We start from the raw sequence: 66,479 nt of genomic DNA, 5'->3' as shown, positions 1-66,479 counted from the left end.
TATATTTAAAGCTAATCACTAATATTATTTTAGTGTTTGCGTTTTTTTTAATCGAATAAAAACTTTGCAACAAACTAAGCAAAAATTGATTATGCTATAGACTGTTAAGAAATGTTTAAAACATACATTCACATATACATTCACACATACATGAATATGTGTGACCCTTGGGATCAAACTGAATACTGATAAGCCTGTCACAAGGTTTATAAGCGAGCAAATCCCTATTGAAAAAATATTGAACAGAAATATGTTTATGGGTTAAAGAAGTACATTTATAATAGGACTATGAATAAGTTCGTGCGGCTTTTTTTCGAAATTTGAAACTTTATTGACGTAAAATGGTTACAAATTTAATATTCAAAATATTGTCCATCGCTTACTACTACTTTTTCCCATCTTTCTGGCAATTCACGGATTCCCTTTGTGAAAAATTCGGTCGGTTTTGCCGCAATCCACGAATCGATCCATTTTTTGACTTCATCGTAATTACGGAAGTGCTGGTCAGCCAGGCCATGTTGCATCGATCGGAAGAGATAGTAATCGGATGGCGCAAGGTCTGGACTATACAGCGGGTGGGGTAGGACATCCCATTTGAGCGTTTCTAAGTATGTTTTGACCACTTGTGCAACATGTGGCCGAGCATTGTCATGTTGCAAAATAACTTTGTCGTGTCTATCGGCGTATTGCGGCCGTTTTTCTCGCAGTGCTCGGCTCAAACGCATCAATTGTCGTCGGTAGACATCCCCCGTAATCGTTTCATTCGGTTTCAGTAGCTCATAATACACAACACCCAGCTGGTCCCACCAGATACACAGCATAACCTTCAGGCCATGAATATTCTGCGCCGACGTCGATGTTGAAGCATGGCCAGGGTATCCATACGTTGCCCGACGTTTTGGATTGTCATAATGGACCCACTTTTCATCGCCAGTCACAATTCGATGCAAAAAACCCTTTCTTTTGTGCCGTTGAAGCAGTTGTTCGCATGCCATAAAACGGCGTTCAACGTCTCTTGGCTTCAATTCATACGGCACCCAATGGCCTACCTTTCGGATCATTCCCATGGCTTTTAAACGTTTGGAAATGGTTGATTGATCAACTCCCAAAGTTTTTGCAACCTCTTCTTGCGTTTGAGCCGGATCTTGATCGAGCAATTCCTCCAATTCGGTATCCATGAACTTTGGCGGCGCACCCTCGCGTTCTTCGTCTTCCAAGCCAAAATCACCACTTTTAAAGCGTGCAAACCACTTCTGGCACGTTCGCTCAGATAGAGCATGCTCACCATAAACTTCCACCAAGATACGATGACTTTCGGCTGCTTTTTTCTTCATATTAAAATAATGAAGAAGAATTCCCCGCAAAAACACATTATTTGGCACGAAATTCGACATTTTCAAGTGTGGTAAAAATATTGTTGTTTACGCTTCAAATAAAAAACTTATACTGACGTTTGTGCCTTACGACAGTAGCTCTCCAATGAATGTTTGGAAATGTGGATCGATGGAATAATAATCAAGTTACGCCATCTGTTGTAAAACCGAAACGAACTTATTCATAGTCCTATTATGTACATATATTTTTGTGTGCATTCTACGATGAAACGTGTAAATATAGCCATCAGTAAGTATACTGATACAACAACAACAACAAGTAAGTGGGCTAGTTTCCGTATTGTACATATTTTAATTGGGGAAAAAATCAGCGATCGAAAATGTAATATTAGTTCTTTTCGAAATTTCAATTCAATTCAATAAATTAGTCTATTTAACATATTTAAGGTTGTAGTCTGGTCAAATACTCATTTTTTATAGATATTTTTTAGGATTTTTTTTTTTAAGAAAATAAAATGCGATCGTTTTGATGTTTATAGTATGTTATTATTGGCATCAAATAGTATACAAAAACAATTTTTTTTTATATTGTATATTGTTTTGTAGTAGGCTGGCACCAAAGTAAAAAAAGTTAAACTGATTATTATTCTGCAGGCTTGTCATTCTGGTAGGTGTGACAATTGTTTTTTGAAAAATAACAAAATGGCGGACTTTTAAAAAAGGACTTCTTGTTTTTGTATGCTATTGATGCCAAAAATAACATACTATAAAATCAAAACGATCACGTTTTATTTCCTTAAAAAAAAAATTCCTCAAAAATATACTTATATAATAAAATAAAATGAGTATTTGACCAGACTACGTCCTTAAAAAGAAATATCATGCTTTTTACCCAAGATATATTATATTAATACTTTAAATTTGTTTGACTGTTTCAAAAGAGCCAGGAGCTACTTTTTTGACTACTCTACTGTTACAATCGCCTTTTGGGCTAACATCGACTGGTTTTACTTCGTTTTTTAACTTCTATTTTTAAATGAAATTTTAACTCAAATTTTTTATCCAAAAAATAAGGGTAAAATTTTAACTTCTTTTTTCTTGACTCAAAACATATCGATGAACAAATAACAATGATATATTATATATATATATAATTGGCGCCTTAACCCATTTTGGGTGTTTGGCCGAGCTCCTCCTTCTATTTGTGGTGTGCGACTTGATGTTGTTCCACAAATGGAGGGACCTACAGTTTCAAGCCGACTCCGAACGGCAGATAATTTTTATGAGGAGCTTTTTCATGGCAGAAATACACTCGGAGGTTTGCCATTGCCTGCCGAGGGGCGACCGCTATTAGAAAAATGTTTTTCTTAATTTTGGTGTTTCATCGAGATTCGAACCAACGTTCACTCTGTGAATTCCGAATGGTAATCACGCACCAACCCATTCGGCTCGGCGGCTGCCGACAATGATTTATTACCCCTTTGGAAATAAATCATAACATTTATAGTCCCTTGAAAATATATATTATATTATTTTTGTTTACCAATATAACACATGGACGGAAAAGTCGTTAGATTCGGGACATAGATGGCACTACATAATTTTATTGCGTTCACCTATATTTCGGTTAGTACTAAACTTAAAAATGCAGCTGTTGAAATTTCATGATATTCTATTCATTAGTTCGTGAGCTATTGTGCTTAGAGTGTCGCTACTTTTGTTATTATCAAAACAATGAATCAAAAATAACTTCATATTTTAATTTTACACAGCTTCTTGAAGGGAGAAAAATACCGTTCAAGGGTAGTAATGATTTGAAAAGTGTTATGAGAACTCGGTTCCAGGAGAGACAAAAATAAAACGATGGGTTGCTGACTTCAAACGAGGTCGTAGGGATACCGATGATGCACAACGCAGTCCAACGTCCAAAAGAGGCAGTAAAAAATTCACAAAATCGTTTTGAATGATCGAAAAGTGAAGTTGTGTGAGTTAGCTGACATCGTAAAGATATCAAAAGAACGAGTTGGATTTTTATTGCTTGAGGATCAGACTATGAGAAAACTCTGCCGCGTTTGCTCACTGTTGACCAAAAACAAGAACGTTTTGATGATTCTAAGCAATGGCAAAACTATTTCACATCGAATTGGTCCCACATCCACCGTATTCACCAGATTTGGCTCCCAGCGACTACCGGCTATTCACAGACCTAAAAAAAATGGTAAGACATTTCGCTCGAATAAAGAGGTTATCGTTGAAACTGAGGCCCATTTTGAGTCAAAATATAAATCGTTTTGTAAAAGTGGTATTGAAATATAAGAGCGGCGCGGGAATGTTTGCGTTTTTCTTGATGGAAATTACGTTCATGTTTTCTTTATTAGGCACGGGACTATTCAGACCGTATGTTACATTTAGAGCTCAAGTTGAAAGCTTTTTGAGTTTGAGAAATGTTCAACTTTTTATTTTTTTTTCTCCTAATTTCGTCACAATGGTTTGTGATGTTTTGAAAATCGTTTAACTTAAGCGGGCGTGTGGTCGTTTGTAACAGTAGCGGTCGCGCGTATTCTAAAACATCTACCTATACGATATTTCAGGGACTTAAAACACTAATTTTATTATTATAATTATTATTATTTGCTAGAGCGCCAAAGTGGCTCCGACATCACGGAAATATTTTCTGTGGAAGCTAAGCTGCAGGCTACCGTGCGGCTGAAAGGCCTCTAGATATAGAGGTTAGCTGCAAATAAGTTAGAAATATCAAATAAGCAGTTCCAGGACATGCAGCGACTGTTGTATCAGACTATAGTCGAGGTGTGAAGTGGACTCTACTCTCCTTTAATTAAAAACTGCAAGGTCGTAAACAGCATCGGTAAGGCGATAAGATGCCACCTTCAAATAAGTATCAAGCCCAAAAACCTTCCGCAGCGTCTGCTTCCGCACGACTGGTTGAAGGTTGAGAAAATCAGCAGTGGATTTTTGAAAAACCAACTTGACTTTAGCAGTTTTTAGTTGAGGAGTTTGTTAAAAAAATTTGTCATATTAGTTTCACTTTTTTCTAACGGTACTTACATGCATATGAACACTTGTGTTCACAGTAATAGCAGCTCGACATATTGTAAAGTTTTGCATTTTTGAAAATTTTTTTTATTTAATTTTTTTTTATAAACATGTAATTAGCTTATACGAAAACCACATAACACAAAGTTTCAAACTTTGTAAAAAACTCACAAAACAAAAAAAATTAAAAATGTTCATCAAGATTTAATACTGTTTAGTCAGAAATTTGATATGTAGTATCCCATTAATTTTTTTTGTTATATTGTGCTACTAGCTTTAACCCGCGGCCCCACTCGCGTAGGAGTAGTTTTGAGCGATTTAGGATATGTATATAAAAGAATTACAAACAATAATTTCATAGAAAATAATTTTTTATTAATAACCATAATATTACAATACCAGGCATCTGTTGCTATGCCTCGTTGAATAAAATCAAAACAACCAATCAGAAAAATATCAAGCAAAATTATTTTTATTAATTTTCTATCTCAAACCGTTTTCGAACCTTGCATTTGGGTCATAGTTGAACAGCTTATGCGGATTATGAAGTCTAGAGTGTGCTATAAATAGTGGGAAATAGGAAAAACTAAGATTTTTTAGATTAAATTTATGCAAATATTCGATTATTAGTGACGAATGAGAGTGGTGGCTCGGCCTGGGGGCTGTGGGAAGGGAGTTCCATCATAAAAGCATGCCTATAACCTTCATTGGGTGAAAATATGAATGTATAAAAATGTTTACGTCATTCGGTGTTGTCGATTCGTAGTGATGCGCGGACAACATACAGACATTCACCTTTATAGTATAGATTGTAATGTGGCTAAACTTGTTTTTGGTGTTTTTTAGATCTTATCTTTTATCGAAAATTTGATTTATATGGTTTTTATGGTAGGCTGAACAATGTTTTTATATAAAAAGGCCAATAAAGAGTCAAAACTCTGCATTATGTCGAACTGCTAGTAATGTTTACTAGTTCGAATATTTCATTAAAACTCAGAATTTGAATGTCTGTTAGTAGAAAGGTGGTCAATTTAAGTTATGTTGTCCAACGTCCACAGATTTATGTATTAGGTATATGCGTTTCGGAAAATTACCTTACAGAGAGTTTTGCAATTTAAATCACAAAAAAACCTAGGCTTAGAACTGTGATGCAAATTCAATTCATATGAGTTCAACTAAAAGATGGTACTTGCTCCTCGAATAATGAGTTTATTCCATCGATGGATTCATGTCTTGTTGATCCATGTCGAAGATTATGCAAAATAATCGTAAGAGAATGTTCACGGTTTAATTCCATTGTTTGCTGAGATATATTTTTAAAGCTTACTGCAATATATTATAGATTACACATCGAAACGTTCTGGCGCGTTTATGGAAAATATGGAAAATTTTCCAATGCAAACGTCAGATGCCGCCTGACAACACTATAAGGACCCAGGGTCAGAACATAAATAGCAACGCTTGTAATAGTAAAAATGTTCGTTCTTAGCAGGCTTTATGGTTCCTATTTGAGAGGAAAAACAAACTGTTTAAAAATAAGAGAGTAACTCAGAATTTAGATTTTTCTGAATATAATTTGAAATTCGTTGATTCATCAATTCATTCAAAATATTTCCATATACATACATACATACATATAGCAAAAGTCATTCGGATTATTGTTCAAAAGCTGCATGAACTTTAATCTCCCTACTGTTTTATTTATTTTCAGAAACCACCCCAGCTGAGCCTATCCGCCCCTCCCACCAAACATGTCTCTTGTCGACTTCAAGGATCCGTTTCTTTGACTAGTACCGTCTATTGAGCTATAGCTGACCTTGTAGGTGAATGCTTCACTCGTTGATTATTGACAAAATCTTTTTCCCACGCATGCTTTGAAGTCATCATGATGGCGACCAAGTTTTAAGGTCCTATCGGATCTTCTAATAGTAAGGCTGGTATGTTCGCCGCAAATCGTAGGCACGTAAAATACCCATGCCTTGTATCTTCATCACATACTGGGCATAAATGCGGCTAACGTAGCCTAAAGTGATGCAGGTACTTCAGGTAGCATCCATGACCTGTCAATAATTGCGTTAGCTGGAATTTACGGTCGCCCTAACTGGGAGGGATTAGCGTATACCATAAGTCCATCTTCCTTTTGTCGAGTTTTCCCAACGCTTCTGCCATTTTGGTAAGGATGTAGCCTTCCCTTTCACTATAGTTCCTGCTACGTTGGAGTTGCACTGATCTTTTTGCTTGTATATTCTCACAGGTTCCGCCATTATATGAATAGGCGGTAAGCCTGTGACCACCATTGCAGCATTGTCCGAACTGGTTTTGTGTGGGCTTACCACCTTTAGAACGCACAGTTTGTACAAGGCCTCATATGGTACGGTAGTGGGCTTTAAGTTTCGAAAGACTTTTGGCACGGAGGTAGTCTCTCTTCGTATTTGGTATACGGTTGTATTCTATGACTTATAAGCCGTTCCAAAACGTTGCCTATGGTATTAAGGATACACAAAGGATGTTAGAATGGAGGTATACTTCGTGGCTTCCTTGGCTTTGGGAGCAGCACAAGTCTGCCTCTGCCAGAGATTCGGAAACATGCCTTGCCCAAGGCACAATTGCGAATATTTTTGGGTTCTCCAGAATAGTCTGTTTAATGCTATGTTTGGAATACCATCGGGACCGGAAGTTTTGCGGTCCCAAATCATTTTTGCTGCTTGCATAATTTCAGCTATTATCTCAACAATGCCATTCTGAGATGCTGGAATATATATCATGTTGTCTCTTTTACGGTGAGGAAACAGGGTCCGAACAATATTATTTAGCTAGTTCGGGAATATCACTACTCTGTATTCGCTAGCCCGAGGGCTTTTGTCCACCTCGACACAGAGCTGAGGCTTTTTTATTTCGCCGGATCTCCTTTAATAACTGCTTTTGTACTCTTACTTGCTTCTGGTGGCAGCATTTTACGCTTTACCGTTTTGTCGTTCGTGTTACAGTTACCGAAATGAGCATTCACTAAAAATTTATGTTGAATGTTCCAAAAGGAACGTTCTAGGATTAATATTTCGAAACATGTATTGGCGTAAATCCCGCCAAAGGACAACAAGCCTATCCTTTACAAATGTGGGCTCAAATCAGTCTGGACTTATGGATTTGAAAGCATCAAATTCAAGTTTGGAAATTCTGGAACAATTCCGGTCCAATACCCTATGCACCTTGGTAAACGCTACGTGGTATGTGACGAATGCCCAAATTCATCGGGACTTAAAAATCCCTTTAATAAAAGAGGAAATAAAAAATGTAATAGGCAAAATACCGAGATCGTCTTCACCATTGCGTGTCTTTTTAAGGTTAAAAAAGCAACCACCAATCCAATTCATCTAAATCTATAAAATGTTAACAGAAAATATACCTTTAATACTTAATTCAATGCCATTTTTTAATGAATTTAAATATTTCTAAAGGATCTTCTATGAATTATGAGTATAGACACAATACAAAATTAAGTTTAAATATAAAAAAAACAAAAAAAAATTATAGGGGAGACATACCCCCTTATGTAATTTATAAATATTTTCATATTTTGTTTTATAAATATACCAATTTAATCAAATTTTTTCTCAAAATAAATCAACTACTTCGTACGGTTTTTAATAAGTTTGACTTTATTTAGTTTTTAATTTGTATGTATGTATAATTCGTATATGACAATCTTTTAATTACATTTTATTATTTTTTAGTTAGATTCTAAATTTGTGAATGAATACATATTTATTATGTATTTTGTTTTTTTTTATATTGTATTCATTTATATGCATTGATTAACGCGCCTACTCTTGCAAATATGCCATACAATATAACACACGATTACGAACTACTTTCTTAGCTGCCAAATATATGCTAATGCAGTTAAAGATAATTTTGTTTTTTGTTTTTGTTTTTGTATACACGTGCTATTTTAATAAATCCTAGACTTTTTTTTTTAATTTAATACACACAAATGCCAATTCGCAGCTTTCACCTATGATTCTCAATCGAAGTATTTGTAAAAGCTAATGAAGTTCTTGGTGAATGAGAGAGAAATGAGAGAACCTTATCAAAATTTGGACACGCTAGTGCTTGTTTTGGCTAACATTTTTTAATAACGTATGTACGTATGGATTTCGTAATGGTTTTTTAGTATTCGTTTGTATAGTGTTTTCGTGTAGGAATCAATAACAGTTTGCTCCTTTAGTTTTTTGTTCAGTTAGCTACGTTTGTAATGATGTGTTTTTGTTTGAAAACGGGTGTTTTTTTAACAGCTAGAGAACTTAAAATGATAATATAAAACTGAAATATCCTTGGAATGATTTTTTTTTATAATTTTATTATCTGGTAGATAATTTCATGGTATTAATTTTTTCAATATGATATCCGGCATATGCCCACCGCGGCTACGAGTTACATCGTCCATTCGTTCAGCTCAACTTTGACTACTTTTTCCAATAAATCTGTCCAATTAATATGTCGTGATTATTGCAATAAATCGATTGTTAAGCGCGCTACGAAGTGTGTTAAAAAAATAAGGCGAATTTTGAAATTTCGCAGGCTACGTACATTCGACTTTCGATTATTATTTTTATTATGTTGGCAAACTCATCTCGAAAATATGTTCATGATTTTCGCAATATCGCATGTTTGGTTTGTTTGTGAGAGGCATAAATAAGACAAGTGCTTTGTGTGTAAGGCGATTTTCTTGTATCGAAAAAATTGATCAAAGAAGTTGCATCAAATTTTGTGTAAAAAATGGAATTAAGTGCTCAAGAACACTTGAAATGTTGACAGCCATAAATACGGTGAGATCACTCTGAGTAAAAAAAATGTTTACAAAAGGTACGAGCTGTTCACAGAAGTTCGAGGATGTGAATGACGACGTTCGCTCTGGACGACCCAGCACATCAACAACCGATGAAAATTTTGAGAAAGTGAAGAAAATTCTTATGGAGAATCGTCGAATCACAATTAAAGAAGTTGCTTAGGTGTAGATGTCGGCATATCGGTTGGCTCATGCCATGCAATCTTTTCGGGAATTTTGGGCATGAAGCATGTGGCAGCGAAGTTCGTTCCGAAATTGCTGACTTTTGACCAAGAACAACGTCGCATGAGCATCACTCAGGCATTGTTGAATGGCGTCAGCGATGGCCCAGATTTGCTTAAAAGGGTCATAACTGGTGACGAATCATGGGTATATGGTTATGAACTCGAAACCAAAGCCGAGTCGTCCCAATGGAAGAGTCCAGGAGAGCCAAGACCGAAAAAAAGCGCGCCAAGTTCGATCGAATGTCAACGTTTTGCTCAGTGTTTTCTTCGATTACCATGGCGTAGTGCATCAGGAGTTCTTACCACAAGGTCGTACGGTAAATAAGGAGTATTACCTTAAAGTTATGCGCCGTTTGCGTGAAGAAATACGAAAAAACGACCGGAATTGTGAAAAAATGTATGGCTTTTACATCATCATAATCCACCTGCTCACTCATCTTTGCTTGTGAGAGATTATTTGGCCAAAAATAACCCCGTTATCATGCCTCAGTCACCGTATTCACCAAATTTGACGCCCCATTTCCACTATTTTCTGTTCCCAAGATTGAGACGATTGAGGAGATAAAAATCGAATCCCTGAGAGAGCTCAAGGACAAAAGTGCATATCAGAACTACTTCGAAGATTGGAAAAAACGCTGGCACAAGTATATCTAAGGGGGACTACTTTGAGGGAGATAAAGTAGAAATTGATGAATAAATACATTTTTTTTTGAGAAAAATGAAAATTCACCTTATTTTTTGAACACACCTCGTATGTGGCAAGTTGCACCGTCATGTTTAGTTGATGACACAAAAGTTCGTTCGCCATTCACCGTAACAGCAGCCCCTTCCTCATTTCAAACGAAATAAGAACTGAGGATGCCGTTCCCACGAGAGTCTGCTCTAAGTAACCGGAACGACCTGGATTTATATCCGACGAAGCACTGTCACTTCCGCACCCTCCTCATATATGTATGGGGGATGATTACGTTTGGAAGCATTATTCGGGCGTTAAACGATTTATGATGATTTGGCAAACCGCACTGAACAGAAATGTCAACACAGATTGCCATTCTCAGCTGATATCGATAGTTCTCATGCAGTTTGCTATAGTTAGCGATACAGATAGTTCTCATGTAGCGAAAAAAACACCCGATATTAATAAAATAAATGAAATAAATGTTTTTTTTTTAATTTTTTTAAAATACAAATAAAAACACATTTGACTGACTTTACAGTCAAACGCGTACAAAAAATTAAAAACTACTATACATTAATACAAATAAAAGATCACAATATTTCACGATATTTTAGCGCCATTAATTAAAAATTCGCTGGTAATTAAGTAAACTGGATAAAATTACAAGTAGAAAGACTTAAAATGGAGTGTACATTTGTATAAATTAATACAATAAAAAGGAAACCTAAGAATGAACATAAAAACAAAAAATCAAATGAAAGCAAACGAAATAAAATAATTAAATTTAATACTAAAATGTTAATATAGGCGTTTCACGATGATCCAGCAGATCTGCAAAGTAATAAAAAATTATTAGTTAACTTTTCTTTTTAGAAATCTTAATGTGTATGTAAAGCGTCTACCTTTAGCAATGCTCCACCAGGGCAGTGTCACATAGGTAAGGAATGCATTGAGCGGCGTGGACTGTTGGCGTCGATTTTCCTTCCAAAAGTGAAATGTTTGAGTGAAGCCACGACTTGCCCAGAGCGGATTGTATGCACCATCGTCCAGTTCTAAAATTAAATAAATAATTTTTGCTTGTTTTTATAAAAATTCTAGATTTGCAGAAATTGTATAGGTACACCTACATACAAAATAATTAAATTCAAAATAATAGCAGCGCGACGAATTACCAAGTTTTAACTGGTTTTTTATGTAGAATCCGTTTATTATGACTCCGCTTATATTGACCAACCGCCTATTATGACGTAACTACACTACGAACTTTTGTTTTCATATAAAATTATTTATAAAAAAGTCGGTTATAATGACTTCTCTTATAGTGACATGTCGCTTATTATGACCCATTTTTATTGAAGTGTCCGGTTATAATGACCGACATAGTACTTTACATTACAAAGTCCATATCATGTTCACACCTTCGGTAATGTTTGTTGATTCCCGAAGACGTTCGGCACGTGGCTCGTTTTTGTTTTGAATCTCTTATTTTTCGTTTGGTGTTTGTGTTTTGAGGAGAAAGGTGCAATAATATGCAGATTAGAAAAGGAATTTGGCGTTGGCAGATTAGAAAGGAATTGGTCATTCGACCATCTCAATGATTTTTAAAAACAAGAACCGCAATCGTTCAATTCAAATGTTTTGAAACATGAAGAGGCTTTGAAAATCGCGACAGAAAAATGTTGATGAAGCATTAATTCAGTGGTTTAAAACAACGAAACAAAAGAATACCTATCAGCGGCCCTATGCTACAAGAAAAGGCAAGCGTTTTTGCCGCGCGTTTTGTTTTCCCGATTTCAATTGTTCTGCAAGCTGGATCAGTCGTTTTAAAGTTCGACATAACATTGTGGCGGGAAAAATTGTCGGCGAATCTTCGTCTGTTGATCAAAGTTCAACAACAAACTGGTTAACAACTGTGTGGTCGAATCTACGAGGACAGTTTTCTGATGATGAGAGATTTAATGCTGATGAAACTGGACTGTTTTACAAATTAATGCAATTAAAATTTAAAGGTGAGAATTGTAGTGGAGGCAAATTATGGAAAGCTAAAATAACTGTCATGGTAGCAGCTAATAAAAGCTAATAAACAAAAAAATAGAAATTGCTCATTATTGGAAAGTCACAAAACCCCAGATGGTTTAAAGGGGTCAAATCATTACCTGTCGATTATGCTAACAATCGTAAAGCTTGGTTTACATCAGAAGTTTTTGAGAAATGGCTTCGAGATTAGGATTGTGATCTGGTGAAGATAAAGATTTTATTGCTGTTTGTTAATTGCCCGGCACATCCAAATGTTACTGATTTAAAGTCTATAACACTTGCCTTCCTTCCGCCGAATACAGCATCAGTACTACAACCAATGGATCAGGGAATAATACGAGCACTCAAAACGTGTTTTAGAAAAACCTTGTGCTCAGAATGATTAATAGCCTTGCTGCTAATGACAACCCTTCTACAAAAATAACGATGCTAGATGCCATTCTGATGGTTAATGATGCCTGGAATAAAACGTCACAAAGTACTATTCACAACTGCTTCAGACATATAGGATTCATTGAAAGACACGACGGTTTACCTAATCAAATATCAGAACATGAATTTGATGAAGAAGATGATGTCCCTTTATCTTTGTGGTCACGAAATCTAAATTCAGATTTTTTAGCGGCACCAGCAATGTGGAAAGATTATGTTGACATCGATAGCGCTCTCCTCACATTTGAAGAACCCACCGATGACAATATCGTACAGAACATTAATGCTAAGGAATAACTTGAAAGTGACGGCGAAGAGGAAGTCGAGGAAGAACCATTACCTACCGCAGAAGGGGCATTAAAAGCTGCAGAATTATTAAACCGATTTGTTAACATTAATTTGACCATGGCGATGTCTTCTATATACAATAGTACGAGTATTAAAGACTATTTTTACAATAAAATGAAAAACCAAAAGCAGACAAAATTACAGAATATATTCATTAAAAAATACACTTGTATGTGTAAAATGTGCACGTAATAAACGTGCAATTTGGATTTCATTAGTTACATACTATACTTTTCTAATAAAATACATACATACATATTTACGCAAAAATGTTTTTTTTTCACAAAATGCTTTGTATGACGTCCGCTTATTATGACGTGTTTGTCGATTCCCTTCGATGTCATTATAAACGGATTCCACTGTATTTAATTTTTTGATGCTTTTATAAAAGTATAGTGCATGCTACAACAAAAACCATATAATTCAAACTCGAAGCCTTGCACAAAATTCACAAAAATGTAGCGAATTTGAAAAAAATACATTAAAATTTAACAAACAAAAAAAAAACACATAAAAAATTTAATAAATTTGAAAAAAGATACATTCAATTTTACAACAAAAAAATACATAAAAATTTAAAACACAAAAAAAAAAAAACATAAAAAAATTTAACAAATTAGAAAAAAAACATACTATTTTACAAAAAAAAAAAACAAAATACATAAAAATTTAGCAAACAAAAAAAAAAAATTAACAAAATAGAAAAAAATATATACAAATTTAACAAACAAAAAAAAAATTAACAAATTAGAAAAAAAATATGTACAAATTTAACAAACAAAAAAATAAAATTACTAAATAAAAATTGAACAGAATTTCCAGAAAAATGTTGAGTATGCAGCTTAGAGCCCATTCAATATCAGTATAACAAACTAACTGCAAGTTCCAAGTGGCTCAAAATTTTCATTGATTTCTGACAATTTTTTTTCGCTGAGGTGCCGAGTATTTTCTTCACTATAAAAGACCTACGAGCATGGACTTTAAATGGAAGTCAATTCTCAATATGGTATGCACAAAAATGGAAAAAAATTGTACAGCATTATTTAGCTACTTCAATTTTACACTTAATTATACTGAAATTCAATGCACTATCAAACTGGAACTGCATACCTCGAAGTTTTATAATAAGTCTAATTAAAAAGTTGAAAATTTTGAGGACAATTTTAAAAATTGCTTTCCTTTAGTATTTAAATTTTTAGAATTTTTGTGAATTTTATACAACATTTAGATCTTTGAGTACATGCTTTTCGAGTACTTATACACTTGAAGAAAAATATAAAAATAATTACTTTTTAAAAATATATACAAATAAATAAAAACAACTTTAAATTTGGTAAATTATTATTGTGCCTATTATTTTGACCACGGGTGTATACATAGGTATATCATATGTTGTGTAAGTGATAACTTATTTCTAATTTACTATAATTTTCGAAATGCCACTGTGCAGAAAATGTAAATGCAAAAGTGATTGCAATTTAAGGAGTTATAGATGTACCTTGTGAGCCCGAAAAAATGGACGATAAATACTCTCACAGAGGGCTAATTAAGATTTAAGAAATTTAATTTAAATTAGAATTCTGCTTGTGAAAAGAACTTTAGTATGAAGCTTAAGTCCGTGAAATGTGTCGTGCCGTTCTTTATTAGGCGGTCACCCAACAGTCTTTCACGCATCATGCATGGCATTACTCAAGTAGGTACATACGGTATGTGCTCTGCTGATTTAGCACCTACAAATTCCCAGGTTACTCAGGTGGTGGTAGTTCAACCGACAATGTCCTGTCAGAATTCCCTTGATAAGTTGTAGGTTATTTGTGGATAACTCCAAGTACTTCTTTAATAATTTTCGGTTGAAAGCGCGAAAAAGTGCTCTAGAGTGCTTTAAACTTGGCAAATTTTTCCAGTATAATTTTCTATAAGCATAAGTGTCCGCTGGCATATGCCACATAAAGCTTCTAGATCTATAAGGAGCGTTAATGCTTTTTTCTTTGGGAGTTTGTCAGCAATATCATTTCTTTCATTGCCAACCTAGAGGATAAAAAGTTAATTTGTCATGCCAAATATGATCTGTGCCAGTTTAACTGCAATGCTTTTTAAACTGAGTTTAATACTGGGAAATTGTGTGCTTAGGTGGAAAGCAGATTTAGACTTGTACATAATAATTTTTTCTAAGGCACCTATCAGTATTTAAGAGGTTACCAGGGAAGATATGAAGTACTTCATTTCACATTTTCTCCGTCAGGTGCTAACCCATCCGTGCACCAGATTGTTGGTTTGTCTGTAGGTCGTTAAGTTCCGTTCTGAATATTTATATAAAGCTAAACTGTAGGTGCATGGTATAGTTTGGTACTGGAAGGCTTAATACGTTTCCAAAAATAATTTGTTGATCAAAAGTCTGAAAACTATGAAAAGTAAATCTTTGAAGTGTTGAGGTATGCGTACATTTTTTTACAAGTAATTTTTTTTAGTTACTTAAATATGTACAAATATGGGGGCCGCCGTAGCCGAATGAGTGAGACGTGACTACCATTCGGGAGTGTGTAGGTTCGAATATTCGAATAAGGAAAAAAAAAAAAAAATATTTTCCGTTTCAGCTTAAAACTGGAGGTCCCTCCATTTGTGGAACAACAACAGGGCGCACACCACAAATAGGAGGAAGAAGCTCGGTCAAACACCTAACAGACGTGTACGCGCTAATTTATGTTTTTATTTTAAATATGTGACAAAACTGTTTATCAAATATTTTACTTTCGTCGGGCATGGATGAATATTCAGTTTATTTCGCTGCTTCAAGTGAATATATCATAAAGGATTTTTTTTAATTATTAATTCGAAAGAACATTTATTTAGCATTTAATTTTGAATAATTAAGAGCCGAGCTGAAAAGAATAATTCAAACTCTGATGAATGCATTGTTTTTGCTTACTTAAAAAGTTTAGTTCCTATAATACGAGGGTTGCTATTTATATTTCTGGCTTTGGGCCCTTCTAGTGTTGTCAGACGTCATCTGACGTTTCCATCGGAGAGTTTCTACATATATATTTTGCTACACACGCGCCCAGAACGTTTTGATGTGTGAACTAGTGGTGTTTGCAGTGGCTTTAGAATACAATCTCGGTAAAAGAAAATGAAATTAAACCGTTAACATTTTCGTGTAATTATTTTTCACAATTTTTGACGTGGATTAATAAGACAAGAATGCATGGATGAACTAAAATCATTATACGGCGAGTAAGCTCAATTCTTTAGCACCTGTCCGCTTACCGACCAATTTCGGGAAGGTCTCCCAAATTCAGTTATTGAGCGAGATCGTCATGTCAAATACCGTCAGATGACGCCATCGTTGGGCATTAGTATGACGAGCAAGCGTACTTTCCGACCCATTAAGACGTGTAGCTGGGTCAAATATTTTGTGAAGAATGGGAGCAGTAGGGCCTCAAGTTAGACCCTTGTAAACAACACTTGTAATATCATATAATAGTGAGAAAATCAAAATTAAATCCGAATTATGGGATTCCACAGACTCAACCTAGCGTGACGGGCCTCTGAAAAAGACTTCAGACCGCTGAGATTTAAGTGATACTTAAAATCTATAAATTAATTGAGTTGTGCATAGCAATTCACTTAAGAAAAATTTGTTAATGCATAGAAAATAAACAAAGAAATAAATGATGCCGGTGTGCTGTTAGTGCCACACAGACGTATCACGAGCGCTTTTCTATATAAAAAGTACATGCAACACACCTTTAAGCGATTTGCGAGGCAAATCACACCAATAATAAATATTCGTGCCGTCAGGCGTCCTTCGCTTCGGCACCAAGCTCATAGCGCGGTGATAGAAAGCGTGCTGTGCGGCGTTACGCTTTGCGCGTGGCAACGTTGCATTGGAATGGCCGTTTTCGCTGCCACTAGCAGCTCCACCGCCGCCGCCACCATCACTTACACTGCCGTTTTCGACACTGCTCGCAGCCGACATCGCGGGTGGCGGAGAAATCGGCGAACGTTGTGCACTCGATGTAGGTGGCGGCGATATCATGTGGCAGTTGCCATTACAGTCGCTGATTGGCACGGATTCGCTTTGCGCTTCAATTTGAAGTGCTGTGATTCTGGTTGTTTTGGTTGTGGTTGTCGCTATCGTCGACGCACTATTGTCTCGCTTATTATCATAAGATTCAGCAGCAACTGCATTGGGCGCTTCTTGGTTCGTCTGCTGCTGCTGCTGCTGCAATGGATGGCATTCTGATTTTACAGGTACACGTACACACTTTTCGAAATTGTATAGATTGCTTTTGCTGTTGCTCATGCTGCAGGTGACAGTATTACTGTCATCAGTACTGGTAGCGACCAGCTCGGCTGTATTTGGTGGCGTGTGCTGCTCTACAACGGGCAGTTCCTCACGGCCGCGCACATTTATCATCAGCTTTGTGTCGCTTTCGCTTAGTATGGCCATTTTGGCTTCTGTCGGTTCTACCGAAGTGCCATTCAATGAAGTCGCATCATCGGCAATTTCATATTCTTCGGCTTTTAGTGATGTAGTTTCTTGATCTTCTACTCTGTTGTTATTACTATTACTTTCCTTGGGCGACTTAGAGTCCTTTGTGTCCTTCGGGGTATTATTGTTTTTGGGTTTTGTTAAAGCGGCTGTGCTTGTTTTGGACCTGATACGTTTGGGTGAAACCTTGGCGAGTAAATTCGTAGCTTTGCTTTTATCCTTATCCTTCTCTTTAGTTTTAGCTTTGTCCTTATCCTTATCCTTTTCCTTCTTGTCGGCTGGACTAGCTGTGCGTTTTGCTTTGCGATCAGCTGCACTAAGTGAGGCGCTACGTATTACACCTTTCCTCTCTCCGTTTCCACTGGCAGTCAACCGCAGACTTCCTCTCTTGCTCACAATCAGCTCGCTTTCCACACTAAGTATGGTTCTATGCTTTGGCTTGGACTTTTTGTCGGGCATGTTATTGAGACAAGCTGGTGTCTCATTGGCCGAATCATCGCACGTCGGGCAATATACTTCAGACATTTCAGGAGTGCTCTTATCGCTCGAGGAACCAACCCAACGTCTGCACTTTTTGCCACCGAAGCAGTTGCTGCAGCCCGTAGTGCTCGTGTTTGAGGTTGGAGAGGTGATCGTCGCCGCAGTGGCTTCCACAGCTTCAGCGACGGGCACACTGTCCTCTATAACATTGGTGATTTGCTGCTGAGCGCTGAGTTCCACTTCATTTTCAGGTGAAATCGGAAGCTTAACGACAGCCGCGTTAGCTGCTTCACAGTTCGGATTAAGATGAAGTTTTGCCTCGGATGCCGAGAAAGCAGGACGTAGATCTACAATGAAATATAGATCGTTGGCATCGTTTTAAATAAGGTAAAAATCATAAGAAACGTCTATAGAGTGGAAATAATATAAAATAAGTATTATAATAGAAATTTAATGAAAAATTAATGTAAAAGAATAAAAAGCAGAAATAAAAGCGATGAAAATGTTATTCAAATTATATTTTGATAATGAAAAGCGATTATGCATAGAAAATGAGAATCGGGTAGGAAGAATAGAGGCGCTGTTGCTGAGTGTAGGAGAGTAAAAGTGAAAAAAGAACACTACTCGGAGGGAAAGAAAGTACGAGGAAGGAAGGAGAGTAAGAGAAGGGAGGTCGTTATTATTTATAGGTATATTGGCAGATCACAATAACCGGGTGAAATTAATAAAAATTAAATAATGCTGTAATGTGTCGGCTTCGGAATAACGAAGTGACTATGTATACTTTTATGAAGACGCGAAGCTCGAGAGCTTTAATCTCAGCCAGCGTAAGCTATGTATCCTAGGTTCACTTTTAATGCAAAGGAATGAGAAGGAGTTTGGGTAAGTTGCCATGGAAGAAGCTTCTGTCACAATTACGTCCCTATAATTTCTGTAGCGAACAGTAGAGATATCCAAACCAAGCTCTATGACTGCTTTAGTGGTAATAGAAGGGATTCAGCGCAAAACAAATCAAAGGATGAACGAGTTCAGTGTGAAATAAATAGCTAATAAGCAGCTTCCAAAGCTTCCAAAAATTCTTTTTAAACTCCAAAGCTAACCAAAAATGTTGAACAAATATAAGATCAAAGCTGAATAGTTAAACCGAGCTTCGACTTACAAATAAATATAAATAAATACATTGTTGTTGTTTTTGTAGTAAGACTAGTGGGCTAGTCAATTAATAATTGACTAAAGGAAAAGGTGCTTGTGTGATAGTTGGTCGACGGTATAGTCACTTGGTAAACCTGTTGGGTTCGCGTTAAAGAAAATATTGTTAGGCCCTAGTAAATGCTTTGTACTAATGGGTGAAGGAAGAGGTTCAAATTCTAACAAGATTTTGCTCTGGACCCGTGCGTGACGAAATGGCAAATGTAGCCGACTAGCGAATTGATGACTTTTTTGCGCATCTGGTGCCCTATTTATTTTCAGGTTGATTTATTCTATCATCGACTTGTATGTATGTCTAGCTCTGGCACAGAACATCGTACATATCATAAATCAGATGAAAATGCGATAGTGCTAAATGAGGAAAGAGTTTGTTATTGAACACAACCCATTAGTGTCACTGTCGAATGCAATTTCGATCTGTTTGCATATGAGATCAAGGAAGCTAACGCCCTTTATTTGATGGCAGAGTTCTAAAATTTAGAATTTAGGCAAAATGAAGAAGAGGACGCCAGCGGGACACCATAAGTTTTGACCACTCAGATAAACCACCGATTCAGTAGTGGTGTCTTTTAGTAAAGCAGTGCGATTGATTTTAGCGATAGCTTTTTAGTATAGCGCGCCAGACATTGCCGGAGCAACAAGTGTTATAACCTTTGGTTGGTCCGTCCTCCCGACAGTCGCTCCTGCGGAATGACCCGTTATTTTTGTTGTTGTAGCAGCATAAACCTTCTCCATACATATACGGGGTCCTTGGCCAGATATAAAACCGGTTCGTTCCGGTTAGGTAGGGTCGACTGTCGTGGGAACGCGGAACGGTCCGTATTTAAATTTGATTAAGAGCCGTCACTAGACTAGTATGGCCTTTATAACAACAACAACAGTATTAACCCGTGGTTGTCGGGTAGAACCAACCACGCACTTTCCGCTTTTTCAGAAATAAGTCGATAAGCGGTGCTTAGATTTTTTAGCGCGGGCTGACCAATGGCTTCAGAGGCTTTCGTCTTGCCGATTACCACCTGAAGCAAACAGTTTTTGCAGTATCTTGGTCGCTCGGCTCTTAACTCCATCTACCGAAGGGTGCAGCATAAATTACTGGATCAAATCAGTAGTACATCGCTTTGGGTTTGACGAAGTACAATCATTGATTGTGATTTATAATATATGATGAACTTATATCAAATTTATAAGGAATCTACCATGGATAAGGGATTTTTCATTTTTTAATTGACAAGTCTTAAATGCTTAATGTTTTTGTAACATCATTAAATATTCCCCCATAAATATTTGGCAAATGCTGCTGAAGTGAAGGTAGGTAGGTCTGGTGGTCTAAAACCGGCCACCATACCAATGGGGTTTGACTTTGGGGCCCAGACTTCAAGCGGGAATTAACACTAAACCTACCGATATTTTATGTATTCCTATTCCTACCAATGTGGGTCAAATGACCCGTCTTTAAAATATTATATATATTATTAAGATCACATATATTTCTCGGTAAAACAATTAGCAAGAGAATAGTAAATAACATCGAATGTATTTTTTAATAAAAGTCGTGAAGGCAAATGACGATTTAATAATGTTATTTCTAAGAACTTCTGACAAAAAGTTTAAAATGGGTCATTTGACCCGTCCATGGTAGGTTTAGTGTTAAGGGGGAGCAATCTCAGCCCAATGGCTGCCGTAGCCGAATGGGTTGGTGCGTGACTACCATTCGGAATTCAGAGAGAATGTAGATTCGAATCTCGGCGAAAGACTAAAATGAAGAGAAAGTTTTTTCTAATAGCAGTCGCCACTCGGCAGACAATGGTAAATCTCCGCGTGTATTTCTGCCATACAAAATATCTGCTGTTCGGTGTCGGCTTAAAACTGTAAGTCCCTCTAGGAAATAGAAGGAGGAGCTCACCCAAACACCCAAAAAGGGTGTACGCGCCAATTATATATATAATCTCAACCCGATCTACGTGGTCACTGACTACTACGTGCTTTGAACGCTTTGTGAGACCTGCCATGTTTGAACGGGGCGGAGGACGCTATGAACCCTTCTGAAAGCCATTTTTGCAAGATTTCACTCCGCATACTTAGGTAACAGAGATTCAAAGCCTCATTCGTTTTTCGCGTTTAGCGATTAAGAAAGCCGGTCCTTATGTGGAAAACAGACGCTGACCAGAGAGCCGCTCAATAGGGCCAGACGCTTCTGGTTTTTTGTTTGTTTTGTGGACACTTATTTTATTAAAGGTGGCATCTGTTCGCCTGTGACACAGATACCTCTTTGGAAAGACAAGTTTTTTTACCGCGTCCTCCGTTTCTGTCGTTCATACGGGCGTTGCCTGTTTTGGTCCGCGAGTGGTATTTTATTTCCCACCTACCCTGCAATCTGCCGAGCGTTCCTCTATCCGCCACCTAGGGACGCGACCGATGGGAGATATGCAACCCCACACAGCGCCGGCCACTATATCAGTACGCCGTTGTTGTTGCTGTAGCAGCATAAACATTCCCCACACTTATATACGGTGAATGCTGCTGGAGTGACAGCCCTTGGCCGGATATAAATCCGGGTCGTTTCGGTAACGTAGAACCGACTGTCGTGGAAACGATCAGTACGGAAAGTACGCCGTAAGTTATTACTGTGCAAAGGCAATGAACAAGGTAATGCTGAAGTGAAAGTTATTGACCTGAAATAAATAGGTGTCGTTCCGGTGGTGTAGAACAGACTGTCGTAGTGCTCTCATTTTTTCTGTTTACTCTGATCCTTATAGTCGAATCCTTTGTACAGTGATTTCCCCCTATCGATCTTTAATCAGTCTCATTTGCTAAAAGTAGTGCCTCTTTTAGATACCAAGCACCCAGAGACATAAGTGTACACTCTTGAAAAAATAATATTAACGACTCATACCCGATTATTAATTGAAATCTGAACTCAAAACGACCCTATTCATAATGCAGGATTTTTCTTTTTTTAATGTACTTCTTGCATGAATCTACATCGTATTGAGGTACAATCGTAAAAAGTATTTGACAGTATATTTTCTACAATATGTTGCATAAAGATTTTTTTCAACTAAAAATAGGGAACTGCACACATCGGAGGAACTACAAATTCAACAGATAAACTAAAATCATAAACAATTTACAATATGCATTTACGTTTTGAAATAGAGTCAAATGATGTAATGAGCTTTGTAAAATTTGTACAAATGAAATAAATGTGTGTATTCCAAGTCCTGCTTTCTCGGCCACCTCGAGCCATTTGATGTGATACACTTTGTTTTGTTTTTGCTTTCTTTTTTCTTTTCTGTTTGTTTGTTTGATTAGCAGTTTTAATGCTAACCCATTGTAGAAAAGATTTGTTTTGTGATAATTTATTTTTATTTTTATTTTGTTGGATCAAATGAAAAGTGGAAATAAATAGTTTGTTGTAGAATAGCAACACGTTACAATAACAAGAGAAGGATGGGAAGGATATGAAAGTAAAGCAAGCGAGAAGTTGAAAATGTATACTAAATTATATAAAATATAACGGTAATAATATACGAGTAATTAAAGTAACAATTAAAAAAAAAGAGTGTTTATAAGTAGATAAGCCAGATAGATATTTAGATATTTAGTGGAAGGCCGATACCCATACTGCTATAGAAAAAGTTGATACTTTCATGCATTTGCGAGTATTTTTTTTTTCTCTAAGTATTTTAATATGTATGCATCTTTATTTAAGGGTAGGCAGTAGGCCGGGTCGATTTGTGGGGAGGAAAAAAAATCGCCCATTGCTCTGTGAAAATCATATTATAGGGATCAAAATAAGAAACTTTGCCGAAGCGAAGGATCCATACCTCTAAAACGAATTCTGATGTCCCCCAATTTGGGTCGAACTTTTTAGTTTCTTTTCTCATGTAAAGGCCAAAAATGGTGATATTTTGAAATGATTGTATGGGGAACCCCCCAGGGGAGTTCCAGGGGGTGTGCCACTGGCATGGGTGGATCGGCCGTTCAAAGTTAGTGGGGGTCGGTCATACATTTGGACTCGATTGGAGCACTCTAAATGGGTCAAAGTGGGATTTTTCGTTCGACCCAAATTGGGGGACATCAGAATTCGTTTTAGAGGTATGGTTCCTTCGGCAAAGTTTCTTATTTTGATCCCTAGAATACGATTTTCGCAGAGCAATGAGCGATTTTTAAATCGACCCGCCCTAGTAGGCAAATATGACACTTTATTTACGATACTTAATAAAAATAAACAGCCTACATTTAAAACGTAAAGTACTGCATACTTTCAAGTCGGATGCTGTTGATGCTTGTGATTTCGGAAGAAACCAAGTACTTGAGACTAACCATGGATAGGAAATTGACTTGGAAGTCAATCATCTTAGAAAGAGTTAGGAAAGCGAGCCTAGCTGTTTATGCCTGTAAGAAAGCTTTAGGTAAGACCTGGGGAATTGAACCTAAGGTTGATCATTGGTTTTATACTGCTGTTGTCAGACCCATTCTTTTATATGGGAATGTTGTCTGGTGGTGTGCTATGCAGAAAAAGACCTAATTTATTGAGTAAGGTGCAGCGATCAGCGGAGTTAGCAATATGTGGCGTTATGAAAACTACGCCATGCATGGCTTTGGACATCATCTGCAAATACTCAGCGGCCTGTTCCGCTTTAAGGCTCAGAGCGAGCTCACAATGGAAGACTCTCACACATGGACTTTCAACCATCTTAGACTCATATATGGATATACTCAGTGATTCCCTTCTAGACTGGAATGGCTTGAAGAAGATCCATCATCAAACACACCCGTTAAGATCTACACGGACGGATAATACCGGTGTAGGATCAGGATTGTATTGCGAAGAACTTAAACTACCGGATCACTGTAGTGGGGAAATAAACGCTTTTCATATTACATTGTCGCCAATTTCGTAATGAGATAGCTAAACAGTATCGTATTATTTTATGTTGGGTTCCAGGTTCAACTTGTAAACTTCTTGTTATGGACGCACTAATCAATTCTGTAAATCAAAGATGGATTAGTGCCAATACCTATGAAATTGCTAGGCAAACATGGCCAAGGCTAAATCTACTTCTATCCAAGAATATTCTAAAATTGAGTCGACTTCAGATTAGGACCTTAGTCGGGGCTCTCATAGGACATTGTCTCATAAGAAATCACGCAAGGAGATTAGGCGTTTACATGCATAATTTCTGTCGTATCTGTAGGAATGAGGAGGAGTCGGAAACAATTAAACACGTTTTTGGAAACATGCCCGACTTTAGCCAGAAGCAGGAATCAATATTTAAGATCCTATTTCTTAATGAATATGGATGATCTATACACCTTAGGTATCAACAACCTTTCACGCTTTGCCCAAATCTCAGGTTGGTTCAATCTGGAAAAGGAAATGTAGCCCAGCCCTGCGGCTAATAACGGACCAATTTCGTGGCATCGCTGTCCCTATGTGCGATGCGGCTGCCAAACCTAACCTAACCTAAGAACCGCCTAAAACTGTTACTCCAGCACAAAAGTTCGATATTGTTTTCAGATGTTAAAACATCAAACAATTACAATAACAACTTCTCTAGCTGATACACGACATGGGTTCTGTTATCCGAATGGATACAAACGCTTCGGCTCTGAAAGTATTCGATGCGGTAACAGCTGGTGGTAGCAGAGGAAGAGGAAAGGACTCCTATTCGGTGGAGAGATCAGGTGGGGAATGACTTAGTTTCACTTGGTGTTTCCAATTGGCGCCGGTTAACACGAGAAAGAAACGAATGACGCGCTTTGTTAAAATCGACCAAAATAACTTAAGCCATTATCGCACTAATCAAGAAGAAGAATGCGAAGCCTTTAAACCAATTACATTGTCGAACATCATTTCTGGGCATGCAATGTTGCATATTTTTATTTTCTATGGACTTGAAGATTCTTTACGCAAAGATTTGGCAAATAATTTTCTAGAAGATTTTAACATTCTAGCGTCATTCCGTGAGAGAACTAATGGTTCAAAAATTTCTCGTAAAATTTTACTATACCTATGCACCTTATCGAAAAATTGCTCTCCGATATATATTTTAACTCTTTTACTCTAAAAACCATTTGGCCAAATATTGCTAAATTTGAGCAAAGAAATTTGACCAATGATTTTGCGGTTTTACTATATGGGCCTGGGTCTTTGATACAGAATTGGAATCATTCCGCCATAAGACCATGACACTCAAATTGTTACTTAGAAAAACTATGAGATGGCTACTGCGCGTCGGGCACTCTGGAAAAACGGAAACTCCTAACTTAATTCAGAGATCTGGTACATGGAAGGATTAAAGCTGAACGAGGAGAAAACTTTGGCTATTGTACTTGGACCAAATTTCGAAAAGTTATTATCTATGGAGAAAATACCTTTGAAGAGGCCATTCCTCGAAATTCATTTCCTCTCTCCTGCAGTCATTTAGCCTTACGAACTGTCTACTCATGAGAGAAAAGACGCCAACGAACAGGCGTGACACCTAGTAAAATGCGAAATTAAATTGGTGTTTCTGCGAAGATAAAAAGTTAAATTACCACCCTAAAGGATAGAAATGACTTCTTATCAAAAAGATTATCAGACTTCTTTACAAATCACCACACAGAAGTAGAGTCGGATGTTCTACGAATGTGCTTCTTTTGCTGGGCAAAGACTTTGTCACTTAGCTGAAGTCAGCCTTAATATCTTCAACGTATGTAAGGTTAGGTTAGGTTAGGTTATTGCGGCCGCCGCCCAATATGAGGTGCAGAGAGGTACACGGAGGGTTAAGAAGCGCTGGAGAGTTTGAATGCCTTTTGATTTCAAGTCTGCTAGGCGTTCAAAGAAACACTTATTAAGATAGAGATGTTGCTTCCAAAGAACGGGAAAGTGATAGAGTAGTGCTCGATGCTATCCACCTCATCCTCATCATTGCAGCTGCGAGAAAAGTCATTGGTTGTTGTAGTTGTAGCAGTGCTTATACCCCATACATATACGAGGAATGCTGCTGAAGTGACAGCCCTGAACAGGTTATAAATCTGGGTCATTGCGGTTACGTAGAACCGACTGTCGGATATTTTCCACTGCCATGAGTTTCCAAAATGCAGAGTTCAAGAGATATTTTTCATCGAATTTAGACCAGTCTTGTCCGATTCCCTTGTCCAACTGCCATTTACCCGTTCAATGAAAGCCGAGGTGAGCTGGAATTTGTTCGAAAAAACTTGTAACTCAAAAGCCTGGGAAGTTCTTAAATGCATCAAAAGTTTTCATATGTATGTAGGAAGGTCAAGCACCACGTTAGAAGTTCCAGTTTAACAAGAAATAAAACATTTTTAATTTTTTTTTTTTTTGTTGTAGTAGGGTTAGGTTAGGTTATGGTGGTAGTCGGTCTGCACGACCAACTCACTTAGACCTTACAGGTCCGTTGTGATACCACTGTGCTACACGGGAACCTCATTTATCTTCCTTCGTGGAACCATTTCGTGGCTCTTATGAAGCGTAGTATTGATGCCAACCCCACTCCAGACAGTTCTGTAAGAGAATTAAAAAAGTATTTACCTAGACAACCTGCTCTGATTTTAGCTAGGGCTGGACAATTGCAAAGGAAGTGCTCAACTGTTTCTTCCTCTTCCTCATCTCTGCAACTTCTGCAATATTCATGGGAGAAAACTCCTAGTCTCGAGGAATGCCTGCCAAATAGCCAGTGACCGGTTAAACAAGCCACGACCTTCGAGATATTGTCTCTTGAGAGACTAAGCAATTCCTTTGTTCATTTCTTGTTTATTTGCGGCCATAGTAGCCTAGCTGTTAGACACGTATCTTCATTTCTCCATGACCTATTGGCCTCTTGGATAAAGTGGTTTTTTATTATTAGTTTACTCGTGGCCATGGGTATTCCAATGGTACTTTTATCACTCAGCAGTTGGAGAGCGGTACCCTTTCTGGCTAGCTCATCTGCTTTGCAGTTTCCCTCAATATCTCTATGTCCCGGAACCCAAATAAGGCTGACCTCGAATACGTCACTAATATCATTTAGCGCTGCCCGGCATTCCTGTGCAACCTTCGATCTTAGTAAAGCCGCATTCATTGATTTGATGGCCGCCTGGCTATCCGAGAATATATTTATAATCGTTTTTGTTACGGCGTGCGTATTTAGGTATGTAGCCACTTCTTTTATAGCTAGTACCTCTGCCTGATAGACGCTGCAGTAGTCTGGTAGTCGAACGGATAGTTCCAGTCCTAATTCCTTCGAGAAAACTTCGTAGCCAACCTTATCGTCTAGCTTAGAGTCATCTGTGTAAAAGTTTAATTCCCCCTTCTCCATGGCCTTGTTGTATGCCACTCCCTTCTTGACGGTATACTCGTCTTGAAGAGCCTTTCAAAGGTGAGTCTAGGGATAGAGTAATCTATTTCTTGTTTATGACTATTCAGAGAGTGCAAAATGGAAGCGTGGCCAAAGCACCGGTCTTTCCATAGCGCCATACTTTTTAGTCTGAGCGCCGAGGCGGCGGCCACGTGTTTTCCTACCAGATTTAGGGCAGGTAAGTTGATTTGCACTTCCAGCGCTTTGTTTGGAGTAGTCCTTAAAGCGCCAGAGATGCATAAAAAAGCTGTTTGTTTTTTTGTTGTAGTAGCAACATAAAAACTTCCAAGCTCAAGCTAGTGCACAATTGTACATGCGCAATATGTTAGCACGAGAGGAACTCTGGAACACCTACTCTGCCACTGCTCTGGGTTTAGCAAAAAACGAATAAACTACTTAGGTTCTGCGTTATTTTCAACCTTAGAAAGTGTGGCACATTTAAAAAAATAGCAGCTTACTTAAAAAATCTAAACTATGTTTGAAAGAAAAAAAATATAAAGTTTTTAAACTCTCCATACAAACACTTGGTATCACTATGGACCAATATCTGGTCTAAGTGCGATATACAGGATCAACCAAGTCCAACCTAACCTAACCTAAGAGAAAACCTTCCCTATGCAAAGACATCCTCCCTAGATTGGGTATTGTTCGGATTCATTCTGTAGCAATAACCGGACCGTCGTGCATACCCGCCAATTTGATTGAGTGCTGCTATCGGTCCATCTTTAAGTGAATGAAAAAATTATAGTCCAGTCGCTGCGTAAGCGCATTGCGATAAAGCCGGCGTTACTCATACGCAGAGGTGCGTCTTTCTATTGCAAGTGGGCGAACAACATGGGAATTTTCAAAAAGTGTGATTAGCAAGATTAAAATGTTAAAAGATTTATAAATAGTTTAGGCATGCGGAGCAAAATTGTGTGGTGAAAGTGTCGTGATATAGCAGCGGATGAGAATGACAAATGTGCTCAATCATAAGTGTATAGAGTGAAAATGCGAAATTACAAAAAACTAACTATTAAAATTTCATGTGAAATTTACATATGAATTATTTGTCACGCCTACTTTAATGAATTTTTTAACTTATGTAAAATAAGCGCTTCAAAAAAGTTATAGGTATACAAATATTTAAATGAATACACACCGTTTTTATGTACTAATAACAAACATAAAAACTATTTGTGAAAGTCGAGTAGTAGCAGACGAATATAACAAAGCGGAATGTATAATATAATGTGCATTTACCATCACGCAAATCGCCAGCTTCAATTTCCGACACCTCATTTGCCAACGAATCGAGTCCTTCGTTTTCAGAGCGCGCCTTGGCGCCCGCCGTGCCACCGACCGCATCGGGCGCGCCTTTCGTACGCCAAGCGTACCGTGAGAAATTATTTAAATTAGCGCTGGGATCACTTAGACGACGCTGATGACGATATGTGCAATAGTCGTCATTTTCCTCCTCCCACTCGTCCCACATGTCTGTGGCACAAAAGCTGTAACAAGTGAAATTAAATATGAGTATATGAACTATTTTATATTATTTATTGTACGACTAAAGGTGAATATGAAATGTGAAAGTATGTTTTCTTGTATGCAGTTTATAGACTCCAATATCTGGTTGTAATGAAATTTTGATGAATTGTGGGCACGTCTGGTAAGGTTTACGAGTTTGTTTGGACTCGCTAGGTAGCGATGTGGTCGAGATATTTATTATGAAATCGTATTTATGAGCCGATTTAGTTTATATTTATTATATATGTATATGAATAATCTGACTTTGAGGTGCCATGAAAAATCGTATTTATGGTCAAATTTGGTTAATAAAGGGTGGGCCATATAGCGTTTGCTTTTTGAACCAACTATTTTTTTGAGAATGGTAACACAAATGACATGTCAAATGTGTTCATAATTTACTTAAAGGTTTGAAATTTACGAAATGGGACGCTATACGCTTGAACAAAATTGGGAAATATTGAAAACCTATTTCCAAAGTGGTGAGTGTTTTTCTTCTTTTCTGATTTTCACATCGGTGGCTACGTCAATATGCAAAAGTGTCGGATTTGGGGCTCAGAAAATCTACACGTTACTGTGGAGAAGCAAATGCATCCACAACGAGTCACTGTTCGGTGCGGTTTTTGGTCTGGCGGCATCATCGGGCCATTTTTTTTTTTCAAAATAAGCGAGGAGCCGCGGCTACAGTAAATGGCGAGCGTTACCGTGACATGCTCAACGAGTTTTTGTTTCCAAAAATTGAAGAGGATGACATGGACGACATTTGGTTTCAACAGGACGATGCAACTTGTCACTCTGCCAAAGTTACACTCGAACTTTTGGCTACCGTTTTTGAAAACCGAATAATCAGCCGAAATCCCGATATCGATTGGCCGCCTCGGAGCTGTGATTTAAGCCCGTTGGACTACTTTTTGTGGGGAGCCGTTAAGGACAAATGCTATGCGAACCATCCAGAGACGATTGATGCTTTAAACCACGAAATCGAAGTTGCCATTCATGAAATTAGAGCCCAAACAATCGAAAATGTGCTTAAAAATTGGTTTGATCGAATGGCCTACTGTAAAGCCAGTCGTGGCAGTCATTTGAACGATATTATTTTTCATTCATAAATGACAATGTTCAATCTTCAAAATAAAAAAAAAATAAAAAAAAGTTTAAAAAATATTGATTAGTTTTTTTTTTTATAACCGATTCAAAAAGCAAATTTTACATGCCCCACCCTATAGTTGGAACCTACATTAACTACCTAAGGGAAAATAATTTTAGAGATATTACGATAAATCTCGTTTTTGCCAGTTTGGGCCATATTCATTCAGTAATATTTTAATTAATTATGAAGGGTGATCCGATCAGGAGGTACTTGTCAAACTAATTACATAATTTTTTTCAGTATTCATCGACATTTCATCACGAAAAGACTTATGCCTCAACAATGTTTACAAGTCGTACAATTCTATTACGAAAATCGACGCTCTGTAAAAAGTGTTCATCGTGCGCTCAGGCCAACTTATGTTGTAGAGCGATGTGCAGATTTTCCCCTCGATCCAATCTTGCCTATTTGGAAAGATTGCCCTAGCGCGACCCTCAAACTCTAGTTTGCAGATAGATGATCTGGGGGAGCACTGGGACAAGTTTTACATGCTCCGGTGATGCCAATGCATGCAGTCCTTTGCACCCTCCCCAGTTTAGTTATATTATAGCCCTTCCGAACAGCTTCCCACCAACCATACGTTAAAATTGGCAAAACCACTGCGTTGTACATACACAGCACGACCTGTGGCTTGAGTCCCCATTTTTAACCAAACATAGATTTGCAGGAGTAGAAGGCTGTACTGGCCTTTTTTACCCGATTTTCAATGTATAGCTTCCAATGGAGTTTGGAGTCAAGTATCACTCCAAGATCGTGGGAAGTCGAAAGGGTGGAGGTTTATATTTTCTGGTAAATAGCACCAGCTCCGTTTTCTCAGAGTTGAATCGGAGGCCGCAAGTGGTAGCCCTGCGACTGAGTACAGCCTTTCTTAAATCTCAGCCATGACTGAGGGAAACAGGAGTCGATGCGCCAATTATTTATTTTTAATTTTTGCTACTTATTGTTTTTATAGCATTCATGACTTCTAAAAAATTTGTTTAATTAGGTAATATTTAGTGCAGAAATCATCATGGAGAGAATTGACGAAGTATTAAAAAATTTAATACTCCTACACACACTCACGTACCCCGGTTCACTGGTTGGTGTTTCTACGCCTGAACCCTTTGGCTTTGTAACAGCCATTTCGGCATGGCCCTTGCCCTGTGGACCTTTCATACGCACAAATTCACAACGCGTTTGAACACCCGCGCCGCTACTAAATAGACCGAAGGACATCCGTTGTGCTACTTTTGAGCTGAGACTGGATTGCTGTTAAAGAATAAAATATACAAACTGAATGAAATATTGAGAAATATATTTTTTAAAGCTTCGTGCTTACCCTTGCATCATAAACTTTTTTGAGCGCATCATAGCGTATTGAGCCCAGGAAAATTACACCCTGCACCGAACCGTCTTTATCGTTGGCCACCAATTCCACACATACCATTTCACCGTCTCTCACTAATATATCGCTAAATACCTGGATTTTGCATATTTTTTATATATATAATTAATTCAAACATCTATATTTATTATATAATTGTTTACCTCATCGAAATTATCGACCATAAAGCAAATATGCGGGTACGTTATCTCCTCGCCTTCGCCCTTCGTGTCCATTTTCCGTCGACTTGGACTTGCGTAGACGCGTTGTGAGTGACGTCTCAACACTTGCAATTCCTTTGGCGATGTGCGCGTACAAATAGCTAACGTTAGTGTGTAATCGAATTGGTGTATGACCATATTTAGATAGACAGTCTCCTCCCAATCGACGTCCGGATCGCCAATTGGAAGCTTTCGGGAGTCCTTACGAAAGACATCAACTTCTGTCTGTAACATAAAGGTGCTATTGAGTATAAATACTTACTATAAATGGTGTGGAATTATAGTGTAGTGCGTGTAACATTCATGAGTAAGAGAAGAATTTTTTCACGGTCAGAATGCAGAATGTAAGGTGATGCTGACCAACACACCACTTTGGCAGATCATTGCTGGGAATGATTTCATGCATCAGGTGATAAATCGAAACATTACAATGGCATTCGCAAATATGCTACCAGATATCAGCGATCTCAACTGAAAGCAGCAATGTGTTGGCGCATTACTACACATGCATATGTACATACATATATACAATGCCGTTTTTTGTGAGTTGAGAATACTACAACTCAGTACCCATTGTTTGCTTTGGAGTGAATGTTTTTCTTGTAATAATTTCATGCCCTGAACCTAAATATGCTATGTTTTGACGTATTAATGTATGTATGTACACGCATATATGTTACATATGGCTCACCTCATATTTTGGCATATGTCGGGAAGAACTTTTCACGTGTTTTTTGCGAACGAAGAAAAGTAAATCATCTGAATCGATGCTGTGTACCGGCTCGGTTTGAAAAAGGAAATGCCGTACAAACAAATCAGTCCAATACGTTGTGCCTTGGAGCACCACGAATCCGTTATCTGTTGAAAAATACCAATGGTTGGTTAGTAAGTACTATATATCGATTATGGATGCAAAAAGGTGTAGGTGTGTGACACGATATTAAAAATTGTATGCCATTTACTACTCATTTAACCATCAGTTTTAAGAATATTACAATGACTAGCTCTTCAGTTGGATTTTTTTGGTTGTTGTCGGAACATCTAACAAGTACAGCACTCAGACAACACTACTCGGGAAGGGACCTTTTTCGATTTAAATTGAAGAAATCTGAGAAATCTTGTGGTGCCAAGGAGCCAAGGTGGTCACTTCTTAACACATCAGTGCCAAAGACCTCAAGCCAAAGCTGCTATTCGGACAGCGACGGGATGCCTCCTGATGTCCCTACTGCAACACCTATATAACGAAGCGATACTCCCTGTGAAGGAGCACAATAAAGTGCTCAGCAAGCAGTTTCTAGGGCGCTACCGCAGGTCTTACCCATGTAGACGCCTGCTTGAAAATGAGCCGCCTACCAGGCACGTCAGGAGACACCTCTTTACACCGACGACATCCTGGACAAACCAAATCGACAACTACTGGACCGGAGAGTGTTTACAGACTGAATGAATGCCGTTTCATCGGGAGACACTTACCACCCTCTTAAGTTTCCGACCCCCGAATGTCATTATCGGAGTCCAACCACCACCCATAGCAGATGAAGATCTCCGGCTACTTCGAGGGATCCTCGTAACCTTGGCACAACTACGTGGATATTGTAGCAGGTTAAACTCCTACCTTTCCAGAAGTGAACCCGCCATACTAAACATATATGAATGTGAAGGTAACCCGCACGAAACTAACCACCTTTTCACATGCTCCATCAAACCCACTCATCTAATACTCCTCTCTCTCTTTGGACCCAACCTGTCGAAACAGCAAGTTTCCTATGCCTACCATTAAATGAGATGACCGGTGATCTACATAACACTAGCAGGGTTAAGTATACTGCTACAACAACAACCTCAAGCTTGATTCGAACGAAGGTCGGGCAGACGCACAGAAAGTGGTCCGCCATCTCATCCTCCTCTCCACATGTTGGGCAGAGTGCAACTGCCGGAGATGCTTACCTTTTTCATGTGCTTCGCCCATAAAAAGTGGTCCGTCATCAGTCCAAGCTGCCTACAATCTCTTCTGCCTAATGATAGGAGGATCTGCGACGAACATGACAGGGAATATCAGTTTTATCCATCTGCAGCCTCTCTCAGACTGTCAAAAGCTCGCTTGTGGGTTGTAGTAACCAGTTTGCTAACCGTGTCTTTGATGGCTAGAGAGTGGAGTGGCAGAACAGGCACTGAGGCCAACTTCTTTAGCTAAAGAGTCAGAGGTTTCGTTACCCACGTGCTCCGGGACCCATGTTAGCATCAGGATATTTGTCTACCGTCGTAGTTCAGTGGATTTACAGGACGCAACTACCCTTAAACTAACACTCTACAAGGCTCTCATCATGCCCGTCCTAATGTATGGCACAGAAGCTTGGACGATGACAACATCCGATGAAGCGACGCTTGGAGTGTTTAAGAGAAAGGCTCTGCGTAAGATTTATGGACCTTTGCACGTTGGCAACGGCGAATATCGCAGGCGATGGGACGATGAGTTGTATAAGCTTCACGACGACATAGATATAGCGCAGCGAATAAAGATCCAGCGGCTACGTTGGCTGGGTCATGTCGTCCGAATGGATACAAACGCTCCGGCTTTGAAAGTATTTTATGCGGTACCAGCTGGTGGAGGCAGAGGAAGAGGAAGACCTCCTCTGCGTTAGAAAGATCAGGTGGAGAAGGTCTTGGTTTCACTTGGTGTGTCCAACTGCCGCCGGTTAGCACGAGAAAGAAACGGCTGACGGGCTTTGTTAAACTCGGCCAAAATCGAGTAAGCGGTTATCGCGCCAATTAAGAAGAAGAAGAAGAACTACCCTTAAAGCGGTTGGAGGGCTGTCTAAGGTCATGAGCGCAGCTTTGCTGTCTCTGCAGATACATACAGATCTGCTTCTCCTCCTGTTTTCCACAACAAAGTTCATTGCTTCTTGAACAGCATACACCTCCGCTTGAAACACAGATGCGCACATTCCAAGATCAAAGTGTAGTTTTGACCCGCTGGATTCCACGTAGACATCAGCGCCGGAACCATGCTCGGCCCTGGAGCCATCCGTGAAAATGCGGATGCTTGACCACAATTGAGCCTCTGGCAGTACCGCACTGTATGTTTTTCAAGTGCGACTTCTGATGGCATGGAGGGAGGGAGAGAATTGGAATTACTTATAATATTTCATATATTATAACTTTAGTATGTATCGGGAATGCTGCTGTGTGATAGTCTTTAGCCGGATATAAATCCCTATCGTGCCGGTAATGTAGAACCGGCTGTCGTGGGAACACATTTATTTTGAACAGACTGGAATATGTCCTAAGCAGATACATAAAATTCATTCGATTTGCAACTCTTACGTGTAAATATTCTTTAACTGATCGCTTAATTGAAGTCGCATTTACTATAATAAAGTACCGCTGTCTAACGCGGCACATTTTGACAAATTGCTTTCATTGTCTGTTCAGCTTCTCAGTGTTTTTTGAAGATTGATCTTTGATATCCGCGTATTTTTGTGGAAAAAATAGAAATCAATTAAGCTACGGACGCTTTACCATTAAAAATTTTGAGGTCATCTCCATGGTGCTGGATCATTGTACATCCACGCTAGATCCGAACGGAACCTTTTCCATTTATATTTCTTCAAGGAAAGAGTAGGCGGGGTGTAACATTTGGAGGCAGGGCATGGCAAACATGTTTACGGATGGCTCGAAGTTAGACGAAAGAGTTGGTGGGGGAGTATTTTGCGAGGAGCTCCCCATCAAGCTCAAATTTAGGCTTCCGGACCACTGCAGTGTTTTCCCAGCGGAAATGGCGGCAATTAAGGAAGCAGTGAATTGGTTGTTTACTTCTGCAGCTACTCTAAGAGATGACTATAAAGAGGAAGTTTATGCACGATAATAACCCCAAATATTCGTCAGCGGTTGGTAAAATAGGGATGACTCAAAATACAGTTAAGGTTTTGCAGTGGCCTTCACAGTCACTAGACCTCAACCCTATAGTACATCTATGGGGAATACTAACAAGGGTTGGGCGATATAGAGCGCGAAACAAGGAAGAACTTTGGGAAAGAAACGGTATTCTATAACCCCTGAAACTTGTGCTAAGCTCCTCAATTCCATTCTTAGGAGATGCTTGAAAGAAATAAGATACAAAGGTGGAAATACCAAATATTAATAAATTTGTGTTTTTCCTGTAACAAGAAGTCTATTTTTTTTTTTTGTTATTTTTTGGTTTTTTTAATTTGAATCATTAATCAATCAATCAAGTTTGAATCGTTAATGCCTTCGTAATTAACGGCTCATATAAATATTTTTGAAAAATAAGAAATAAAGAGAAAATGCTAAAAATTGCTTTGTTTCTATTATTTTTTTCACCAGTGTATGTATGTATGTTTAGTCATTTGTATATATTTTACGAAATTGTGAATATATGTATATTCTAAGTTTCATTAATTTCTTAATAAATTAAGATATATGTTATGTAGGCGGCCGCCGTAGCTTGTTGTTGTTGTAGCAGCATAAACATTCCCCATTCTTACATACGGGGAATGCTGTTGGAGTGGCAATCCTTGGCCGGATATAAAAACGGGTCGTTTCGGTAACGTAGAACCGACTGCCGTGGAACCGCCGTAGCCGAATGGCTTGGTGCGTGACTACGATTCGGAATTCACAGAGAGAACGTAGGTTCGAATCTCGGTGAAACACCAAAATTAAGAAAAACCTTTTTCTAATAGCGGCCGCCCCTCGGCGGGTAATGGCACAGCTTCTCATAAAAATATTGCCGTTCGGAGTCGGCTTGAAACTGTAGGTCCCTCTATTTGTGGAACAACATCAAGACGCACATCACAAATAGGAGGATGAGCTCGGCCAAATACCCAAAACGGATGTATGCGCCAATTACATATATAGTGGCGAACAAATAAATGTAAATACATTATTTCTTATTCCTTCACATATTCTGTGAATGAACTCTACAGCATTCACATCAATATTTTTGAAAAAGTTTACTTGTATTCGCATATGTTATAATAATCAAACAATCGGTTATCACTACTATTTAAATATTTAAATATGAACATGTATGTGGGGGGATCTCATCACCAATTTCATCGTTTGAAGAAACCAGAAAAATTAAGCCTTAAAATTGCATAAAAATCAGCCTAAGCGAAAGCAATAAAAAAGTAATATTTATTTTTATCGATGAATTTTATATGCAGGTTAATAATATATAAATTAACATACATACCAACAACACGAAATCAAAAGCGGAAACTATAGAACAATTGTAAATAATAATATTATGAATCAGCCGCACAAAAGGAAATAAAAAAGCCGGTTAAACGCAACTTCCAATGATTGATGGGGGATAACACCCTAAACGTCCTAGTTGACGATGAAATATATCAAAATGTGCACATACATGCATATGAATATGGGTAGACAAATTTTATATAATGATAAATATGCATAGATGTAATGCACATAAGTATGTATGTGTGCATGTACGCATGTGTTCTTCCTTTTTCGGGTAGGCACAATACCGAGCAGCAACGGAGCAATTGCGCGACGTGGGCACAGGATAAAGAAATATTTGATAAATCGATAAAGCACAAATGTACATAATTTTCAATGTCTATTGAGTTTATTATAAAATACCTTTTATAAGCGTATCCAAGACATTTTTATTATTAATATTTACTGCAAATCTTTTAAATTTTAAGGTTAAGCACTGAGTCTTACCATCCTTGAGCAATTGTCGCATTTCCTTGGTACGCTGGAAATTGATATCCTCTAGCAGTTGTTGCAGTGGAGTCTGTGGTTTTAATAAAATGCCTGCAGCGCTGGCCAATGACATGCTGCCTCTAGTTTTTAATCAAAATTTTACCCGGATTATAGCTTAAATATTGTGATGAAATTAAGCGGGGATTCTTTCAATTCTTCTACGTAGTTTTTCTTTGGCTTTGATAATTTCACATATAAAATTGGCGTAAATTCGTTATAAAATACATTTTAACAAATCGCGTTTTCACTTGATCAAATAGAAATATAAGAAATGCTTCAGAATTTGCAAATTTTTGAGAAGTGAAAAAGTTTCTAAAAAAAGCAGGCAAAAATCGAAAGTCTGTCTCCGTTTAACTAAACCGAACTGTCTGCTACTTTTGCTGCCACAAACGTTTTGCGTCTACTTTTAATCTCACGAACGCGACCCAGCACCGAGTAAGTCAACTAATCGTCGAAAACACACGCACGCACGTATGTTTATTCATGGTTAGTCACCACCATTGCCCTGCCTCCAGCGTTGCACAACCAATGCGAACTCGTAGCAGCTGTGTTTTGAAATGTTTTTGCTCGAGAAGCTGGAACTGCATTGAATGAATCTTTTGTGCTCTTTGAGCATTGGCTGGTTTTTTGTTAGTCCTTCATTGCACGCTAATAATATACCAATTCATAATCGAGTTGCTTTCATTTTCTTAGCTTTCTACTGCGCAAATCCAAAACAATTAAACGAAAACAAAATAAGTATCCAATAAAACTCAGCCAAGCGAAACAAAAGTTGTTTTGTAAACAAAGAAGTCATTAAACGCAGCTGATTATGACAGCAGCATCAGGGTTGCCGAGATCAGCTTAAATTAGTGTGAATGGTGCTATGGCAACTGAGACGTGCGACATCTGTGTACCGATAGTAAATGAAAATCTTAAAAGTAAACAAAGAAAAACAAAAAAAAAAAAATTAAATAATATCGAGGATTTTCGGTAAGAGGCAGCGTCGGGGCAATTTGGGTATAGCTTATAAAAAATGGTCAGCATTTAATTAATTCTGTATAACCAGTGCTCAACTTTTTTATTTTTATGTAATATGTACCTATGTAATATATATAAATGGAAACTTTAGTAAAATATTTTTTGAAGAGAAAAAGAGAAGAGGGGGTACCTCATTAACAAACTCTGTTGTATGAAGGCTTTTCTCATCTCCAAGTCGGTAGCTTCTGAAGAAGTTGATGTGGCTTCTAAGCAGCACCATGGATGTAGATAATTATTTTTTATCCAGCCTGAGGAGACCTGCACACGCCTCATGCTCCTCATCGATTACATGTATTGGAGAAGCCGAAGCTGTACATATCTTTAACATTTTTCTTTAAGAAATATCTCCCTTGAGCTGAGCTTGCAGGTGGCGAGCTGCATTGCTTATCTCTTACAGGTCGGAAAGTGTCATTTCATGCAAGATCCCCTGCTACTGGGAAAAAGAAACTCATCGAGCCTCTCATTATGGGATCCGCGGCGGTCTACAATCAGGCGATGCTATGTGTGACCACTTTTGGCAGAAGACCAGTAACAGCTTTTTTATTGCTTTAATTAGGTTTGAAAGACATTACGATTTTCTCGCAGTCGAAAGGACTTCCTTATTCCTAAATGTTCTGGGCGGGGGTAGAACTTTTTGAAGTGAAAACTTCTTTAGAATCGTTGGGAGTGATTTGAGAAAAAGTGAAACGAAAAAAGCGACACTCTTGGCTACGAATATTACATATACACGTAGCGACGAACTAAATAACTTTTAGGCCAGCGCCGACAGCATGGCGCGATAGCCGAGCGGCTAGCAATGTGAGCTTCCGATCCAAAATCCTTGGTTCGAATCACAAGAAAAAAATTTTTTTTATACACTTATTTTATTTTTTTATTTTATGATATGTTTATGAGGAGCTTTTTTTCATGGCAGAAATACACTCGGTGTTTTGCCATTGCCTGCTGAGGGGTGAGCGCTATTAGAAAAATAGTTTTCCTTAATTTTGGTGTTTTCACCGAGATTCGAACTGACGTTCTCTCTGTGAATTCTGAATAGTAGTCACGCACCAACCCATTCGGCTACGGCGTTTGTTTAATTTTACTGATGCAAAAATGAGGAAAAATATATGAATAAAGTTTGCTTACTGTTTACACATTTTCCAAAGGTGACGGAGAACCAAAAAAAAAAGTAGATTTTCAAACAAATACGAGTGCATATGTGTAATTGTGTTAGAGTTTCGGTCACGCCCCAGCAAAACCTGCGTGCATATGTGTTTGTAACATTCAAAAAAATGTAATTGTGTTAGAGTTTCGGTCACGCAGGTTTTGCTGGGGACGCTCATAATAGCAACCGCGTGTGTATTTTTATATTCGTAAATATTTTCATTTTTAAATATTTACCGCAATTATGCCGAAAAATAATGCAGAAAAGTGTCGTGAATATCGACAGAAAAAAAAAAATCAATAAATAGCATCACGGAATTCATTCACGAAAATTTAATAAAGTATACACCAGAAGTATCGCGGATACTTAGAAAAGATTACAATAAAGTTCCAATGATTTTAAGTGGCGATTTTAACGTAAATTTTGCATTGGACACAGCGGTTCCTTTAATTGACGTTCTCAATACAACATTCAATTTAAAAATGTGTAACAATCGCACTGAATCGACAACACGATCAAAAACAACAATTGACGCGGTATTTCAAAGACATGTAGACAACATCGAAACCAAAGCATTTTTATCATATTTTAGCTATCATAAGCCACTCGTATCATTTGTTGAAATTGAAAACATTGAGGATGAATAATAATAAAATGAAGAAAATAAAATATGAACTTTATAGCAATATTATAATGAACCTATAATTATCTTGCTCCTAATGCTGCTTTCGTCTTATTCTCTCTCAGTTTGTTTTACGGAAGGTTTCACTTCTATCGCGTCTAACCGTTAGACTGGTGTTTTTTTTATTTTATAAAAGTGTCCAGCTCCTAGCGCATGTCGATGATATCGTCATAATCGGTTATACCAAGCGGGTCACCGTCGCTGTTACGGCCATTGAAAAGGAGAGTGCAATGCTGGTGTCCTGCAGAGAGTCGCGGTGTCTTCAACCACAGATCGAAGTTAATAACTTCGATGTCGTCAAGAACTTCATTTGTCTTGGTTCCGCTATTACCGGCAACCGGCGGAAAACAGAGGCACCTGCCGAGATATTATTCGGCAGGCTGTAACTGGGTAACGGGTTATTACGGCAAATTAAGTAAGTAATCGTTTCGGAAATACCATTCTGGCAGGATCATTTGAGGTGCGTAACATTTTTTTTTGGCGTTTGAGGATTACCTGCAACCTGGTGCAGGTGCGCTCGAAGTAAGTTTCTGACTCATCTGCCCTTTCACATATACCAATAAAAAATAGACCAAAGACATGCCAAATGATCTTAGAAGTATATTAAGCCGATGACTTCGCAGTTTTCATTGCATGTGCTTCCATCCTCCTGAAATTAAAGTCTTCTTCTCGAAGCCATCCATGTTTTTGGATAGCTCAATGTTTTCTTATACGTAAAACCAGTGCGCTAGAAGTGCGCATCAATGTATTTATTTTACTTACCCTGCATATCTGCCGAGCTTTCTCCGATCTGCCACTTGGGGACACATTCGATGGGAGACATGTAACTCCTATTACCAGACCTACGCAAAAATTGCTACTGCAGATTTTCATTGCCAAGCTTTCGCTAAGTCAGAGTAAAAAGATGATTTCAAACACCGAGGGATTCAGGGGATTACAAAAAATATTTATTCAATTTGGAAATAACCCTTTTGGCAAAAACATTAGTGAAATACGAGATGCGAAATAAGTACCCCCAGTGACGGATAAAAAAAAATGAACTACTTGGAGACAATCTTCAATCCACTTATATGAGATATTTATTTTATGAAGAACTATTTGATTGTTCGATGCCAAAATCTAGAGACAATTAATTGCCTATTAAAAGATACTAAACATATATTACACAGCCACAAAATAAAGGGTTCGGCTTGGGGGTCTCACTAGGTATACTCTATGCTTTAGAGAGGTCGCTGAAAGGGACTCCGAGGTCGGCTTAATCTCAACATGTCAGGGTTTATCCGAAAAAAAAGAACCAGCACCCAAAAATCCACTACCCAATAATCCGCCATGTAGATGTACCTCCCTGTAATCGAATCTGATAATTTTCTGAGTGTTCGTTTAAAGATTCCATATTTACACGAATTGCTGCTGAATGATAATGTGGTAGCGTTAGTAGGCAGGTTCTGTGCTTCTGCTCTACTTCTAGTGGCTGCTTTAAAAATAGGTGGATGGATAGAGAACAACAAAGCTGCGGGCGCTGACGGACTGCCGGCTGAGTTATTCAAACATTCATCACTTCTATGCAAAGTATGGTCGGATGAAAGCATGCCTGCCGATTGGAATTTAATTGTGCTCTGCCCAATCCATAAGAAGGGCGATCCTACAATCTGTGCCAATTACCGCGGGAATAGTCTTCTAAATATCACCTATAAGGTTCTAGCGAGCATATTGTGTGAAAGGCTAAAGCCCACCGTCAACCAACTGATTGGACCGTATCAGTGTGGCTTTAGACCTGAAAAGTCTACCATCGACCAAATATTTACAATACGCCAAATATTGGAAAACCCACGAAAGGAGAATCGGCACACACCATCTTTTCGTCGGTTTCAAAGCTGCATTCGACAGTACGAAAAGGAGTTATCTGTATGCCGCGATGTCTGAATTTGATATCCCCATAAAACTAATACGGCTTTGCAAGATGACGTTGCTCAACACCAGCAGCGCCGTCAGAATTGGGAAGGGCCTCTTTGAGCCGTTTGATACCAAACGAGGTTCCATACAGGGTGATTCGCTGTCGTGTGACTTCTTTAACCTGATGTTGGAGAGCATCGTACGAGCCGCAGAACTTAATCGCTCTGGCACACTATTTTTTAACAGCGTACAATTGTTAGCGTATGCCGATGATATTGATATCATCGGCCTTAACAACCGCGCTGTTAGTTCTGCCTTCTCCAAATTGAACGAGGACAAAACGAAGTACCTCCTGTCTTCAAACAAACAGTCGCCACACTCGCGTATCGGCACCCACGTCACTGTTGACAGTTATAATCTCGAGGCTGTAAAAGACTTCGTATATTTAGGAACCAGCATCAACATCTATAACAAGTTCAGCCTGGAAATCCAACGGAGATTCACTCTTGCCAACAAGTGCTACTTTGCACTAAGTAGGTAATTGAGTAGTAAAGTTCTCTCTCGACGAACAAAACAAACACTTTACAAGGTTCTCATAGTGCCAGTCCTAACGTATAGCGCAGAAGCGTGGACGATGACAACATCCGATGAAGTGACGCTTGGAGTGTTTGAGAGAAAGATTCTGCGTAAGATTTTTGGACCTTTACACATTGGCAACGGTGAATATCGCAGACGATGGAACGATGAGCTTTATGAGCTTTACGACGACATAGATATAGCGCAGCGAATAAAGATCCAGCGGCTACGTTGGCTGGGTCATGTTGTCCGAATGGATACAAACGCTCCGGCTCTGAAAGTATGCTCGATGCGGTACCAGCTGGTGGTAGCAGAGGAAGAGGAAGGCCTTCTTTGCGTTGGAAAGATCAGGTGGAGAAAGACTTGACTTCACTTGGTGTGTCCAACTAGCGCCGATTAGCACGAGAAAGAAATGACAGGCGCGCTTTGTTAAACTCGGCCAAAATCACGTAAGCGGATATCGCGCCAACTAAGAAGAAGAAGAGAAGAAGGATGGATAGAGAGAAGACAAACATGGGCATACTCTTCATTTGAGTTCTGAATTTTTTGTTAGGTTGCCACATCTGTGATTAACATTCCTATCAAATCGCCATTGCTTGATATTTGAAAAGTCTCGCCGTTTTGAGTAAATTCATCTCTGCATGTGTTTTCTATTTTTTACAGTTTTACAAATGTATTTGAATTTGCAAAACCGATTTTATATTAAATTTTGCGTTAAAAACGGTACTGATTCTGTAAAGAATACAGCCGTTTACGAGTGGCATGAACGCTTCTTAAGAGCCCATGAGTCCATCGAGGATGACGAACGTAGTGGCAGGCCGTTGATTTCGAAAACTGATGAAAACGTCAATAAAATGAAAGAAATTTTGATCAATTATCAGAAATTAACCATCAGAGAGCTGGCAGAGGACTTGAACATTACATATGGATTCTTTCAAGACATTGTAGTTTATGATTTGGGCTTGCACCAAGTTGCAGCAAAGTTGGTCTCAAACGCCCTGAATTTCATGCAAAAAAGGCATCGCGTTGTTATCGCCTAAGACTGGATTTCCAAGGCGGAACCTGACTCAACATTCATCCAACGCATCATTATTGGAGACGAGACGTGGTTTCGTGGGTTTATAAGTACGACACACAATCCAGACATCAGGCGAGTGAGTGGAGCGCTCCGAGTGCACCAAGACGAAAAAAACACATAGTTTTCAGTCGACAAAGAAAGTAATGCTCATGGCTTTTATGGATTTTGTGCACCATGAATTTTTGCGAGAAGGTCAGACAGTTCAAAAAGGACTTTTATTTGGGCGTTACGAGATATATTCTTAAAATAATTCGCCAAAAAAGAAAGAATTTGTGGGAAACCAACTCATGAATTTGGCCCCATCCCACAGTGAAATCATTATCCCTGAATTATTCACCAAGAACGAAAGGAATACAATCCAACAGTCATCGAATTCATGTGATATGGCTCCTTGCGATTTTTCTCTGCTTGATCAAGTCGAAAAAGCTCTACGGAGAACGCGTTTTAACAGTCGAAAGGTAGACGGCTCTGATGGCTCTATCGATAATAGAGTTCCAGGAATTTTCTGAATATATTCCACAAACTCTTTTATCAAGGTGGTATTCCCTTGAAAACTTGCTTAGACCGCTACAAGAAATAGGTTTTTAGAGATTTTGTATTAGATTATTTATCTTTTTAAATAATTTCGTATCAGTTGAGTTTTTTTTTTTATTAAAACAACGCCTGTATTTTGCTTGCAGAATAGGCTCATAAACTTTTTTGGATGTATTCGTCATATTCAAGTAATGATTAATTCAGGCTAATTTACAAATGAAAAATGGCCACACTCTATAAAAAATTAATTCCAACAGCAAAAGGAAATTAACTTCAACCTCGTTGAATATACAATAATAAAATCAATGTGTATTTCTACCTGTTCATATATTCATTTATAACAAAAATATTTGTGTACATAAAATATGAGCATTTAGCAGCAAGTTGACCCTGATCTCCCATCACAGATGATGCGATAACAAAAATATCCAGCCATACATACAAGTAAATGTACACAGACACGTGTGATTGTTGTTACAATTTCGCAGTCATTCGCATGCAGCCGACACGCCCATAAAATTATAAATAGTCAAATATGATTTTGCATTTTGGCAACCATTAAATTCTGAAAGTTTTGAACTCTCGAACATTTGGTATTTGTACCATGCGAGCCACGCTTCCGGTCATCAGCGACTGCTTTTCATGTATAGTTTCTAGGTGGAGTGCGGGTATTCAACTTTGCTGTTTATGAATGTATGAATGTACTGCTCATACGCAGATTTAATGTGTGTGCGTTCATATTTGCAAATATATCTATAAGTAGGTTCATGCCCTGGCGGGAAAACTGAACTAGTAAGAAAAATGTCTAGTTCCAAGCATCCATCATCTGAAATGCGAGCTAATGGGAAGCACTTCTCCATATTTCCGCATATAAATGGTTTTCTAATAAGAGGTGTTATTTTGATATTCAAAGAAAAATACTATTTTTTAATATAAATGATCGGATGTTTATTTCATTATAAGGAGGAAGGTATGCCGTTAATAGTGGAAAACAACAAACAAATGACCACCACAAACACGCTTACAGGACAATATCCTTTTCATGAAATTTTCCATAACCGAATTGCAAAGTGGCTGTCCTATGTCCTCGATAGCCTCACGAATTCCATCTTTGAGGTCTTGAATCGACCCTGGACTGTTGGCGTAGACCTTCTCTTTCACGTGGCCCCAAAGAAAAAAGTCACAAGGTGTTAAATCACAAGATCTCGGTGGCCAATTGTGATCACCTCTTCGAGAGATAGCACGGTGGGGAAACTTTTCCCGTAAACGATCAATGGTTTCATTGCTTGCGCGGCACATAGCGCCGTCTTGTTGAAAATAAATGTTGTCCAGATCAAAACCATCCAATTCTGGCGATAAAAAATTATTAATCATCTCTCGATTGCGCAATCCTATTCAAAATAACACCTGTTATTGGAAAACCCTTTAGTACCTTAATCAAAAACTTTCCGGAATATATTCAGATCACTCAAAATACAAGTTTATTCCTCAAAAATGATACTATCGCCTTCAAAGTACTCGTCATCAACTGAACGCACTTATACCAGTGCTTGATCCAACTCTTGAATCATTTCTGGAACCCTATGTCCGGTATAATCATCAGAGCCGTCTTCGATTTTTCCATTACTTTCTTTCGGCTGTTAAAAGCAGAACGCAGTGGCTTTCTGACTCAATCAGACAGAAGAAGTCTGCAGGGAGCCATATCAGGTGAATTTGATGGTATTCGTTTCGTTCTTGGTCAAAAAGAATCTGGAATGTCCAAAAACCTCCAGAAGATGAGACAGACCTAATAGTAGATCAAGAAGGATCGAAAACACAAAGTGGCGAAGGATTTTCGACCGACTAGTTTTACCTCCTCCCTCCTTAAAACGCTAGAAAGAATTTTAGATATACATCATCATGAAGTAATTGGGCATATTGAGAAATCATTACAGCAGAAACAATTTACTATGGCAGCTTTTCTAGACATAGAAGGGGCCTTTAACGATACATCAGTCGAAACCATATTCGTTTCGATTCGATGACTGCGTGAGTATGCTTCAGAACAGAACAATTCTAGCATCAAACGGAGACACATCGGCTACCAAATTTGTAAACAGATGTACTCCACAGGGAGGGTTCTGTCTCCCCTTTTATGGGTCAAAGCTTTAAACAGTATTTTATTGGGAATCAACAGAGAGCGAGTGAAGATAGTCGCGTACGCAGATGACGTCGTGATTCTAACAACAGGTTACTTCTGCTATTAACGAAATCCTAGAAAGAGTTCTGGGGGAACTACATAGATGGGTTGCGAGCAGTGGCCTAAATGTTAACCCAAGCAAAACCCATTTGATGATGTTTACAACTAAAAGCAATATTCCTCAGTTTATACCACTATCAATCAATGGGGTTGAAAATCCGCTCACAGATAGAGCGACATATGTAGGAGTCTTACTAGATACGAAGCTTAACTGGAGGCACAATGTAGAAAAGCGGGTAGAAAAAGGTTATGTAGCTTATTACACTTACATTAGTATAGTAGACTGCAAACAGCATAACGTTAGGCGACTAAGAAGCGTGCAACGAGCAGCCTGCGCAGCAATACCAGTTATTGAAATCATCAGAGGCACTTAACGTCATGCTCTACCCGATACCAATGCACTTACAACTACGACTAACAACAACGAATACCGCTTCAGAATAAAATAAGATGGTTTTTGCAACGCTAGGATACTTGATCATAATGTTATTTTAGACAGCCAAAGGCTTACTAGCAACTCATTTTAGTTTTACTACCGCTGCTCTAGCTTTAGACTAGAGTTTAAGGAAAAGTTTCCCACGCGAAAGGAATCGGATTTGAATTCAGTTGTCAAAGAGAATACAACTGCACTGTACACTGACGGATCCAAGATGGACTGTGGCGTCAGCACCGGTGTATTGAAAGAACTCACAGCTTTCAAGTTTTTTCGCCTAGGGAATTGGAATAGTATCTTTCAAGCAGAAGTTGTTGGTATAAGAGAAACTTGCAGGATAATTAAAAACACATCTACAACAACTATCGGAAGGTATTTTTTCAGATAGTCAAGCAGTCATCTTAGCTTTAAAGTCACCTATAACTATTTCAAAAATCGTCAGACAATGCAAAGAAGAAATTAATGCTTTAGCGTGCATGAGAGACACCACTCTCATCTGGGTACTTGACCATAGAAACATAGAAAGAAGGGAAGAAGCTGATGAACTGACAAGACAGGGGTCATCCTATAACTAATCCGAAGCAGTAGAAATAGGCTATCCCCAAGGTGTGCTCAGAGACAGATCTTCTCGCTATTCCAGAAGCAGGCCGTTGACAGATGGACTAACGCGAATACCTGTGAAATAACTAAGCAAACTTGGCCACATTTCAACAATTCCAGAACTCACGAGTCTTTAGAAAAGCCACGAGCACAAATATTCAAAATTACGTCAACAATAACCGGCGAGTGGTCTTGGGAGACCATGCCAGGAAATGGGGTGGCCGTACAACGATAGATGCAGAAGCTGTAGTTAAGAAGAATCTAGAGAAACAGTTTTTCACTATCTGTGTGGGTGCCTAAGTTTGGGTGCTCTACGACATATAATGCTGGGGGAATTTTCAATGGTCAACTTAAAAGAAATTGTAGAAAAGAAAATATACGATATAGACAGATTCATAGTCAAATCAAGATGGTTCGAGTAATACAAAGCAGTGGCATCTTTGTTCTAATCGGGTCTAGGCTGTGTCACTCAGACAACACATCCACCACCACCACCACTGCAAAACAGTCAGATTATATTCGTAACAAAACTAACAGATATTGCCTAAAGGGCTCCCATTCCAAGCGGATGATACTATCCTCAAATATATTTCGTAGTAACTACAGGTAAAAAATCGAAGCAGAAACCTATAAATATAATATCTGTCACTGGCTTTTGTGGCTAAAACTAGGCATCGTTAGACAGGTGCTGTGCAGCTTAAGTTTAATTTTTGAGTAAAAAGCAAAGAGAATATAATCCAAAGGGTAGAACTCGCGCAGAGGCACATTTTTTGAAGAAACTGGAAGAATGTTCTTTGGTCTGATGAAACCATGGTGAATTTATTTGGCTATAATAGCAAAATTTTCCTCCGACGACCCCAGAATGCAGAATTCGATGTCAGGAACATCCGAAAGAGAACAAAACATGGATGTGGACCACCAATTTTCGGTGGCAGTAGTTGGGCCAATTTATGGGATCTAGGGAATTCTATCTACCGTGAAGAACATGAAGTTCTTGTACACGAGAAAGTAAATGACGAAGTAAAACTCTCAAGTGATGCTAAAAGCGCGATGATGTCGCAAATATTGATGCCGATAGTCAGTCGTTTCAAAATTGCCGAATAATATCACAGACCGCACATTCTTTAGGGCAGCGGAGTTGACTTTTATATGACAAAAATATGACTTCCTATGCCTCAGCGATTTCCATGACAAGAGAAGTATGCTTAAGTAGAATTCTCATTCTGTAGAACTTAGAACTAGTGGATTTTCTTACAGGGTGCTTAAAAATGGATGGCACTACGTAAAATAAATATGTGTTTTTCCAACTTGTTGCAGCTTTAGGAAAATTTTGTGGTTTCATGTTGATGTTTTTGGAGGCAAGTTTGGTTAGTTATTTGATTTAATAGCTTTGTTGTGTGGCAACTTTACCTAATAAACATAGGGCATGCAGGCAAATGCGTAAATGTGTGGGTGTGTGCGAAGTGATTATATGCTTTTTAATAATTTTCGTTGTAGTTTTAAATTGGGTTTTAATGATAAATTAATAACAAATAATGCCGCCGACTAATTTAAATTACAGTAAAATGACATACATATTTTTAATCGTGAAATTTCCAGATTTTTAGCGCTTCTGTGGCATATGTGGCATATATGGCACTGATGGCATGTGTGGTAAGCGCGGCTGGCTTGTATGTGCGTTAGCTTGTTGAACATTTGCATGCGGGAGTGAACGAGTTGGTTGGCCGAAGTCAGCCATTCATGGATAAGCTGAGCGCGTTGGTGGCCATTGGCTCGGAAAATTGTAAAATTGTATTTGCATATTTGACGGAACTATTTAGAAAAGCTTTTTATTGTTATTTTCTATTAACATTTAGCAGTTTTTAGCTTCATTCAAACAGCAGGAATATGCAGCCTGTCAACATATGTATGTATGTATGTGTGTGTGCTTCTACATGTTTCGCAAAAATTACATTATTTTAATTAGATTTTTATATAACACGAACAAAACAAATTAATATTAATAATATTTGAGCTAAGTGGGGCGGCCGCCGTAGCCGAATGGGCTGGTGCGTAACTACCATTCGGAATTCACAGAGAGAACGTAGGTTCGAATCTCGGTGAAACAACAAAATGAAGAAAAACATTTTTCTAATAGCGGTCGCCCCTCGGCAGGCAATGACAAACCTCCGAGTGTATTTCTGTCATGAAAAAGCTCCTCATAAAAATATTTTCCGTGCGGAGTCGGCTTGAAACTGTAGGTCCGTCCATTTGTCGAACAACATCAAGACGCACACCACAAATAGGAGGAGGAGCTCGGCCAAACACCCAAAAAGGGTGTACGCGCCAATTATAATATATATATATTATATATATATATATATATGTATATAACTACATGACCGAAATCACGAGCATAGTAACAAATACGAGGTGTGTTCAAAATGTATTCCCCAGATCTGGCCCCCTGTGACTCTTTCTTGTTCCCGAAACTGAAGAGGCCCAAGGGACGACGCTACGCTACAATTGTCGAGATAGAGACGGCATCGAAGGAGGAGCTGAACAAGATAAAAAAATTATTTTTTCAAGTGCTTCGAAGATTCGAAGAAACCTTGTTACAAGTGCATAATATCTCATGGAGATTACTTTGAAGGGGACAAAATAGATATTAATGAATAAATAAATATTTTTTGAGAAAAAAAACACAAAATTCGCGATACTTTTTGAGCAGACCTCGTATAAATGTTTATTAAGCAATAAGATTAAAAATAAAGCCATAAAAAATGAGATTTCCAAAACAAATGGGACTTTTTTTCAATTAGAGCCAAAATTTTGTTTTTTTTCAAAATCGATTAAAAAAAAAAATGTAATTGAAATTTGAATACAGGATATTATATTAGTAAACTTTCTTCACCACAGACCCGAATAAAAAAACGGTGGTAACTGAAATGTCACTCAAAAGACATTTGCGCATGAAACGCAGAAGAAAAAGCTAACTGCTTGGTTGGTTGGTTGGTTAGAGTGGTGATTCATCCAGTAGTCTGGTTTATCCATCTTGAGGAAGTTGTATTCTTGACTGCACCTAATGGTGTGAATACCGATTCTGAAAGGATGTTATTCCTCGCAGATCTCTCTCTTGCCAGTTTATCTGCTTTGTCGTTACCTTCAATGTTCAGATCTCCCAGGACCCTCACTAAGGTTGTTGAATCTAGTGTCTGGACTGCAGGTTAAAGGTAGGTTAAATATATTTTTTTAAGAAAATACTTTTTTTATATAAAATTTATTGTTACAATTAATAGCATAAAAAAAACTGAAACAGTGAAATTCTTGATAAAATATAAAATGCTAAAATCATAACTACAAAATATTAGCGCGGTCATTTCCTTCACTGTTTTCACATAATTCAAAATCAGCTTCTTGTGATCAGTGATGATAAGGATGAAGCTACACCATCTAACGAACACTACACCATCTAACGTACGTCCCACTCCAGCACAAGATACTATGAAGAAACAGATTGCTAAGCTGTATATGGAGCTTGACCTAAGTGCTGCGGCGCACGCCGGATTGATCTGCATATGATTCTTCACGACCGTTTTCTGCCACCTCCATACCCTATCACTCAGGTTGATGGACGTTTGACAATTTCGGACTTTAAAGAACATGACGGAAAGTCATTCGCTCTATTTCGAATACGCCTACCGATTCAACCGCTGAATGCCTTCATCAGCACGCCTTATGATCTCTATTGCCCAAGTATACGTGATAATTTAGAGAAAAGATGCTGCAGTACATGCGGTATTTATTTCGCATCTATCACAAGTGCTGCAGAGCACAGGCGAGCAGCTCACATTGCACCAGCTAAGCAATCGCGTATGTTCCGCAAAGTGCGACCCTCACGGATTGTCACAAGACGAGCTAATGAGTTACTGCGCGCAAGCGTCAACGGCTTAGAGTGGCTAGATCAGAACGAAGTTGAAGGAGCAGATGATTTTACTGAAAATCATATGGACATGTTGGCCCCAATAGTCTCTCTTGAAACCGCGCATGATTCTCCATGGACTGAATTAGAGTAGATATTCTTTTTTTAATCGCAGTAGTTACGATTTAAGTCTTCTATTGTTAAATTTTTATTACACTTATAACTCTCAGCAATATTGATTACTAGTCTTAACTAATTGTAAATAAAAGCACGAAGCAAATTTTTTTTCTCTTTTTACAATAACAATCCAACGCGTTTACATAAGAAACCCACATTTTGAAAAATCTCACGTGAGATTGGGGGATGGGGAAGGGGATTGAATAAAATCTCACGACATCTCACCAGGGGGGGAGGGAGGTATAGAAAATTAAAAAAAACACCTCACGTAATTTATGGACGCCCCCTAGACTCGTTCAATTGAGCAACGTTTTCATGAAACGATGAGAGTTCCGTTATTTAAACACAGTTTGAAAATCAATAATAAAGGACTAGTAAATCGACGCAAGTTTTAAAAAGCTTATTAAGCCTAAAAAATTGGCCTCTTCTACACTTTCAACAGTTTTTTATGACAATAAGTTTGCCAGCACCACAAATGTTGTTTGCCAACTTGTTTTCGGAATTTTTCAGTTCCAATTTTGTTGCTATTGATAGGTGTTATGCGCTCGATTTTAACTTTAACTTTAGCTCCGCTTTAAATTTTGGTTCGCTTCTACTGGCATTAACAATCTTAAAACGTTTGCGAAATAGATTTTCTTTCAGCTATTTTATTGAAAAATTGTCCCGCCTTTTTTTATAATTGGCGCGTACATCCTCTTTGGGTGTTTGCAGATTGTGGCGTGCGACTCCGAACGATATATATGGCGCACAATAGCATTTTTTCGATAAATTTTGTTCATAAATCCGAGAGAAGGCAATTATTGACCGATTTTAATAATTTTTATCTTAAAAATAAAAAATCGCATGTATTCAAATTCGGTTTGGCATTTTTCTATCGTAGTTCTAATCAACAGTAATACATCCCGGAAAGTATGCAAATTTCCAGCCCCCTTAAGAGCTGAATTCATCCCCCAACTACCTAAAAACTTAAAAACTAATTTTTTACAAAGAGAAACCCAGAATATTCATCGGAAAAATTTCAAAAAATTGATATATACGCTTTTGGAGTTGCTGAGTCCGAATTCGTTATCCATTTGTCCTTAAGGGATCAAATTGAAGGTCAAAGACAGAATATTCACTAGAAAATTAAAAAGAAAATTGATATATATAAAGGGGTTTTCAATTGGCGCGGGTTGATTTTGGCGCCCTGTGGCAGCCATTTTGTTTTGGTGACATCTGTCAAATCTTTTGTTTATTATTCAGTTGCTTATGCCAAATCATCATGGCAAGTTACACGATTGAACAGCACGTTCAAATGATAAAACTTTATTATCAAAATGAGTGTTCATTAACGCAAGCGTTGCGCGCATTGCGCCCATTTTTCGGTAGACGTGGTGGCCCTTCCAATTTCTTATGGCCCATATTGAACCATATGGACCTAGACGACATGTGGTTCCAGCAGGACGGCGCTATATTCACCGTAAAATTAAAAAAAAAAAAGTTTATATATATATATTTAAAGTTGCTGAGTCGAAATTCGTTGTCAGTTTGTCCTTGTGGATTCAAATTGAAAGTCAAACAAGGTTTTGGGGTTGCTGAGTCCGAATTCATTATCCATTTGTCCTCAAGGGATCAAATTGAAGGTCAAAGACAGAATATTCACTAGAAAATTAAAAAGAAAATTGATATATATATTTTTAGAGTTGCATTCCGACTTAGCATTGTCAGTTTGTCCTTGAAGGTCAGTTCAAAGCCAAACACAGAATATTCACCGGAAAATTAAAAAAAAATGATATACATGTTTTTGAAGTTGCTAAGTCGAAATTCATTGTCAGTTTGTCCTTTTGTCCTTGAGGGGTAAAATTGAAGGTCAATTCAAGGTCAAACAGAGAATATTAATCAAAATTATTACATTTTGGGCGAAAATTGGATCCTGTATCCATTTTTGAACAAAATTTGTCAAAAAATTCCCAGTATGCGGTGACCTTAAATTTACTCTTGCAAAAAAAAAAACAAAGACAACCAAATTTATAATTTGTTATTCTTTTTTGGATGTTTTTAGATGATTGGAGATTTATTTCCATTAGGCCAATCTACAACTTTGGCAATAAGAATGATGTTTGTAATGACAGAGCAATTTCAAAAAATAAATGATCCTCTTCATTACAAACTCCCCTTTCCGCATATTTTCTAACCTCCGAATGATAATTACCGACCTTTCAGATTTCAAGCGATTTCAATGTCAAAATTATCTATTATTTTAAAATAAACTCGCTTTTGAGCCAACTACTATTTTAATGCCGTAGGCCAGTGGCAGAACTCAAATCAAGTGGAGTATAGCACTTTTTATTAAAAATTTCAGGTGTAAAATGTACAATTAAAGTCCTTTTTATTTGCAATCAAAGATGTAATGCTTCTAATGCCCGAGGTCTTGGACATTTTTCCAATTTATTTCGTTGCGTGCAAGTTTTCCTCTCAATTGGCATTGAACACCGCAATTTTTAATGCACACTGAATTTCTTTGGCAAAATGAGAGAAATTTCACTTAAAATTATAGTCTTTCAAATATACTTAAATACTTCCACATGCAGATACTCGTATATAAAAGCACCAGCTAATAAAAATTATTGTGCCAATGATACAAAAATAAAAATGGCAAATAGAAATCAAATATGTACATATGCGATAGATATAAAAATTCAAATACTTTCAACAGATAACAGCGACGTGAAGACGAAAAATGTTAGAATACTTGTACGTGCCTGCTTCTTACGCTAACTCTCTGTACCAACCGATACGTGTACACGCCACCAACGAGTAAAACGAATAATGAAAAATGTAGCATTTTAGGATTAATAGCGGAAATAAAATTCGGTATGCGTAGTGTTGGCATAGCTCACGTTCGCCAGTCATAATTCAGTCAATACACACGCCAAATGGTTTATGGGTGAAACATGCAAACACACACACACACACATGCTAATATACAAATATACACATACATAGATGCATGTGAACCTTGAAGCTCATGTGGTGTAGATACTCGCTGCATTGGCTTCCAGGTGCATTGATGAAATTTATTAGCCAAGATATAGGAAATCGCTGGAAAATGTTGATGAATTTGTTTGATTTATTGGGCAGGAAATGCGAAAGCGTAATCATACGTACAAATGTGGGTGTTCCACGCGTAGCAAGGAGAGTAATTGATCTGAGAGGAAAGCGAAAGCAGAGAAAATTACTGCTTGTTGATTTTTCACGGAAATTATTGCTCATTTAATTCGTTAACCTGATAATCGAAAGGATATTTTAAACTAAATTAGATAAATAGATAAGTGATTGCGTTTCGAAATAGCTCATTTAAAATTTATTGCCGAATCAAGTTCCCTGCCACACAACGAGGCGATCTTTTGCATGGTGTACGAGTACTTTGATTAGATAAGACAGAGGGGAGAAACGGCAATGGTGGGAATGTTACCTTAACTCCGTTGTGCTTTATGTATCTGCGCTTGAGTTAGATAATTTATTGAGACTTTTAACTAGTCATAGTCTTATGGGAAGGGCTTAGAAATAGAAGTAGAATAAAAGGAGGTTTGTACTTCGCCTTAATGAACTTTCGTGCCCTCTACTCATCCCACAACCAGTTCTTTCAATAAAACTAGGATGGAGCTGGGTTGGGAAAGCGTAAGAATGGCTATTAGCTCATGCGTCCATCTACCTCCCAGTGTTCTGTTCCCCCGGTATTGCCAGTGGGCAATCGAATGACGCCTTTCTTCTTCTGCAATATTTTTACGCCTTGCTCTACCGCCGCACAGTGCGGCCGATTCCCAAAAAGCTGGCCAAAAGTCGAAAAAAAAGTTTCTAGATAGAGTTGTTTTGTCTTTGGGTTGGCTACAGTAATGCCTTGAGTAGTGAAAACCGTTCATAGCAACGTCCTGTACCCTAAGTATCCTCTGTATTTTCAGTCGCAACGTGGCCTTCGTTTGAGCATCGTATTACTGTCGATGAATAGTGAAAGTTGTACACATTTGAAAGATTTTCTAATGGAGTAAATTGAACAAAACCAAATGGAATCATTTTCGGAAGGTTAGTAAAATACGAGAAATCTTTAGTACATATCAATACTTCGACACAAAATTTTTAGCTGCAGCAATACGTAGATACATTTTTTGCAATTTTTTTTATAAAATTTTAGTTTTCAAACTGTATAGTAATACAACGCCGTCATACGCTGCTTTGAAACCTATTAAAGGTTACTCAAAAAAGTAATGGTTACTGAATAAAACAAGATTCAGCTGCTACCACTTGCTACCTTGCGACCCCGAAAACATCTAAATTTACATGCATCTTGATTATGTTCTTGAATATACGCTATTTCACGTGAGGGGGTGGCCAATAGGGGTGGAAGGGGGTGGATTTTCAAAATTTCAAGATCAAATTCGTAATCAGCGGCCCCGACAACCCCCGAGTAAGAAATTTTGAATCAATTTTAATTTTTTAAGTTTTGGCCAGCTTTTCGGGAATCGGCCGCACTGTGCGCCGTGTTCGGATAGCCTTATATACAGAATTTGATTGAAAAGTAATGAGCCTTCCCGCGCGGAGCGTCTGCCCAAGCGATCAACCGAATCGGCTGGTGGGGGAAAATGATCGTTGGACCTTCCCCTTCCACTAAAAACCGGTCCCAGTTCGCTGGCAACAGCGGTGAAGTCAACATCGCTCCGCGCGTAAAAGCTGTTTTAAAAGTGTGTTAGGATTTTGCAGTTGCGAAAATGCAGCGATCGTTGGAGCAACGTTACTCGATCAAATTTTGCGTAAAGCTTAACAGTTTGTACCTCCAGGAAGCACTGTAAACGCGGCATTTTACAAAGAAGTGCTCCTTCGGCTGAAAAACCGCGTCGCCCGGGTTCGGCCCGACCTCGTCAACAATTGGACCCTTCATCACGGCAATGCGCCGGCGCACACCGCCTTCTTCTGCAACTCTGCATTGGCCAAGAAGGGGGTTCCGGTGCTTCCCCACCTTCCCTACAGCCCAGACCTGTCCCCTCCGGACTTCTTCTTGTTCCCGCGCCTGAAAAGAAAGCTGAAGGGGAGGCGATCCAAAAAACTGTGACAGCCGAATTGAACGCGATTCCGGCGAATGAGTTTAAAAAATGTTTCCTGCAGTGGAAGGACCGCTACCAGCGGTGTAATCAAGGGTCCTATTTTGAAGAATATTAGTTGTATAAACCAAAAGATTTAATAAAACTGCTTAAAAAAATAAGGCTCATTACTTTTTAATCAAACCCTGTACACTCTCTGTATTTTTTCGCCAAAATGTCTACGGGACTAGATCTGCTGTAACGGAGGAAGTATCGTCCGACATTGTACGGAAGTCGCAGATAGTCCGTAAAGCGGAAAATATTTTTTTGCTGTGGCAAGGTCCGACGTTGCTTGGCTTTATTCGCGACAGATAGGACTGTACACTCAATGCCTTCTTCACACCGTATTTCAGGTGCATTTTTTGAAGTTTAAACGATCGTTACAGTCCCAAAATTTACATTTATAGTTTCTACTTTGTTTCTGCTGCTTTTTATGACTACATAGGTCTTATGCTGAGCTTACTCCAGCTTCATAGACCTTAGCTAAGCCAAAACAATGGATCAAAAAGAATTTCGTGTTTTAATTTTACACAGATTCCTGATGGGGGAAAATACCGTTCAAGGGAAGCAATGGATTGAAAAGTGTTATGCGCACTCCGCTCCATCAGAAATAACAATAAAAATATGGGTTGCTGACTTCAAACGTGGTCATAGAGACACCGATGATGCACTACGCGGTGCTGGAATGATTGCGTTGATGGAAATTACGTTAATGAATAAGCTAATTTTTAACAAAAAAAAACATGTTTTCTTTTCTAGGCCCTGGGCTTTTCAGCCCATGTGTAATATATGGTCCAATTTGATTCAAACTTCGACAAAAAAAATGTGGCTTGATAGGTGGTGCTAATGTCGATATTAGCACTTACTCTTATTTTCTATGACCATTCTGCCAGACTTATATTTTTTATTTGAAATACACTTGTCCCGCCAAAATCAGTGCTGTGCTCTCAATGCTGTGTAAAAAGCGTAGCTAACAAAATCTCTGCAGAAAGAAGAGATTTTTTATTATCATTGCGGTCGAAAGGCATTAATTTATTTTCAGCTACATCTTCCTTTCGTGTTGTTGCCAAATTTTCGCATTGTCATATTCAATTGCACAGAACCTTATACACGTGTGACAAACAGACGGACATATGTGTCTAGTAAAGCTGAATGCTGCGTGCTTACAGCAACGAGCTATCTTGCAACATTGTGATTGCCATTTATTTAGGAACAAATCCAGCGTTGAAGCCAGTTGGGCAACAGAGCATAGAACCGCACGTTTTGAGAATGAACGGATTTGTGTGGTGTAAATGTAGGTGAAACGTTGCGTGCGAGGGAGGACAGTAATGGCTAGGTGCAGGATTTTTATATGAAAGCTGTGCGACAATTGTTCAACAGCCCAAATCACATGTTCAGACTATTTGAAGACATAATACAGTAATAATAGTGTTGCGCAAGCATTCGTTGTAGGCACTTAGGCCGCTATTCCCCTAAAGTTTGTGTGCAAAGCGCCCCAAAATTTGTATGCCACTGCCAATCTCTATTGGAAAACACCGTTTGTGACGCAGATTTTCAACCAAGAGCCCACACTTGGTATGCTGTGCGCCAGCACATGCGGCTGAAAGCAGTTGATTTTAATGTATTAGTGCTAGCAGATGGACTATATGTATGTGTGTGTGTGGCACGTTGTAAAGCATTTCTATGGCTCCCCATTGATGAATTTGCTGTAATGGTATTATTTGTTAAATTATAGCCACAAGGACAATATCGGCCAGCAATAAAAATAAAAATACGTCATTGTGGTGGTACGGTTGTTGTGGCAAGAACAATACAGAGCTATACACAAAATGCAGTAGAAACAAGTGCAGCGTTTAAAAGAAAATTTAGAGAAGCCGCACACACAAACTATGTGCGTATGTACTTACATACATTAGGGTGGCCTAGGAAAAAAAAAAATTTCTTGGTGCTACAACATAAATTTCTTCTAAGACCAAAAACATTGGATACATTTTTTAATTATTTCATAAATACTTATTTTTATTCATTTATTTAAAGTAGTTTTCCATAAATTCAGCATAAAATGCTATTTTTGCATGCATTATTTAATTTCCTCTTTTATTTCTCCTTCAGGAATGTTTCTAGAAATAATATCGCAAGCTCTTTATAAAAAAAAAAAAAAAAAATAAATAAAAAATGAAAATAGGTGTCTGATTTGGATAACATCAGGAAAAACCTTTTTTTTATTATAATATAGAAATATACACATTAGGGTGACCCATATTGTATCTAGCCGAATGTGCATTTACAATGTTAGTATGAAGTTTGTGGAAGAGATCAAAAATTCTTGAACGTGAAACCCTTATTTTAGCGAAAAAGAAAAAATTACGAGCCATATTTTGCAGAAAAGAATCAAGTGGCAACCAAAAATACAACAAAATGTTTGCAGATATTCATTTAACCTCCTCTTTTAGTTTCCCTTGTTAGTTTCCAGAATGCCCAAAAAATTATAAACTATGTTTTATTTAAATAAAATAAATAATAAGTAAAACAATAAAAAACAAGTGTCTATACCACAAATTAAGCTGGCGGCAACAAGAAAGAAACATTTTTTTTAATTATTCTAATGTACATAAAAGGATGGCCCACATTCTAGTCGAATAAGGCTAGGTTGGAGATCAAAATTTCTTGAACTTGAAATTCGTATAGAAATGAAAAATTAGTAGGTATCCCTCTTTTGTAGAAAAGAATCAAGTGACATCCAAAAATTAATAACGCTTGTGGGAGAGAAAATATAATTCCTTCGAGGCATATCGTGAGCTGTAGGTCTAGTCAAGTATGAAAAGACTGCATACTTAAATGCAAAATTTTAAAATGACTCTGAAAGCCTACGCTTAGGGTCGAAAACAATTTTTCAAAATTCAATTCAATTTAGAGGCATCGATTTTTAAATTGCAATAAAACAACGAAAAATCAAATTGTTTGTGCAATCTTTATTATTTTTGTGTTAAACCATTCGTGACATTTATTTTTTTAGGATAATCCCTTTTAAATGTTGGCCGCAACTGCGCCGTAATTCAGCCATCCGTAAACACCAATTTTGAATGATTTGCCAATGTTGGAGGACTTCGGTCGGTACCTCGTGATTAACTTTAGTGATGTTGGCTTCCAATGCCTCAATCGAAGTTGATTTATCCACAAAGCCCCCACAAAGAAAAGTCCAAAGGTGTGATATCACACGATCTTGGTGGCCAATCCGCTGGTCTGAGACGAGAGATAAATTGCTAATCGAAACGACGACGCATTGAATCCATGTTTCACGGGCTGGATGGCAAGTAGCGCCGTCCGCCATTTTGTTGGAACCATTTTGTTGTGGAGATAACGGACATCAATTTCCGGCATCAAAAAGTCGTTTATCAGCGTTCGCCATTCACTTTACATTACATTGGCGTCAGACTAGTCTTTGAGGCCGCACCAAACGGTTATTCTCAATGCATCTAATGGCTGTTCTTGAATCGCTTCGGGTTGTTTTTCAGTCCAAATACCGCAAATTTGCTTATTGACGTAGCCATTAAGCCAAAAATGGGCCTCATAGCTGAACAAAATTCGAATCACAAATGCGGATCTTCAGCGCGATTTCAAGAGCCCCACGACCGAAATTATGACACTTTGGAAAATCGGCTGCCTTCAAATCTTGAACTAGCTGTATTTTATACGATTTTAAATCAAGATCTTTGTGTAAAATCGCCCAAGTAATGCCAAGTTGCTGAGCTCGTTGTCCAATCTATTCTTCCGGGACTTTAGCAAAACTTTCATTTACAGCTGCAATATTCTCTTCATTTTGGGCTGTACGTAGTCTAATCGATCGATTATTATCCAATAATATACTCACAATTTTACCAATGGTTTGCCGTCGAGTAGTGAATTCGTGAATAAGACGGTTAATGACACCATAAGTTAGCCTGAGCGCGCGATGAACACTATTCATAGATCGTCGATTTGATAATAGAATTGTGTAGAATTTGTAAACGTTGGATATTAAGCTACATTGCTAGGCCCGAGGGATCCTTTCACATTCCCAAATTTGCTTCACTAGTTTTGTTAAGGCCAACACTATTTTCGGGTCGGTATATCTCAGCACATCAGCTGTTATACCGTCTTCATCGCTTGCCTTTCCTTTTTTCCATGTACTTGGTCTTGCCATAAATTCTGTGACAAAGTTTACAATGCATATCGACAGCCAGAAAAAGAAATGGTCGCCCTCGCGTGGCTCGAACCAGTGCAGCCATAAAAACCGTTCGAGAAAGCAAAAAATCATGTCCGGGGAAATGAATGTATCGTATGAATGTATCCACATGAAAACCTTCCGTTGCTCAACTGGTAATCTTTTGACAACGCGCTTGAAGAAAACTAGGTTCGACAGATGAAGAAGTTATTAATAAGTAAAACGACAAAATCCATGTTAAAACGTCTAAAGACGCAAAAAATGTTGTTCCAAGAGTTCAACGCGGCCACTATCCAGCCTCCGAAAGGGATTGGTGTGGATTGTCTTGTAAAGGCGTTAAATCTCTGTATTTCTGCGAAAAAGGTTAAGAACGGGGCAAAAGTGTACCAGGAGGATATCTTAGAAGGCGTGGTAAAGCAATTGAGCAGTATTCTCTTAATGGAGAGCATTGGATCTTCCAGCAAGATTCCGCTCCTGCCCATAAGGCAAAAACCACCCAACAGTGGCAAAAACAATATTTCTGGGTTCATAGTCGCACAAGATTGGGTGTCTGGAAGTCCAGATCTGAATCCATTGTACTACAGTTTGTGGTCAGAGTTGGAGAACATGATCTGTCGAAGACCTCACAGAAATTTGGAGAGTCCCAAACTTGCCATGGAAATTGTGCGTGTTACAATAGCTGAATGACATACTCGTTTGAAGACTTATGTAAAAGCAAATGGTAATCATTTCGGCCGCCGTAGCCGAATCGGTTGCTGCGTGACTACCATTCGGAATTCACAGAGAGAACGTAAGTTCGAATCTCGGTAAAACACCAAAATTAAGAAAAACATTTTTCTAATAGCGCCCCTCGTCAGGCAATGGCAAAGCTCCTCATAAAAATATTTGCCGTTCGAAGTCGGCTTGAAACTGTAGGTCCCTGCATTTGTAAACTAATATCAAGACGCACACCACAAATAGGAGGAGGAGCTCGGCCAAACACTCAAAAAGGGTGTAAACCCCAATTATATATAATATATAGAACCATTTCGAATGAAAAATAATTTTTTTTAATATTTACATGACAAATAAAAAGTATTATAATTTCATATCTATAACGGACTTAACTAGTAACAGATCTTATGGCAGGACTAAATACATATCAATTCAGTCAAGCTATTGAGTGAATGTTAATTAGAATTTACTGTTATTTCAAGGCCTAAAGAAATAATTTCAACTTTATCCAGAGAATATAAAATTAGCCGTTGCAATGGGGCAGGCCTATATGTGACTACCATTCTATGGGTCTCCGTTCGAAGCCTGTTTTGGGCGCGAAAAACCAAATTGTATATAGTAGCCTACCTATTGGTAGGTAAGCCTCCAACTATATTTCTGTCATAAAAGAATTTTTCACAGCGATCATCTTGCGTTAGCAGGCGGCATTAAATTATAGGTCCCTCAGTCAAAACTCAAACCACATTGAGAGAAAAATGAAAAAATATTCCACACATACATGCATGAGCGACCCTAATGCGAGGCTCTTATTGGCGATAGCAACGACATTTTCATTGTTATCCTCAATACAAGTTATGTAGTTACTGGCGCAATATGTATTTGAATAGTTACTCCCTGCCACATATCACACTTTCCTATACACTATTTAACTATGTGCACTCGCAGCAGCACTAAGCCCACCATATACAGTTGTAAATTATTGTGGATGTGCCAATACTTGTGCCGTTTATCCTCTGCAGTGTGTATGTATGTGTGCATGTGGGTCGCTAAGTGGGGCCAACGAATTGCATTGCCATTGCCATTGCCATTTTGTGCCCATCCAATTCAACTTGTAGCCTCATACGCTCATTGGCAGGCAATCCTGTGGTAAATTGGCATATACCAGGACGTTCCTTTTATCTCTATGTATGAAATACATTCTCACACATATACGTATATTTTGCTATACAAGTGGCTTTATACAGTAAAGTGAACAATAAACAAAATCTGCAAATTTTTAAGATATCTGAATTTTTTTATTTATGAAGGGAAGAATTCAAAAAACAATTGAAAAATATTATGACAAAAAGTGTAAAAAAATTATGTCAGCCATATTTAAAAAATACATATTTCAATATGTCAATAATGTAAGATTAAACTGGTCTCACAGGCATTCTTACTGGACCCTACAGACTATGAAGTAATGTAGATATTCTGGAGTATGGCCCCTGCCGATTCTGCGATGTGGCCACAGAGACATCAACAAACTTGCTTGTCAAATGAAGAAGAATAATTTTTTAATTTTTTTTATAATTAAGCATTTCGCCCTGATACGGCCGGAAGAGAGGTTGATTTGTTGAGGCAAACCCAGTACCAGCTTAGATTTCTTAAAAAAAAATGAGTTCCAGATGTGGTTCTGCTAGGCGGAGCTGATCGAGTAGATACAAGCAACATTCCCACGATAGCCGATACTACGTTACTGGAACGACCTGGATTTATATTCGGCCAAGGACTGTTACTCCAGCAGCATTCCCCATACAATGTTTATGCTGGTACAACAACAACAAAGTATTTTCAATCTTTAATCCTTTCTCATTTAAATGTTATCATTTTTTTAGTATATTTTGAATTTAATAGCGTTTTACTATCGAGTCGGAATGTTATTATTTAAGCACTCACAAAAATAGCCAACAAATTTTGAATTATTTTTGCAAGATGTGGTGGAAACTGAAAGTTAACTAATTTATGTACAAGTCCATTAGTCCGGGTCGATTTGTGGGGAGGCAAAAAAATCGCCCATTGCTCTGTGAAAATCATATTCTAGGGATCAAAATAAGAAACTTTGCCGAAAGAACCATACCTCTAAAACGAATTCTGATGTCCCCCAATTCGGGTCGAACTTTTAGTGTCTTTTCTCATGTAAAGGCCAAAAATGGTGATATTTTGAAATGATTGTATGGGGAACCCCCCAGGGGAGTTCCAGAGGGTGTGCCACTGGCATGGGTGGATCGGCCATCCAAAGTTAGTGGGGGTCGGTCTTACATTTGGAGTCGATTGGAGCACTCTAAATGGGTCAAAGTGGGATTTTTCGTTCGACCCAAATTGGGGGACATCAGAATTCGTTTTAGAGGTATGGTTTCTTCGGCAAAGTTTCTTATTTTGATCCCTAGAATACAATTTTCACAGAGCAATTAGCGATTTTTAAATCGACCCGCCCTAAAGTCCATTGTGCCAGACTGAATCAAATGCTTTTTCAACATCCAGAATAATTAGCTCAGTTGACTTTTTATTTTCAAAGTTTGATTTGACACGATTTTTTTTTCCTTGCTCACTCCTCTCGGCAGCATAGGGTCTCGACAAGACTCTTCCATCGTACACGGTTCTGTGCTGTTGTTTTTGCACCGTCCAATGAGATGTCGGCATCTGCAAGTTCGCGCAACATCGACCTTCTCCAAGTGTTTTTTGGTCGACTGCGACCTCTGCTCCCTTGCGGGTTTCAGTCCAGAGCCATTCTCGTGAGACTATCTGGAGGTTTTCTCAACGTGTGACCTATCCATCACCACATTTTGCATTTGATTTGCCTAAGGATGGGTTCGCGTTGATTAATCTCCACAGTGCGTCGTTACTGATGGTGTTTCGCCAGAATATACTGCAGATGTTGCGGAGGCATTTGTAGGCGAAAGATTGTAGCCTCTATGTGATGGTGTTAGAGACCAGCCATGTTTCGCATGAACAGAATATTCGTAGTTTAGTGCGTCTGGAGATTTGCGAGCTCCCCCATACTGTATGCATTCGCCCGGATGTCGCCCTTGCTATGTTTAGCCTGCTGGACATCTTCATCTGCTCCAACATCTGCCGTGATGATGCAGCCAAGGTAGCAGAAGCTTTCGATAAATTCCATCGGGCATCCGTCAACCACGATTAGAGATGCGTTAAATCTGATGCGCTGCACTGTGGTGCTGACTAAATCCCAATTTATTCATTTGAATCGAATAAGATTTGTGAATAGCGGTATTTTTCGTTTCCCTTTTTTAGAAATTTTGCTTAGACTACTTAGTAGAGTAATAGGTCAATAACCCCTAACAATATTGATTCGTTTACCAGTTTTGCGGATTGGTATGATTTTTGCTGTTTTGCTGGTGTTGAGGAAATATTATAGAGTTTATTATAAAGGTGAAAAATAGTATTGTCTCTTTAAGCAGATATTTTAAAATAATATTTTTGATGTCATCATGCTCTGATGACTTTCTTAGTGGTGCTTAATAAGTTCTTGAACCTATTTTGCATCGACGAATTCAGGCTCAGGAGTATCTAATGAAAGCGAATTGAGCGGGATTAATGTTGCGGTAACAAGATTTTCCTTCACTGGCCTTACAATGACTTTCTTATGGTCACGCAGTGATGAGATTGTGTGTGTTTTTTTCGTAGTATTTTGCAAATGTTCCAGAAGAGTTTGCTTCGCTTTTCAAGCGAGCTAAGTAAGCTTCCTTTTCCAAGTTTCATATTTTTATATTTGAAAATTTCAGTTTGGATTTTTGAAGGATATAGAGCCACTAGTTCACGATCTGCATCTACACCATTGCCTACGGTGGTAGTTTCTGTTTTTTATTAGGGTTAAGATACAAATAGGTAGATGTAGGAAATTGGTCTTGGAGGCTTTTAGTTGTACAGATCTTTGAATTGCAATTTTTATGTTATCATAGAAGGTTTCTTTATTTTAATTTATATCGATTTGATATATATAATTCGCACTTACACTCTTTATTAGATGTTGAGCCGAGCTCCCCATCCTATTTGAGGTGTGCGTCTTGATGAGTTTTCAACAAATGGAGGGACCTACAGTTTTATGCCGACTCCGAACGGCATATAGATTTGGAATAACACTCGGAGGTTTGCTATTGACTGTGCTACGGGCGACCGCTATTAAAACAATATTTTCAAAGACACTGTTGCTACTGTAGGGTTAAGTGCGTATCTGTAAGTAAAGTCATATCAATATATTTTAAGAAACAATAGTTGATATTCAATAATAAAATAAACAAAAATAAGTTTTCTAAAGACAGAGCTTCGCACGGATGACGATACCATTTAGCGGCGAGTCCTTTCAATCTAATTTGCCAGTACCATGTTGAGTATTCTACCGCGCTTTGACGATATTCTCCTAAACCCTAAACTACTAACGTTCGACGACTGCCATTCTCATTTTTTCATTTTCTGCTTACATCATCGATTTATTTTATGTATGGTTATGTTCTTGCCTTCACATTGTTTCCCAGTTCAAAACAGTGAACGAAAGACTTGCCATACTCCGGGTAAAAGTTAGACTACACAACCTGAGCCTAATTTGTGTGCACGGCCTGATAAAAGAGAAGGACGACGAGATCGAAGAACGCTTCTACGAAAGTCGGGAAAAAGCCTACGACCACTGACCCTGCCA

General features: G+C 38.2%; 1 protein-coding gene across 2 annotated transcripts; it reads right to left on the bottom strand.

Moving 5' to 3' along the window:
• Positions 1–8,029: 8,029 nt before the first annotated feature.
• LOC128866107 (uncharacterized protein KIAA0930 homolog) lies at positions 8,030–38,260 on the bottom strand. 2 transcript variants are annotated; one of them, XM_054106606.1, is made up of 10 exons: positions 38,135–38,260; positions 37,433–37,721; positions 32,418–32,584; positions 31,670–31,951; positions 31,461–31,601; positions 31,209–31,390; positions 28,726–28,973; positions 16,699–18,273; positions 11,040–11,189; positions 8,034–10,968 (listed from the first exon to the last, which is right to left on the bottom strand). In XM_054106606.1, exons 2-10 carry the CDS (start codon positions 37,545–37,547, stop codon positions 10,928–10,930), a joined length of 2,901 nt encoding a protein of 966 aa, XP_053962581.1. In that variant the 5' UTR covers positions 37,548–37,721; positions 38,135–38,260; the 3' UTR covers positions 8,034–10,927. The 2 variants fall into 2 exon arrangements, with proteins under 2 accessions (XP_053962582.1, XP_053962581.1); XM_054106607.1 differs by lacking the exon at positions 16,699–18,273 and having other exon boundaries at positions 8,030–10,968; positions 37,433–38,260.
• Positions 38,261–66,479: the final 28,219 nt, after the last annotated feature.

This window comes from Anastrepha ludens, chromosome 6, assembly GCF_028408465.1.
Source record: "Anastrepha ludens isolate Willacy chromosome 6, idAnaLude1.1, whole genome shotgun sequence".
NCBI lineage: Eukaryota > Metazoa > Arthropoda > Insecta > Diptera > Tephritidae > Anastrepha > Anastrepha ludens.
Note: the sequence above shows the minus strand (reverse complement) of the source record. Positions and strands in the feature narration are given on the sequence as shown.

Bases quoted from the DNA above. Each gene is read 5' to 3' on its own strand.
- LOC128866107 (XM_054106606.1), bottom strand. From the start codon at position 37,547: ATGTCATTGGCCAGCGCTGCAGGCATTTTATTAAAACCACAGACTCCA. The intron at 32,585-37,432 runs GTAAGACTCAGT...ATTTTTCAACAG, and splicing joins GCGACAATTGCTCAAGGATG to ATAACGGATTCGTGGTGCTC. The intron at 11,190-16,698 runs GTGTGTTGCATG...ATTTAATTTTAG, and splicing joins GCCTCGCAAATCGCTTAAAG to AACTGGACGATGGTGCATAC.